General features: G+C 39.1%; 1 long non-coding RNA gene across 1 annotated transcript; it reads left to right on the top strand.

Annotated features, from left to right (window-relative positions):
- Window positions 1–27,233: 27,233 nt before the first annotated feature.
- Window positions 27,234–56,474, top strand: LOC129010637 (uncharacterized). The gene is made up of 3 exons (XR_008493043.1): window positions 27,234–27,516; window positions 54,572–55,046; window positions 55,870–56,474. It is a non-coding gene; the product is annotated as an uncharacterized LOC129010637 (long non-coding RNA).
- The last annotated feature ends 15,615 nt before the right edge of the window (window positions 56,475–72,089 follow it).

The following is a 72,089-nucleotide window of genomic DNA, read 5'->3' as shown; positions in this document are numbered from 1 at the left end:
ACAAGATTTCACAAAAAAGTGACATTTTCTTCCTCCTTGCTTCTGACCTTAATAAAAATAATTTCTTGTGCACATTTATTTCTGCAAATAAAGAACTAGTTATGGAGAAGTCCCTAGGCACAAGGCATCTGTAGGATCCTGTCTATAGGAAGCATCTTACAAGGAAGCCTGAGACACAAGCATTGCCCTGAATAGACAACCTGTCTGAGCCTCCTTTCTGTCATCTCTAAAGAGGATAATGGTGGAATCCCCTGACTCTGGCATGTGTGAAGATGCACACAAAGTGCAAGGCAGGTATAAAGACACAATACAGCAGGCTTAGTTTTGTGTTTTCATTGATTATGGCTCTTGTCCCAACCGCCTTCCCCACCCAGCATTGACTAATTGTAATGAATGAGAAACATCTCGCATTTGTTGAAAATATTGCAACCCTTACATGGTGCCTTTAAATTTTGCAGGTGTGAATTATTCTTTCACAGAAGAAAGTCTAAGGGCAATCTGGACAGCATCTGTGTTTTGATGCAGGTTTGTACCCGTATGGTGTAATACAGAGTTGCAGAGAAGACGCCTGTGGACCTACGGTGGCAGTTTCACCTGGGTCAGGAGTTGCTGTGTTCAATTCTCTCCTAGGGAGAGTCTAAAATGAAGCTATTGGGTTGTCCAGCATCTGGCACCGGGCCCAGCCCAGTCAATGGGGTATTAATTAAGCATTCATAGAAGAAACAAACACACTGCCCATGATTTTCCAGGATTTTGAAAATGTTTGTTATAAGTCTAATGAACAGTGAAAATAATATGGAAAATAATAATAAGATAGGTGGTAGACTTTCAGTAAATATGAGCAATAGACTTTTGACAATTAAGGATACCTAAAACTTCTCTAATCTTCTATAAAAATTATTTTTAAATTTTTTGAGTTGTGTGTGTGTTGGGTGGAGAGTTTGTGGCAGGGATTGATGATAACTCATCAGTATACTTAGTGAATCATGACTATGACTTTGATCATCCTACTTTAGAGTGTAGAAGAGATAAACCCAAGGTTGTGCTGCTTGTTTCAGAAGCTGAACTACCAGGAAAATAGAATTTATCTGTCTTGGTCTTTACTATGTGCCCATTATAGTGCCTGTCATGTAATATGTGCTTAATAAACATTCAGTGACTTAAATAACTAAGTTTTTTAAACCCATTATTATGAGTACATCTATTGATTGGGCTGTTTCCATGGCATTTCCATCTTTGTCTTCTGGGCACCCTCACATCAATTTCATATGGGCCTGAGTCTCATTTCTTTTTTGTGACAAAAGTTGCTTTAAAAAATAATTGAATATGCCAGTGAAAGATGAGTGTTTAGGAAGTGGAGGAGGTTGTGTGACTGGATGTCAGTGGCCATCCAGGGAAGGGGCATGTCTCACCAAGTTGGCAAGCCCTGCCGGAATTACCTGTGGACCAGAAGTGAGTGTGGATGGATCCATTACATTTTATCCCATGGAATGAGGAGGGCTGTAAAATAATTCATAGGTTGCCTTCTGCTGAGGAACGCAGACATCTGCCTTTGTCTAGATTGAGAAGGGTGTGAATAACCAGATCTTGGTGGAAAGCTACTATTTTCTTTAGAATCTAAACTTGAGATAAAATGGATCTGTTCTCAATAATAATTATTACTTAGATTGTGTCTGGAGTTTTCCAACCTGCCTTCTACTAGATGAAATCCATTTTCACGTGTTCTTCAAACTGTGACCCAGGATTCTCACTACCTCTTTCCTTCCTTTCCTTGTTTCCTCTACTTTCTTCTTTTCCATCTTTCTCTAATCCTTCTCCTCCTATTCTTTACCCAATTATGTTATGTGATGTCTAAGCATCCCAAACTGCATTGATTTAGATCATTGCAGGTTTAATGTGTCTTCTTCAGACAATATTTTTTTGTCATTGTCACTCAAAGTAAGTCTCTGTGAGCTCAGTAACACAAAAGACTTTGTAAGAACTCTCATGTAAGATACCTCCCTTTTATCACACAGAAATATGGTGTTGGTGAAAATCTCTCAGCATATATGTTGGCTTGTATTATAGCTACCACATGCCAACAAGGTTGGACCAGTAAAGTTATAGGGCTTATTGAGAGCTAATGTATCCATCCAGTGGCTCCCAAACCTTCGTGATTTGAGTTCCCTGGTAAGTGTGTGCAGCACACAGATTTATACCTACTGCATCAAAATCCCCCAGAAGTTGATAACCAAAAAGTTCTCCACAGATGATGCCAATGCTTAGCCAGAGTTAGGGATCACTGTCTGTGCTACAAGGGACTGAATTTTCCCAGAAGAGGATGTTATTTTCCCTCATTGATAGATATTGCTACTTCTGACCTTGCAACTCACCACAAGATTTTCCTGCTGGTGGTCAGGTCAGCTCTCTGCTTCGGATAAATTAAACTTCCCTGGAAATAGATGCTAGAACAATCACTTCAAGCACGCTACTCATCATGTGAAAAATGGTGGAGCTCCACTGTAAGAATGAACCAATGGAGGCAAGGTATTTATATCAAAAAGAAGCAATTAATTGCTCAGGGTAATCCCAGCAATCAAAACTAGGTTCCAATAAAGCTGCAGACAATTGAGGATGCCTGTGAAAATCATTTTATTCCATCTCTTCCATCTCAAGTGGTTTCCTCATATATCTTGATTGACATCCCAGGAGTGTTTAATACAGGCAGATGTGCTCTTTCACCTAAAATACCAGGATGTATTTCATTGTTTGCCTAGCTAATGCTGTTGTAAAAAAAAAAAATAGAAATGAAAAAAACCACTTCGAGTGGCATAATACAAACCTAACAGATAAATCCAGAGGAATTTTATAAAATGCCAAGCTTGAAAAGATTTAATTATATTGTTATGACTAATTGCATAGTGCAATACTGTGAGCATAGTACTTATTGTTTTGGGGAGTTTTTTTTTTCTTCCTTTCTAAATATACTATTTTAAGAGCAGTTATAGGTTTATAGAAAAGTTGAGTAGAATGTAAAGAAAGTTTCCACAGACTCCCTCACCCCTCCCAGGTCCCCCTATTATAAACGTCTTGCATTGATGTGGTACATTTGTTAACAATGGGTGAGCCAATAATCATACATTATTATTAATTAAAGTCCATCATTACAGTAGGGTTCCCTCTTTGTGTTGTACATTCTACAGGTTTTGACAACTACATAATGTCATGTATCCACCACTATAGCATGATACAGAATAGTTTCACTGCCCTAAAAATTCCCTGTGTTACATTTGTTTATCCCTCCCCACCCCCAACCCTGGGAACCACTAGTCATTTTGCCTTCAGTTTTGTCTTTTGAAGAATGCCATATAGTTGGAATCAGACAGTATACAGCCTTTCAGATTGACTCATTTTACTTAGCAACATGCATCTAAGTTTCCTCTATATCTTTTTTGTGGCCTGAAAACTCATTCTTATTGCTAAATAATATTCAATTGTGTGGATGCAACATAGTTTGTTTCTATGGAATAGCGTAGGTCTTTGAACTTAGTATGGAATAATGCAGAGCATATGAGTGGGCTTTCTTTCCCAAAATAGAATTGAAAAATGCTTTTTGGTGTCCTTTGTACTCTCGCTTTATCCTCTCATCTGTGAGCTGTCCCTTACGCCCAAATAAGTTCAGATTAATTTTAATTAAACCCATTGGATGTTTCTAGCTCCATAATTGAACACAAAGAAGACAAAATAATGCAGAGATGCATTCAAATAGGGGAATTTTTATTTGCGGAGATTTAGAAAATTACAGTTCTCAGAAAACTTAAGTTGTGCTATGATGGGTCAGTTTACAGTAGATCAACCCTCCCATTTAGAACAACTAAATTAATTAACTGATAAAATACCAAAGGAAATAACATTTGTTTAAAGCATTGCAAAGCTATGTTTCATCAGGTTTTGAGAAACATTGTCCCTAGGAGAGAAAGGAAGCACTTCAAGGTGAGCCCAGTGTTTGATTCTGCCTTATCATTGAGATATTTGCTGACTCATAAGCAGTGAAGAGTAGAAACCTGAGATGCTAAATAGAAATTGATACTAAAATGCAGCAAATGCCAGGCAGAGCTTTTACTGATCTTACAGTTCAGGGAAGGCTGAATGTACAGTTAAGGGTAGCCAACCTATCAGTTAGGAAGGAAAAGTGAACCTGGAAATCTCTAAACTCCTTTGGCTCTCAAGATACTTCCTTATATATAATAAATAAATAAAATATAAAATTTATATAAATAAATAAAGACCAAGAGGCAAAAGAATCAGGTAGGAAGCAGCAGTTAGGAGGCTGAGGAGTCAGCAGAGCCTCTGCAATCCCTAAATGTGGAAGGAAAAACAGTTGGGTTCAGAACTCAGCAAGAAACATAAACCCGGTAAATGACTCAAGCTTTATACTAAAAGATTGCATCCTATAAGCAAGAAAAAATAATCCCTCAAGACTTACAAAAACTGAACACAAGTCTCAAGTCTTCTTAATCAGATAATAGAAAAACAAATGCAGCCTGCATACATACACACTAACTGCTTCCCAGAAGCTAAGCTCATGCAAAGTCATTTCAAAAAAAAATGTCTTATTAAAGATTTGTTGTAAAAACTATCAGGTTTACCAAAGGAAATTATCAAACGCAAGAAAAATAAAATATTATTTAAAAACCATCATAAACGTATTCAGTAACATAGATGATAAGATGAAAAATTTTAACAGAAAAGAGCACTCTATACAATTATTCAAATGAAATTCTATTACTAAAATATACAAGATTTGAATTAACAAACAAATATGTGGGCTTAACAGCGTATTTGGCAAAACTGAGATGATGATTAATGATTAGGAATACAGGCCAGTAGAAAATGGTCAGATGGAAATATAAACAGAGAGGAATCAAACATAAAAACATAGTTTAAATGGACATTAAACATATAAAAACATTTTTGGAATGGAGAAATGCCTGACAAATGTGTATAATTAGTGTCAAAATTAGAAAAGAGAATAGAGAAGAATATTCGAGGAGATTCTGAGAGTCTCCCGAAACTAATTAAATAAATTTTGCTTCAATTTTAATAAATCCTACAATGGCAAGGAAAATAAATACAAATAACTTGGCAGCTAGGCTAATCAGAATAAAAATGTGGAAAGAAAAAAAACAGAAGAAAGAAAAATAAACATTATATTAAAAAATAAGAGTGTCTTACCACACTCTTCCACAAATATACCCAGGCTTAGAAAGCTTCCGGATAGTAGAAAAAAAAAAAAATACGTCAATGTCACATCAACTCTTCCACAGTAAAAGAGGAAAAACGTACACAGTTGCTCTATTGTCCAGCATAACCTTGGTCCCAAAACATGGCAAAGACACTATAAAAAGAGTTCAGGGCCAGGTGCAGTGGCTCACACCTGTAATCCCTGCACTTTGGGAGGCCGAGGCGGGCAAATCACTTGAGCTCAGGAGTTCGAGACCAGCCTGGCCAACATGGTAAAACCCCGTCTCTACTAAAGGCACAAATAAAAAATTGGCCAGGCATGGTGGCGCATACCTGTAATCCCAGCTCCTCGGGAGGGGAGGCTGAGGCATGAGAACCGCTTGAGCCTAGGAGAGGGAGGTTGCAGTAAACTGAGATTGTGCCATTGCACTTTAGCCTGGGCAACAGAATAGGTTGGCTTTATTATAGAAATGGTAGGTTAGTTTATGTTTTAAAAGCCTGTCAATATAATCACTACAGTAACATAATTAAGTAAACAAATAGAACATGATTTCTTTCACTGAAGGAGAAAAAAATTTAATAAAATTTAACCCAGTATGATCGGTTACTCAGAGCTATCTGGGAACAGAAGGAAATTTCCTTAAATGTATTAAAAACTTGTTCAAAACATATGAAACAGAATCTTACTCAATTGAGGAAATATTGACATTGTTCTGCCTGTTATGAGGAATGAGAGAAGGATGCCTGATATCACGACTTTACTCAGTATTTTCCCAGAGTTATAAGAACTAACAGATACAACAATTGGAAAGAAAGAGATAACTCTGCCACTGTTTGCAGATTGCAGGAGAGACTATATGCAAAATGTCAATAATGTTTGATAAAAATACAGTGAGGGGGTGGTGCCAATGTGCATCCCACCAGAATTGCTAAAACGAAGAGATTACAAATGCCAAGTGTTGGTGATGACATAGAGCCACTGGACCTCTCATAGACGGCTGGGGTGTTCTGGAAAGCTCTCTGTCAGGATCTACTATGGCCAGAAATGAGCATGCACCATGACTCAGAAAGTCATCTCTTTAGTGGAATTTGACTCCACTTTACAAAAATGCTTACACATGTGAATCAAAAGACAGGTATCATTCATATGTGAATGCTTTGACTACATGCACAAAACCATACACAAAAGACACGTACAAAAACATTCATAGTGAATATTGTGACTATATGTACAAAACCATTCATTTGCAACATTCACTAGAGCCCCAAACAAGAAACAACCCAATGTCCAATAATGATAAGGAGCATTCATAATATGAGATGTGGTTCTATCACGAGAATTACTGAACTACTGTCACCTGCAATAATTAGAAGAATTTTGAAAAATTAACATTGAACAAAAGAGGCCTGGTAACAATGAGTGCACACTGTGTGTTACTGTTTGCATAAAGGTAATGGCAAGCCAAGTCACTTGGTGCTAGAAGTCAGAATAGTCGTTACTCTTTTGGAGATACTCACTAGGGGACTTGGTTAGTTCTTATGATGTTTCCTGGTCTTGGTGGTGGATATATGGTTGGGTTTGCTTGTATAAATTCATCATAGTACATATATAATTTGATTTATGTACCTGTCTGAAAAACGTATCTTGTTTCAATAAAAAGATGATACTTAAATATTCCTGGGCTCTATCCTGCTCAATTAAATTAGAATCCTCCAGGATGGGAGATGACTATATTTACTATATTTTAAAATCTCCACAGTTGACTCTGATGTGAGTCCAGGTTTTGATCACTTGTGATGATGGCCCTCAAACTTGGTATGTATCAAATCATCCAGGAACTTGGTGAGACTGTGGGACCCTGAGCCTCAACCTGCTTCAAAGAGGGGAGGCATGCATATTTTTTGGTAGCTTTCAAGGTGATTCTGATACTATATACAAAAGTTTGAGAAGCACTTCTCTAGAGCTAACATCCAGGACTCCGATTCTCAAATTGGTTGCACACTGGCATTACCTGGAAGGCCTTCAAAAAACAGAAAACAAAAACCACTGTTGCCTGTTCCCACCCCTAGAGATTCTGACAATTGTTACGGAGTTTGGTCTGGGAACCAGAATTTGTAACCTCTCCACAAGGTGTTTCTAATATATAGCAAAGTTTGAGAATCACTGATCCAGGAGAAATGTCTCTTTTCTGCATGTGTCTGCGTTTCTGTTTTAACATCATAGAACATTAAAAAGAATAAAATTTGTGTGAAAAAATCAAATAAAAAACACTCTATACATTTGGCAGTTGATAAATATCTTTGATTGATTGAATTTTTTCCTGAGATCTGCTGAGTTGTTGATAGTTTCTCAAAAAAGTGCATACATAATAAAAAAATTTAAATAGGAATAAAAATTCCTATTTTTATTAGGAAACCTAATTGGAAAATGAATTTTATTCCAGCCTGTCTTCCTAGTAGTTTTCAAATAGCTTTTGTTTCAAGTGCCATCACCTGTATTTTTCCAGAACACAAACACGTGTTCTAGAGCTCAGTTTTCCAGCTGAGTGTGGTTTACAGTGATGAAGCAGTGACTCCCCGTGTGCTCCCTGTTAATCCTAAAGACACCCAGGAAACAACCATGGTCATACTGAGGTTGGAGGCAGGACTGGACTCAGGAGGCGGGGCTTGGACACTGGACCAAATTGAGGACTAGCTCAAACAGGTCGAGGCAGAGGCACCTTTCCATAAGACACACCCACCAGTGTGCCTGTGTCAGTTTACCGTTGCCATGGCAACACCCTGAAGTTACTGTCCCTTTCTATGGCAATGACCCACCCAAAAATTACCACCTGTTTTCTAGAAATTTCTGCATAATCTGTCCCTTAATTTGCATTTAATTAAAGTGGGTACAAATATGACTGAGGAGCTGCCTCTGAGCTGATATTCTGGGCGCACTGCCTATGGGGGAGCCCTGCTCTGCAAGGATCAAGACCTCTGCTGCTTCAATAAATGTTGCTGTCTCACATCACTGGCTTACCCTTGAATTATTTCTGGGTGAAGCCAATAACCTTCCTGGGCTAAGCCCCAATTTTGGGGCTTGCCTGCCTGCATCAATTCTCTCCATTATTTTCTTATTTCTCCAAATCAGCTAATTATGAAAGCAAAATATGATTTCCTTCCCCAGGAAATGCTCCAGTGCCAGAGTACACTCCAGCGCCAGAGGAGTAATAAGCTGAGAGCATTGTTAGCTGAGTAAATCATGCATCTCTGAGGCTAAAGGTAAATCTTTCAGCTTGGAATTCATCATTGCTGCCTAATAGTTCACGCCATGGATACCTTAGTATCTTCACCGGAAATGATTTGGAAGAACCCATTTGTGCCTCCCAGCCTGGTTCCCTAACAAGAATTCTGGGTGGTGAGCTTCACTGGGGTGGAACTCTGGTGTTGTTCTTGCATTAAAGACACAAGCTTCCATTTGTCACACAGATGTCACAAACCCACACCATGGCTAGCCATGGTTTTCATGGGATCAAGCAAAAATAATTCCACATCATCACGACAGAGTAAGCCTGTGTGCTCTGGCAATATTCCCTATGGGCGATCAATTTTTAACAGGCTGTAGGGTTGATGTTTACATTTGAGCTCTTGACCAATCTCTGAGTGTCAAAATGCTTTTCTGCACAATAATCATTGAGAAAATGGACATTGAAACCATATTCCTGGGACCTGAGTTCTGGCTGCTCATTCACTGTGTGAGCCGTCTGTTTCTCACTTTCCCTGTCTCTGTCTCAGTTTCCTCAACCTTAAAATGGGAATAAAAGCAGATATTTACCAAGGAGAGTAGTCGTGAACATTAAATGAGTCCATTCATGGTAAGCCCTTAACAAGAGGATCTGGCATGTAGTAAACACTCGATTGTCAGTTATTATTAAAATCATTATCTAGTTTAATTTCTTGGCATATAGTAGACTTAAAAAATACTGATATTGATTTATCATGTTAGTGTCTGTTCACTTATCAACTTCTAGAAAGCGTAGCTGTGGTTTGATCACCCAATGTCTATTCCCCTTCCTTTTGGTAACAAGGACTGTGTGCCCTTTTGGAGATGAAACTCTCTCTACACAGGTGGAAAAGGCCAGGGGAAAATCATGTGATCCAAATACATCACTGGGATTCTTTCTTCCCAAGCTTGAACATCAAAGACTTGAACAAAGTTATTCATGAAATGGAAAAAAATCCATTGAAACAAATTTATTCCTGAAGCATTGATTGCTGTGGACCATTCCTGGCTCTCCATGCATATCCGTGCACACCCTCATGGCTGTTAAATAGATCTCTTTATTCTTGATATCTGGGCTCAGATTCTGTTGCAAAAGAAAGACAGGAAGAAAGAGTGTGTGTGTGTGTGTGAGAGAGAGAGAGAGACTGAGAGAAAGAAATAAAGGAAGAAAAAAAAGGAAGGAAAAAGAAAGAAGAAATAAAAAAGAATAAAGAAAGGCAGAGAGAAAGAAAGAAAAAGGAAGGAAGGAAAGAAAGAAAAAGCAAGCAAGAAAGAAAGAAAGAAAGAGAGAGACTGAGAAAGTGAAGGAATGAAGAAAGAGGGGAGAGGGAGAGAGAGACCAAGAGGCAAGGAAGGAAGGAAGGAAGGAAGGAAGGAAGGAAGGAAGGAAGACCTCCCCACACACATTCGAAAAAAGACTCACTGATAGCCTTGGGTTATGGACTATAGATGGAAGTAAACGAGTTTTTCCCAAAATTGTGACTAAAATTGATCTTGAACGACTAAACCGAGCATTGCTCTGTAGACCTCATGATGTTAACATTTCACCATTTATAATTTTTTTAGTGGTTTTGGAACTACATTTTCCCCAAAAAAAGCATTGTCCTATATCTTCTTCAGGGTCCCCTGGTAGACACAGCTGCAAAAGAGAAGCCTGTTTGCCAAGTGACTGGCTGAGTAAAGGAGTCAGTTCCTGCTCCTCAGGTGGAGATAAGCCAGGGGGCTGGAGCTGTGGCGAGTTCTCAGTACAGCTCTAATAGAGCAGAGAGAGAGGTGACAGGGAACAGGCTACTTCAATCGTACTGGACATGTGAAGTGTTTTTCCCACGGTGATTCTTTACTGAGGTTTGATTTCTCTTATTGATTAAAAGCATAATGAAATACCAAGAAACAAACAGAAAATTCAGAACAGCTTTTTATTCTGAAAGGAAAAAAGCAAAATGCAATTTGGAAGAGTAAAAAGGGTCTTTAACAGCCTCTGTGCTTTTTATTATATTTTCCTCGAGCTAAGTGTTGAATACATATTTGCCTGTTATATTATTTTTATATCTTTTTGTTGATATAATGTTGATAATTTTTAATAACTTTTTCTTACCGTGGAATGGGAAAACAAAGAGAGACTTTTATTGGCTAAGTAGTGAATAAAATAATAATTTCCAGGTGGATGATCTTTTCCATTTCTATTAAATGAGTAACACATTTCTAAATGAACACCATTTTATTAGATGAAACACTAAATCTCACCAAACATATCCTTATTCACAATTTCTAAAATTTATTTATTAATGTTATGTGTGACTGGGACTTAACAACAGCTTCAATTTTTGCTCGGAGTTTTTTACTTGATCAGAAGGACAGAATTGTCAAAAAAAATTCAAGCACTGTTTTTCACACATCTCTTGAAAACATGAATAGGCAGGAAGGAAGGACGATCAATACATGTTATTTTTCTTTCCCATCCTCTATGAAAGTGGTGAAGAGAAACACCACTCATCCCTGCCAGTGAAAATTGGACTCTAAGTGTCCAATTTTTTGCCAAAGCCAAAAAATAACTTCGAAAGTAAATTATATTCCTTGCTTTACAGCTGAGTGACCTACTGAGGATTTGTAATTACATATGGCACCATTTTTAAAGACGGAGTAGACTTCTGAGTTGAGATACTATGTTCTGGTATTCTTGTCTAAAATAGCTTCCACAAGAACCTACATTTTATTGAAAAACGCTTAACAACATCTTTTTCACAAATGAGTTTATTCAGACTGAATGCAAACGCCTTGAAGGAATACTTTGCATTTAGTGTATGGAAAGGCATATACCTGAGATCACTGAGCAAAACGCAAAGAGCCCTAATAGAAATGTCTGTATCTGCCTAGACTGCAGGGCCTCCAACTTGTTGCCCAGAGAAGAATTAGTCCCATAAGCACCCTTATTAGGGAAGAGAAGCCAGTCAGAGGCTCAACAATAGACACTATGTGAGTAGTGAGTTCGTCACAGGAAATAAAACATGTATCTATGTCTATACTAGCTTTGAAATATAGTGATCAATAACAGCAGTCCAGGTGGCGGGGCAACCATGAATAACACAGATTCATCAAAACTCAGTGTGCTGTATTTACTTCCCATGCTGGGGAAACAAATATTTTAAAAGAGAGGGAGAGAGAGAGAAAGAGAGAGAGAGAAAGAAGCAGAGGAGGGGAGGGGAGGAGGAAAGAAACGAAGAACAAACATACTTTTGAGTATTTCATTGCCAAATAAATGCTCAAAAGTATGTTTATTTCAAATGTTATTAATCGCCGTAGATTTTCCAGTGAAACTCCTTAAATTGGTTTTCTGGTGCTGCTGTAAGAAATCACCACAATCTTCGAGACCGAAAACAATACAAATTGATTATCTTACAGTTCTGTAGGCGAGAAGCCATACATGAGTTTCTTTGCCCTAAAAGCAAAGTGTCAGAAGGCCTGGGAAACTTACGGAGGATTCAAGGGAGAATGCTTTTTTTGTGTGTTTTTCAGCTTCTACAGGTTGCCTGCATTTGGTGGCTTGTGGCCCTGTCCACCTTCAAAGCCAGCCACAGGCACTCACAGCCTTCTTATATTTCCCCACTCTGACCCAACTCTGCACCCTCTCCCGTCCACATTATTTTAATTTTCTTTCAAAGAGTTATTTGACCATGGTCATTATGCTACGTTCACCCAGATAATTCAGGATAATCTTCCTGTTTTAGTATCAGCTGATTAGCAGGTGTTAGAAATATGAAAATTGTTAGAAATAAATAATTGGTGCCACGAAGAAAAGTCAGCATGGAGACAAAAGATCTCTCAGAAAGGCCATCTTTACTTTCTACAGAAAGGGTGCACATTTGCGGATTGGAACCATGGCGAGAACACACCTGAACAAAGGAAAAGCAGACATATTTATCCCTTATGCATTGGGGTTGTCCTTACTGCTGTGTCCTGCATCCATTGGCTGGAGAGGGACCTCACAGTCTTAAACTGATACCCGATTTGCTAATAGCTTAAAACTTTCCTAAATAGGTAAGTGCAAGAAAGAACAAAGGAGAGGAAGTTGCTTACGAAAGGTTTAAGGAAGCAATCACATTTTGAAATAAGGAAGGGGCATAGGATGTGAGCTGGAACGTGCCTGTGAGCATGTCCGATAGTTACACAGGATAGGGCTTAACAAAGAGTTATTAGCACAAAGCAAGGAGGCTTGAAGAAAGTTAGTCTTTAAAAGAAACTATTATTTCTAACAATTATGATTTATTCTTTAACAAGAAGGGGAACATTGAAGAGGAAACTTTTTACTTTCTACAGCAGGCTTAATTCCATCTCCCTTAATTTCCCCCTTGACATATAACACAATATATTAGTATATTCTGGGTATTAAAACTTGGACAGATACAGAGTACATTATTCTGTTAACATACTTCCCTAATGCATTTCCATTGCAATACCCACAACTTGTCACCTTTTCCACTGAGCATTTGATCTTAGCCCAAATACTAGAGAGTCTTCCTGGATTTAAACCAATGCCTCTTCTCACTTGGAAGAGAACACTAGAGTCAACGTGGAGCAGAAGTCACTGTTGCAGTGAAACACAGTGAAGGCTTTTCTACGACTATTTTAAAATAAATTTTTGTTTGTGACCTTCAGCAGCAAAACAATCCCCTGACCTTTATGACTAGTCATGGAATTTTCACCATTGGAAATTAATGTTCTTAGAGTTCTGCCGCTCAAAAAATAATTGCTTTTAAATTGCTCCAGGGAAATGTCTTTCTTTCGTGAATGCCTCATTAAGATTTTATCAATTCTGCTTTTATTTTTTTCTTTTTACATTTAAATATAAGGATTCCTTAGGCATTTTCAATAAAAGTTAATGAGTTATACAAAATCTGGTTGTAAAGTGAAATTTCTTATGTTGAATGCTATTTCCTAATGGAGTTCTCCTTTATGAAGGTAGAATTACAATGTGGTTCTTCTCCTTAGTATCAAAAATATAGAAATATAAAGGACAGCCTCAGTGAAATGTTATTCTTGGAGTCCAAGTTATGGTGCATCAGTATAAGTTTCTTTCAATATTAAATGAATAGGTCTCTTTACTGATACAGCCTTTCCTCATATTCTAAATTGTACTTATAACTCATAGTAAAAGCTAATATATTTCTGAAACAACCTAGTTATGTTTTATTAAATAATAATAATGTAATAATTTATATAAAAACCAGGTGAAAGTGAGATCTATTTTTTATTATATAAAATGAATTGATATTAAAAGTCTAAAATTTTTGGATGGCAGATGCTTTGTTTAACAATTCATCTTGTAAACTGCTTAGCATGGCTCAAAACTTGAAGTCCTAGATAAACACTTTTGTGGAAATAAAATATTTCAGGCCCTTTAGTTTTAAAAAACTAATTAGATGATTCATGAAGGTTTTACATGAATGTCTTCTTTCTCCCAAGAACACTGTTTCTCTACAATATAGCCAATAAAATTATATTAATTGTTATAATAACTTTATTTAGTAGAAATCACATCTTTATTTTGCATATCATGATTCTGAGATAGTGAAAGCTTCAAAGACTTGTCCAAAATCATTCAATTGTATATGCAGAACTGGATTTAAACAGGAATCATTTTAATTGTCAATTAGTTTCCATATATTAATATATATTGCATATTTGTATGTCTTTTAATGCATTTCTCAAATAAAAAACAATAACCACAACTATTATTTTTGCCTAACTAACCTTAGGAATGTTTGAAATAAATTGTATTTGTCATGTCTAATACGCTTCCCTGGTGGAAAGTTCTAATGACCATTTGTTCTATCCATTTTTTTTCAGAAAACATTATCTAAGTCCGAGAATTGAGGGTTTTTTTTTTCTGTGAGTGATTTTAAGACACTTTGAATATTAGAATTTATCAATAAGAACATATTCCGAAACCAGAAAACAAATTAAATATATATATATGCATTTTATGCACGAAATTTTCTCGGATAAACCTAAGAATCTGTTAGAATTTTAAAATTAACCAGTAAGTTTATAGAAATATAACATAATAATCTGAAATCAGAGGGGAAAAATAAAAATTGAATATAGGAAATTTGATGAAGGCTTTAGAAAGCAGGGAAGGAGGACCAGGTAAACATCTAATCAGTGTTGCCTCTCTAAAAGTCCAGGTCTGCTTTTAAGGTAGTGTCTTTCAAACTACAGGTCACAGCACAGCAGTGGTGTGAAATAAAGTTAATGGGTTGAAACCAACATTTATTTTGTAAATCAGATGGAATATGCTATGTCAGAATAAAAGATAACAGAGCCAAACAGAATAGAACGGAATGGAAAATATTTGACAACATTGCAGCAGGTAAAGAGGGTAAATGTATATTTGAGAAATTTTGCTTTAGTATATGTGTGTGTACACATGGCTATGTGCACATATGTATTGGTCAAGGTATAAAATGTATTTCTCTATGTGAGTTGTGGTCAAAACATTTGAAATCTACTTCTTTAGAACTTACAACTGTAACACTTGATGTTCATATTAACAACAGAGAAAAGCTATGTATTGGGTGATATGGATGAAGAAATAATACGGATCCTTGTTACTGAACATTAAAACACAATAAAAATAGCAACACCGACAACATCAATAATAATAATAATAAGCCGGGTGCAGTGGCTCACACCTGTAATCCTAGGACTTTGGGAGGCCAAGGCGGCAGATCGCCAGAGTTCGGGAGTTTGAGACCAGCCTGGCCAACATGGCGAAACCCCATCTCTACTAAAAATACAAAAATTAGTCTGGTGTGGTGACAGGTGCCTATAATCCCAGCTACTTGGGAGGCTGAGGCAGGAAAATCACTTGAACCTGGCGGGCAGAGGTTGCACTGAGCAGAGATCATGCCACTGCACTCCAGCCTGGGCAAAAGAGCAAAACCCTGTCTCAAAATAATAATAATAAACAACATATAAAATTACCATGTGACAGACTTCCAAGTGCTTTACACTTATTAACATTAAATTCTCACAACTCAACTATATGAAGTTCTATCATCCCAATTTTAGAGTAAACTTAAGCAAAAAGATGCTAGCAAGTTGGGGAACCAGATTCTAAAACTGGCAACGGGTCCATTATCACCCCATGCATCTTTGCACTGTTCCTTCTTGATCTCATGGAGACTGAAGGTGAGTCTGCTTTGGAAAGCAATGAAAGAAAATAGAAATTGCTTTGACAATATTATTAGCATGTGATCTACTGATATCAAGGATCTGTAGTTTGCAAAGTTAGGCCACAGATCAGGAGAACAGGTGTTTTCTTATAGAGCAGCAGTTCCAATACCTGCCAGTAGCTTCTTGGAGTAATAGGTAGAGAAGAGTTCCCAAATGCTGGGCTGACCAAGTGGAAAAAGCAAAATGCTGCAAGTGATTGGAAATGTCTGCTGTAATATAAGCACAGGATATGAGAGAAGAGACTCGCTTAGCAGGTGATTACCATTTATCCATCTACTCACTCATTTAATAAATGCATTTTGAGGTCCTAGTCTGTGACTGATACAGTGACATTGTGATATATCTCTGACCCCAAGGGGCAAAGTCTCTGTTCTTCTGAAGCTTACATTCAATTAGGGAAAGCTGGTTAATGAAACAAATACATAAACAATGAAGTAATAACTTTTTCGGAAATGATCGTGCTCTGAAGGAACGAGAAACAGAAATGAAACATACAAATTACCATAACTAGAGGGGGAAGAGTTGCTGTTTTAGTTAGGATGGTCAGGAAAGTTCTTTCTGTGAAAACAATATTTTAGCAGAGATTTCAGTGAAGCAAAGGCATGAGAGAATATGTTCCAGGCAGAGGGAAAACCGACTGCAGATGTCTTCAATGTCTTTAGTGTGACGCTTTGCAAGTGCTCCTTTCTTGGACCTGTTCACTATATGCTTTGAGTTTTAACTGTTAATTTGGGTCTGGAAGGCTGGGCACTGACATTGACACGCTAGCAGTAGTCATCCTGAGGGAGTGGGATAGTGGGAAAAGAGGAACCCCTTTCATTTTGTGGTTGTGTTATTGGTGAATAATACTACATATACATTTTTATTATATTTAATTATTTTCCAACAATCACATCATGCTTGTATATTAGATGCAATAAATTACTTACTTTTTCTGTTCATCACATACACACTACCTTAGACTCAATGCAATGAGTCATGGGACTGGCTGAGCAGACACTTACCAGTCTTGTTTTCCTGTGACCAACAGGAAACATTTTTGGGCAATATTTTTTAAAAGGAAAAAAAGCTATTGATTTTTTTGCAAACAAGCACTTGTGCTTCCACATTTCAGTGAGTTAGGTAAAATCATCATAAACAAATGGACCCTGAATCCCTTGCTCCTGCCCTGATTTTCTGTTGTGGTTGCCATGGAAACACAGGCACATTCAGGAGCTATGCAGAGGTTCCAAGTTAAGGGATAAGATAAATATGACTAATAGTGGATGGGCTGGTGCAGGTGACACCTGCAAACTGGGTCTTGCAGGATGGTAAGTGCCATCCGTCACTTTGGAGGAGGCACTGGAGTATCAGCAGTCCTGCATCAGTTGCAAGGCAGAGGCTGAGAATCCTTCCAGGAGGAGAACTCATGCTTTTCCCTTTGCACCCAAGTTCAAAGAGGACACAGTGAATGAGAGCGCTGCCCCAGAGACACCACCTAGTGACCAGTTTCATAAACCGGGATATTACAAAGCACAGATAGCTCTGGGATGGAACAGTGCTTTTGGAAGTTCATAAAAATGGAATAGTTTGAAAACCTGATAATACGAATGTTCCATCATGTATCACTTTGGTAAATTTTTCTTCAAAACAATCTGTGCTTTTTTTCCTATCTGCTTCTAGTATTATTTTCCAATTTGAACCCATGATGTCTTTTATTTATTTGCCTCTATAATTTTGATAAGGCATTTTAAAAAATTAACATTGATCTTTCTACCAGCAAAAAAGAAGGACTGTGGTCATTTTCGGGGAGAGTTAATAATGCTTCAAAGTGCTGGAATGAGAGAATGAAGCAATCATCTCTCTCATCAGGCAGCTCCAAAGCATTAAATCTACTCCAAAACAGAACTAATGCCCAGGTATAATTTTAGTGATGAATGAAACCTGAACTAATTGACAATTTCAGTTTAATTTATATAATAAAAGGTTTTTAAGTATCCAGAACTCAAATAGATATTCATTAGACATTTTATATTTCAATTCCAGTTTTTATTATTTTAAAACATTTTGTTTTCTCCACTTGAAAAAAATGATACAGGGGCAGAAGTACAATCAGATATCATCAGTTAAAAAGGCAATTATAAGAGCGGAAACCAGGTCAGGTGCGGTGGCTCACGCCTTTAATCCTGGAACTTTGGGAGGCCAAGACGGGTGAATCGCTTGAGCTCAGGAGTTTGAGACCAGCCTGGGCAACATGACAAACCCTGTCTCTACAAAAAAATACAAAAATTAGCCGGGCATTGTGGTGCACGCCTATAGTCCCAGATACTCAGGAGGTTGAGATGGGAGAAAAACCAGAGCCTGGGAGGTCCACGCTACAGTGAGCCATGATTGCACCACTGCACTGAAGCCTGGGCAACAGAGCAAGACCCAGCTTGGTGACAGAGCAAGACAAGACCCTGCCTCAAAAATAATAAATAAATAGGGGAAACTGGATGCAGGGAATATGGAAATTATCTGCACCAAAATCCAACTCAGTGTACCAAATCTAGCTCTTCAACATCAAGTGTTCCAACTGGATATAAATGCATTCACAACTGTAGTTTGCAAACAGTGTCTCTGATGGAAAACAAAATTGATGCCTCTACTTGACTTTATTTGACTCTAGATTCTCGGTTTTGAAAAGATAAACCTAACGTAATGGGGAATCAGCATTTTTGGCTCCTTTTATGAAGTCATGGGCACAGCTACTTGAAGAGGGTGACTGCTGTGACATGAATTAGAAAACATGCAGCATTGCAGGTTTTGAGTTGCTGTTCCTGTACCACTTTATCAGAAACAAACCCTTAAAATTTAAATGGCATTTTCTCCAATTCCAGGAGTGTTTCAGTTGAGAAAAAAATGCTAATGTTAATCACTGAAGAATTGTCCTGCCTTTCACTAGGCCCTGGTTTAAGGACCACTTTAGATGCCAATGAAATGTTTCTTGCAGATGTTAATGAAAAACCTTCTGTTGAAGATGGAAAAGTTACGTGATGTGTTTTATTGCCCTAAAATCAAAGTGAAAATTAGCTTCTTATAGACTCATTGAAGGAGCTGAAATAAACATGTAGTTCCAAATGCTATGACTGTATTTGGAATGAGATGATTGAGAAAGCATTTTTTTTCTTTTTCAGATGTGCGTCCAATACTGATTCTGAGACTCTCTGCTCAGAATTAACCTTTGAGAGGCTGGGAGACATATGCATCAGTCTAACTAAACCAGAGAAATGTGAAAAACAAATAAAAATAAAAATAAAAGAATCAATGAGCTAGGTATTAGATGAGAGAAAACGTTTACTGCAATTGTAGGGAGAGAACTTTTTTTTTTCAGTTTGATGGATTTATTTGCAGAGAACCAAATCTGCCACTGGGAACAACTACAAAAGCTGAATTTAAAAATAATGATGTTTTGGCTGGGCGCGGTAGCTCATGCCTGTAATCCCAGCACTTTGGGAGGTCAAGGCGGGTGGATCACGAGGTCAAGAGATTGGGATCAGCCTAGCCAATATGGTGAAACCCCATCTCTACTAAAAATACAAAAATTAGCCAGGCATGGTGGCATGCGCCTGTAGTCCCAGCCACTCGGGAGGCTGAGGCAGGAGAATTACTAGAATCCAGGAGATGGAGGTTGCAGTGAGCCGAGATCGCCCTACTACACTCCAGCCTGGCAACAGAGCAAGACTCCGTCTCAAATAATAATAATAATAATAATAATAGTGTTTCGAGGTGTCAGGAAGATACCAAGGTAGCTAAGATTTAGACAAGATCTTTTGAAAAAGAAAAACTCATTGATATGAAGCCCAAACTCTTCTCCTTGAAGCATTTTCTCACTGTGACTGCAAGAAGGAAGGACCCTGAGGCTGAGCAGAAGCTCAGTCTAAAGTGACAGCTCAGCAGAGCTTCTGGAAGCCTCAGAGGATTGAGAGACAGGAATTGGTGTTCTGACCTTCCAAGGCAACCAACTCTTGACAGACAGTGATCCCAGAGACAAGGAGAATATAGGGCTTAAGTCAAAACTGAGCCTCTGTTTGCCTGTAAGACATCTGCCATCTCTTAAACTCACCAGGGTAAGGTGGTAAGAACACAACCAGAAAGCAGGCTCTATAAGGCTGAGAAGCTGAGCTTAGGTTGTGCTTATAACATGGTCAAACATTAGTGTTGAGGCCTACGCAGAAGTTGGGGCTTTATACAAAATAACCTGGGCTCTCTACTGGGAGCAATGAATGGCTATGGCCTAGGGTTAACAGTGAACCAGAAATAATACAGACAAAAATGAATATTGGGTTCAAGCTCAGATTCCATTACCTACTGGATGTAAGACCCCAAATCAACTCAATCCATGGTTGGATGAAGGTTAACTGCACCCAATCTAACTGCAGGTCAAAGCTAAAATAAAATCTCTCTGGAAAAATATGACACCCAGAGTCTCAATTTTTTTATATAAATGTTCAAAATTTTATTAAAGGATATAAGAACACCAAAGTAATTCTGATATACTAGACTAAGAGAAAAAACAATCAACAGAAGCAGACTCATTAAATTTTATTTTGTAAATATTAAGAAACATGATTAATATATTTGACAAAATATGAATTATAGAGTAAAAATAAAATGGAAATTGTAGAACTGAGAACGTAACTGCCAAGTACTCCATAATCTTTCTAATTATCTTTTACCTTGATTTAGAGTTTTTCCAAAGGATTAAAGTGAGATTAGTAAACCAGGAAACCTCTAAGATCATTAAACCCCAGGATCTTTGACATTCACCAGTCACTGGGTCTTTGATATAGACACATGTTAGTCTATGTAAAGTGTTATCCAGAATCAGTTTCTCTTCCAGTCTAGTTCTGGCCTCTGGTTGCAGACCAATTAGTAAATTCACATACATGTCAATAACTCAGTCATGCCTTAGTGAACTCAATGAGGTTAGTAAGAATTCTGCACATACTACACTGTGGTGAGCACTGCTTAATGCCATCCAAATTACGGCAAGCGATCGGGATGGGGGTTCAGAAAGACAATGACCATACAGGTTAGTGTGGTGAGACTTGAGCTTTCTTGGCTAGCATCATGGACAATCACTCTGTGAAGGAATCATTAATTTGAGTGTTCCTATTTCCCATCACATGCAGATTCAGGGGGCAATTCTTCCAACTCTCCTCTCCTGCCTCTTCTTTTACACTGTGGAAATACCTGCCCAAATCAAACAAAACTAACAAAACAAAAGTAGCCAATCTCATGAAGCTCACGTTCTATACATATAGGAAGGCCCTTTAGCACCTTACTAACTTAGAAGTTATTTTGCACATTAATATTGTGCGATTGGCCATTTGGTGTCTAAACCCACAGAAGATAAGTTAACAGCAAATCAAGAAACAGGAATGAGCAACAGGTAGGTGATGCGACAGCAAATAAAAATAAACACTATAATAAAATGAAATATATATACACACATACACACAGCAAAAACAAGAGCTTACAAAAGCATCCATTTTAGCCTCTAATTATTGAAACAAATAGCTTGAATGACTTCAATAACCCCAACATTTGCCTCCATATGTATACACAATATCAAAATGTCTATCTATAATTATTATATTGAGTCATGATTAGAAATTTAAAAAATAATCAGTAGAGCTAGGGAACAAAATAATATTGTAAAAATAACCCCTTCCCATCTAAAGTACCAAACACCTACATGTGACTTGCCACATGATAAGCAGTATTCTAAATGCTGTCTAAATTCCATAATTCTCATAATGACCTTATGGGCTGGGTACTATTTACTGCACTCCTTTTCTAGATGGATAAACAAAGGTAAAAAGAGACTAAGTAAGCTGCTCACAGTCTCACATCCAATAGGTGACAGAATCTGAGTTTGAGCCCAAGCAGTCTTATCACGACTCTTGCTCTTAATCTGTTTGCACAAAGAATTCAAGTAGCTTAAGATTTTTACTTTTTCAGAAGAGTATTTAAATGCTATAAAGATTAAAACCACTGAAAGCACATACATGTCTTCAAATATAATAAATACAGTTGGTGAAGCCCCATGGAGGCTAATGTTGCGTCAGCCATTGTGAGCTGGTTTAAAATGTCTAAAATGAACAAACGTGGTAAAAAACTTATTGTAAAAGAAATTCTACAAATATTTTTAAATGATAGAAATGTTGGTCAAAATAATAGTGTGTTTGCATTACCAAACACTTGACTATATTTCTACTGGATGCCCATTCACCTCCCGTGTTTGATGACTGATGATTTCTCAGGAATGGAAACCATGTTTGAAACGGAATATAAATGTGCATTTGATGGAGAACTGAGGCACTGAATAAACTGTGTGGGCTGCAGGTTACTGATGTATATGTGAGGAGGTAAGGGAGATCTGTGTTGTTCTGGTGCTACCATTTATAAGCTCTTTTTTCATGGGCAAGCAATTGTTTTATAGCTAGCCTCAGTTCTAACCTTGTTAGAACTGGAAGACTAAAGGTGCATTGACAGAATACCGGGGGCCAAAGATGTCCCCAGGATCTGTGACACCACTAAGAAGACTTTGTGGATGTGATTAAGGTTATGGAACTTGAAACAGAAGGATTATCTTGGATTATCTGGGTGGTCCCAACATAATCAATGAGCTCTTACAAGCAGGGAACTTTCTCTGGTTGTAAGTCAAAGATATGTAGCAGAAAAGGAAAGCAGAGTTCAAATGAGACAGATGAGAAAGTGGAGATTTTACAAGTGTGAGAAGGTCTGGACTTGCCGTGGAGATGGAGGAAGGAGGCCATGCTATGAACCAAGGAATATGGGTGGCCTCTAAATGCTCAGAAAGACCACCAGAAGACAGCCAGCAAGAAAATGGAACCTGGGCCCTACCGTCTCAAGGAACTCAATGATGCCAAAAGCCTAAATTAAGTTCAAAGCTGATACATCCCAGAGCTTCAGAAGCTCAAGACTGCCAAGGTCTTGGTTTCAGTTTGGGGAGGCCTGTGTTGGACTTCTAGCCTATAAAACTGTGACAGGATATATTTGTGTTCTCTTAATCATCTATGTTTATAGTAATTTTTAAAGCAACAATAGGAAACCAAAATGTGTCATCTACTTCACAAGATTAAAAAATGAATCATGTATATTTATTTTCCTTTTTCCTCCCCCCACCCCCTTTTTTTTTTTCTTGAGATAGTGTCTCTCTGTCGCCCAGGCTGGTGTGAAGTGGTATGACCTCAGCTCACTGCAACCTTCGCCTGCCAGGTTCAAGCAATTCTCCTGCCTCAGCCTCCCAAGTAGCTGGAATTACAAGCACACATCACCACGCCAGGCTAATTTTTGTATTTTTAGTAAAGAAAGGGTTTTTCTGTATTGACCAGACTGGTTTCAAACTCCTAACCTCAAGTGATCTACCAACCTTGGCCTCCCAAAGTACTGGAATTACAGGCATAAACCACCGCACCAGCCAAGTCATGTGTCTTAGAAGAGTGCCTGGCAGATAATAAATTCTCCATCAACGTTAGCCATATAATTCATTACAAAGTTGAGAAGTAAATGAGACAAAATCCCTAAAGCACTTGGTATACAGCCTAGAGCCTAGCACATAGAAGGTGTGTAATCAACGGTGTTTATTGTTATTTAAAAAGAGATCGTACTTGTGAGCTATAAGAGAGCATGTGGCTTTGTGCAGAGAAACCGTAGGACCGTCTCTGCCTTGTTTCTGTGCTTTCATAAAAATATTGAGATCTCTAACTTAGCTGAGAAGCAACTATAGACTTAAAGAAGCATACTACAAATGAAGTAATTTTTTGGAATTAAAAAAATAAAAAAGGATGAAAGAGAGGTCAGATTGCTCTTAATGCAAACTTCCTTGACCTTGGGGTATGTTTCCTGAAAGCTTCAGGAGCTTTTTCTTCGTGAAACATTTAAATGTGTCCCTTTTATATCAGTAACAAGGGCATTAATGGAGGAGGTCAGGGCAGGCAGGAGCAGGCTGGGTGACATGAGTCCTGGCCTTGTCAAATGGTGTCACTCTATGGAAAGGCAGCATTAAATTTCTGAATGTCAAGTCAAGCAGTATGTCCGACCTGGAAACGTTTTGCCTTACCACAGCTAAATAATTAAATACTGTCACGGCTCAGCGTGTTGCTTAAAGTTAACATATCAGGATTTACATTATTCTTAGCCACGGGCACATTTTTCACCAGTTTTAAAACCCTCACAATAACTAGAATGTCCTGTCCAGCCCTTGTACACACAATTTTCGAAGCATATCAGCTCCTCGAAACAAATGTATTTAGTCAGAATAATATGTCCATCGCCAAGCAAAGATGAATCATGATTTAATGGAGCTTGAAATGACTTTAGTCTGTAAAGCTCGGTGGGAAGATGGGTGTCACCTGCCTGCCCTATCCATTGTTTAGGCCTCCAACGTCACTCGGAGACATGTTCAGGGCTGAAACTAGGAAAACAGGTAACACTTATCTGTCACATAACAGGCCTTCCCTTTTTCCCCCCTTTGTAGCACTGATCATGGGTTCAATTAAAACAGAATTTGTGCAGTTTTCCAGGGGCCGCATCAACAGAGAAGTGAAAAAAACAAATGAGTAAATCAGGTCGAGTGCAGCACGGGAGGGTTTGTGCAAACCAGAACACGGTGATTTATAAATACCACTTGAAAATGTGACGTGTACCCATTTTATAGATAAATAGAGATACCTGAAAAGAACAACTGCTACTCACAGCATATAAGGACCATAATTCACACCTATGGTAATTTCCTAAAGTAGAAAATGTCTTTCACGGTCTAAAATATTCATGGCATACCATACCTATAACTCCTGGGACAGTGTAAGACTTTGCCAAGCTGACTCCAATTTAGCAATACTTCATGCTTTTTAAAAATGATATAAAAAGGAAAGGGAAATGGGGAGCCTACTTAATAGAGCCGGCTTTCTGATGACACCTAGGAGCACTAGTTCCCGTAGGAATGGGACATTTTATTTCTGTGTTTGTTTTGTTATCGTAGAGCATCATTTTTGTCCTACTTCCATATGTTATGGGAAGATTTCCATTCATCTTAGACTTTCTGAACTCTTATTTAGGGAACCACTTGAATATACTTTGTTGAAAAACATATAAAGCTTTGGGTATGGTGAAAAGTGGTTTAGCAGAACAGTTAATTTATATCTTGAAAGAAATAAAGGAGAAATGGTGGATCTGAAGTTGCAGCTTCTAGGAACAGAGATGAGAGATGGAGGAGCAGCAGGAAAGAGAGAGGAAGGGGAGGGGATGGATGGAAGGAGGGAGTGGGGAGAAAGAGCCCTTCTTACAGTCTGCACCCTTAACTTTCTGTCTCTGAGTTACTTCCTGCTCCCCCCCTCACCCTGCCTATTAACAAAGGAGACACAGTTACACCCTATTATCAAGATTTTTATTGTATTTACTCGTTTTAGACCCTTTCTTTACTCTTGCATCCTTAAAGTGAATCTGTGACACCCGCATTGCTTAAGTATCTCCTTTAGGTGATTAAATGAGATCAGGGTGGTGTCTATTATGACACAAACAAAACAAAACAGTACTATGATGGGAGGTACAGGCACCCAGAGATGGAGGGAGAGGCAGGACTAGGAGCAAGAGCAGGCAGCTTCCTTCCTCCCAGGCACAGAAGCAAAGGGAGGCTGTGGTGCTGACATCCCCACTGTGTAAGGAGGGGAAGGGCTGGAGCCCTGTGTCTGGACACAGAAGAGAAAGAGAATCTGAGGGATACCAGAGGCAGGGCATCTGGTTTACCCACAACATTGGTTAAATAAACATCATACTGATTTTACCATTAAAACTGGGTCCCAAAAGAGCCATTTACTGGAAACTGTTTATGTGTTTATAAGGCCTGTGTGTACGTCCTCGAAAATAATGTGATTTTTTCCTTAAAAACCTGGTTGAAGAATGTCCCCAAATGTACCATCCTGTATCTCCATGGCTTGATTAGAGGCCTTAAGTTCCAGGTGTCCTTTAATTCCACTGCTCTGCGTTTTGCTCTCATGACCAAAGGGAACTGTCACCGTAATCCTATCACTATGTATTTTCTGAGATGATATGAAGGAGGAATACTTTCAATAGTAAAAACTAAGTAGAGAGGGACGTAATACCATTAGTTCAGTGTTATCTTACACATCTGTAATATCTAGAGGAGAACAAACAAGTATAAATAAAAAGACTCCTTTTCCCCACTTACCCATTGGCTAGTAAAAGCCTATGATTTGTAGCACCATACATTTTCCCCTTCCTAGTGGCCCAGGAAAGATGCTCAACAATTTTCATTATATTTGAATGTTGATGTCAACTTGTCCCTAGGAATGAAGGGCCTTCAAGCAATTAGGCAAAATACTGTCGCACAAAAGATTCTGTCCTGCTTCTGGGTTGTAGGAACCACCTGAATTGCCATCTAACCCCTGGGGCAAGTCCAACAAGGAACTGGCTACCTGAAGGAGCTGCCCCAGGCAAAAAACACAGATGAGGATAATAAAGTTCCACGGGGAGGAACCTACCGGGAGAAGAACGAGAAGAGTCCTGCTTCAGCTGTGCCAAAGAATGGGGTCTTTTTCTTATAGCAGCTACATGCAGCCACAGCGGTGGTGTTGCAATGGGAAAGGTTCCCCTGTCCCCCTTGCAGGGCGTGCGATGGGGTGTGCTCGCTTCTTCAGTGCCCCGTTGGTCGTACCTCTAATGGGGCCTACAGATGGGCAGGTTGTGGGGCTCCAACCCCATGGCAGTGTCTAGGGGTGGATGTTTACAGCTGAAGCCCCAGAGGGCGTGTGTTCCAGAGTGCGCTCTTAGTTCTCGTTCTATAGCTCAATTAGACCCTCTACCCTGTCGTAAGGACCGAGGGCTTTCTGTACCCCGGGTTCCTGCCTTGGTGTACCGGAAGAATCGGATCACACGTGGGCTTGGAGGATGACTGCAAAGTTGTATTGAGTGGAAGTAACTCTCCGCCGACAGGAGAGTCAGAAAGGAGATGGTTTTCCCCTGGAGTTAGGCGACTCCAGAAGGGAGATGGCTTTCCCCTGGAGTTGGGCCGGTGGGTGCCCGGGCTGTCCTCCTGCTGCCCAGGCCAAACTCCACTTTGTCCCCCTGGTCGATGGCCTGCCGGGGAGCCGGCGGGCGAGCCGGTGTCTGTAGGTGTGTTCTTCGGCTGACGTGCTCTCCATGACCAGCCGCTTCTGTCTTCTTCCACTGAAGCGTTCCTCTCGCCCTCCAGCAGCTTCTGTCTCTGCCTTGCTAGGGTCCTGGGTTTTTACAGGCCCAGGGTCGGGGCGTGGCGGGCCAGGGTGGTCTTGGAAAAGCAGGAGTGCCTGTCCTCACCTAGGTCCCTGGGGCTAGAGGCCTAGCCAGGGACCCGGCCCTTTCTAGCCAGCGCTTTCCTTCCCCGCTTCCGTATCATTTAAAGGGACCGTGCTCTTCCTTTCCCAGCACTCCCGCAGGAGTGTTAAACGGCCGGCAGGAATCATCCGCTAGAGAAGCGGAAGGGAGAGAATGGAAATGGCCGCATGCAGCTCCTCTCCCCCAGACAGCTCGGGGCTCAGCGGAATGAGCACAGTCTGCAGGGCAAGTGTGGAGGACTTCAGTCCCCTCTACTGTATATTGGCGTTAGGACTCAAGTTGTCCCTGAAATAGAGGAAGGTGTTTTCTAGAGTAGTAGTAATTATCACAGTCAAAAAAGTAGGCAAGAGCACTTAGGAAAACTGTGCGGAGATCAGCTGCTGATATGTAAATACTGCTGAAGCTGCTTATTCAAGGTAATCTGAATTTCCTGTTTTAAAAGTGGACTCAAACTCTGCTTTCTCATCAGAAGACTTTTTTTTTTTTTTTTTTTTAAGATTCTACTCCTTTTGTCTGCTCTGTGACTTTTCTGAGCTTTAAAATCTGTCAACTTTTAAGGAGGAAACAAAACCCAAAACATGAAATATCGGTGATTGTTAGTAACTCTTTCAGTGGTTGATGGCAAAAAAAAAAAAAAAAAAGACAGTGGCTTTTTAATCTATGGATTTTATTAACCTTCCCTGCATCAGTGCCACAACGACTGCAAAGACTGAAAAATATCTGTTCTGTTCTGAACTGGCCAGTCTGCTTTGGAAATAGGTGGCATCCTCAGGACCCGGGGAAAATGTTTGAGACAGAGGACGGGCTGGCCTTATTATTATTTGTATCATTGTGAAAATGAGCTTCAATTTATATTTCACACTCACCTATTACCGTCATTGCCCAGATATGTATTTGTGCTAACTCAGAGATGATTAAGAGGTAGTTGGAATATCCTACTGGATTTATTAATTTCAACTTGAAGGCATATTCAAAAAATTAATTATCAGGAAATAGATGAAATAGCTAATAAGCATATGAATAACTATGAATTTTTTTTTAAATTGTAATTCTTAGAAAACCAAAACTCCTACTGAACACAACTGGAAGTAAGATGGACAAAAATTAGTGAAATCAAAAAAACTAACATATAAAACAAACCCCCATGACACAAATTTACTTAAAGAACAAACCTGCACATGTACCTGTGAACTTAAAATAAAAGCTAAATTTAAAAAAAGGAGGGGCAGGACTGGGCATGGTGGCTCATACCTGTAATCCTAGCACTTTGGGAAGCTGAGGGGCGGGCAGATCACTTGAGGTCAGGAGTTCCAGACCAGCCTGGCCGACATGGTGAAACCCCATCTCTACCAAAAATACGAAAATTAGCCAGGCGGGGTGGCAGCGCGTGCCTGTAGTCTCAGCTACTCAGGAGGCTGAGGCAGGAGAATCCTCTGAATGCTGGAGGCAGAGGTTGCAGTGAGCCGAGATCTTGCCACTGCATTCCAGCCTGGGAGACAGAGTGAGATATTGTTTCAAAAAAAAAAAAGATAAAACTAAAATATTTTATAAGTCCAAACAAGATCTAAGACATTAAGAAGAACTCCACATCAGGCTCCAGAGAATTAAGGAGACCCTACTAGAGCATCACAGGTTGTTTTGCTTTATTTATTTATTTATTTGAGATGGAGTCTTGCTCTGTTGCCCAGGCTGGAGTGCAGTGGCACAATCTTGGCTCACTGCAACCTCCACCTCCCAGGTTCAAGCAATTCTCCTGCCTCAGCCTCCTAAGTAGCTGGAACTATAGGCACCTGCCACCACACCCAGCTAATTTTTGTATTTTTAGTAGAGAAGGGGTTTCACCATGTTGGCCAGGCTGGTCTCGAGCTCCTAAGTTCAACTGATCCGCCCTCCTCGGCCTCCCAAAGTGTTGGGATTACAGGCGTGAGCCACCACGCCTGGCCAATCATCACAGATTTTTAGGCTTCTGTGCCTTGAAAGACAATTCCAGAAAATGTACGTGGGAAGACTGAAGATGCCTTTCCCAACTGTGCGAGACGACAGAACAAACGTTGCAGGCTAGGAACGGACTTGATTGGGGTCTAGGGTGTGTACTCCACACTTTTTTATCCAGACCATGAAAGCCTGCCTTTTTGGGACTAAGAGTAAGCAAGAATTAGATCATTCTGTTAGACTGTCCTGACTTTAAACTTCTCCTGGGTGCTGCTTCTACTTTCTGAAATAAGGACGACCTCTGTATGGTGACTTTTCCTATCAAAATGTCGACAGTGGTATTTATTATACTATTTAGTTTCGTTAGTCACCATTAATTGTTTCAAGTGCTTTTTCAAAGTCATTAGCTGAAATCCTCCAGCTCATTCAGCGATGCTTTCAATTAATCCACTTAAAGAGCTCTTTGTATCACAACACATATGTGCTTGTTAATGGGCGATTAGTGGGTAGTATATCCAATATTTTCTTCTTGAGACAATTCACAACTAAGCAGGGCTGGAGATCATGTATACACAACCCGAGTGGATTATGCAAGCTCCTCTTCCAAGTAGTAGAAATAATAAAGATTTCACAGCTATTTTTACAACTAAGGCTTCTCATGTTTTAAGGGAAAAAGAAGTTTGTATAGCTATGGCATAGTTAGTTTTTCTAAAAGCTAACTACAGTCTTCATGCACAGAGTTAGGGGAAACCCCATGAACACTGAACAGAAAAAATAGAAATAGCCCCCATGTACCACTTTGGAATATTCTTTCACAAACGTGAGATCCATCTTTTATTGAAGTCTGTGCTCAGCATGGCTTCGTTCTCCAATAGCAGTCCCTTTGCTATCCAAGGTTATTTGAACAGAAATCAAAACTGGTGAGTTTCATAGGGGTGGCCAGACGTGGAGCAATTGGAACTGAGGTGGACAGGGAAAAGGCTGAGCTGACCATGGGTCAGTCAGGTGGAACGCCAGGCTCACGAATACGAAGCTGGCCTGCAGAGCTGAGTAACCGAGCATCTCACTTCTGGAAGGAAGAACACACTACCTAAGTTGAATTTCTCTTTCCCTCACTTACAGGGGAACTGTTAACCTCCCCATACCTCCATTTCTTCATCCTCAAAATGGGGATAATAGTTTATCCATCTCACTGGGTTGTTGGCATAATTGCATGAGATAATGTGTGCTTGTCATCTTCCACGCAGGCCCATCTGATCAGTGAACATGGGACATGGTGCCAACCCCAGGGCCTCTGCACTGGGTCACCTGCTTAGAGTCTCATCTTCTGGGTCTTTCCATGGCTGACTAACTCTTCATTCAGATTTCCCTTCATAGGGAGACCTTCCCCAAGGATCTTTAAAAACTATTGTCTGGAGTTTATTTTTGTAATAATATTCACCAGTATCTGAAACATCATTAGTTTATTTGCTTATTGCAGTCTCCTTGCCCCTAGAATGACCTCCCCTGAGCATAGGGACCATGTTTGTGTCATTTCAGCTCAACCATCCCAGCATCGAGCATTGTGCTGTCACGAAGCAGTTCCCAAATCAAACAGAAATTCCACATGAGTGAATAAGTGGATCTGGTGACTGTTGGGGAATGGATCAGCAGGGTGCAGAGCCAGGTATCAGCAGCTCCAACAAGGAGAACAGTATGCTGAAGGAACCTACTAGAACAGTATGTCGAAGGAACCTACTAGAACAGTACACCGAAAGAACCTATTAGAACAGTACGCCAAAGGAACCTGCTAGAACAGTACAAGGAACCTACTACAACAGTACCTTGAAGGAACCTGCTAGCTTGATACAAGAGTAACTGCGGTTTTTGCCATTAAAAGTAATGGCAAGGCTGGGTGCCATGGCTTACATCTGTAATCCCAGCACTTTGGGATGCCGAGGCGGGTGGATCACTTGAGGTCAGGAGTTTGAGAACGGCCTGGCCAACATGATGAAACCCCGTCTCTGCTAAAAAGACAAAAAGTAGCTGGGTGTGGTGGTGCATGCCTATAATCCCAGCTACTCAGGAGGCGGAGGCAGGAGAATGGCTTGAACCCGGGAGGCAGAGGTTGCAATGAGCCAAGATAGTGCCACTCAACTCCAGCCTGGGGGACAGAGGGAGACTCTGTCTCTAAATAAATAAATAAATAGGCTGGGCATGGTGGCTCACGCCTGTAATCTCAGGACTTTGGGAGGCCAAAGTGGGTAGATTACCTGAGGTCAGGAGTTTGAGACCAGCCTGGACAACATGGTGAAACCCCGTCTCTACTAAAAATTCAAAAAATTAGCTGGGCGTGGTAGCGGGCACCTGTAGTCCCAGCTACTCGGGAGGCTGAGGCACGAGAATCGCTTGAACCCGGGAGGCAGAGGTTGCAGTGAGCCGAGATCGCGCCACTGCACTCCAGCCTGGGCAACAAGAGCAAAACTCCCTCTCAAAAAATAATAATAACAATAAATAAATAAATAATGGCAAAAACCACAATTACCTTTGCACTAACCTAATACTTACAGAATCTCTCCTTTTCTCCATCATAATTTTTGAGAAACCTTCTTATTTTTAGGCTGCTGTGTCAAAACCCTTTTGCCTGGCAGGCCTGCCCCATCTTCCCCACAAGAAAGCACTGCCGGTTTCCTCTGGCTTAGAGCCCAAGGCTATGGGGAAGACAGTGTCAGGATAGTAAATATCAGGTGTGGCTGTCGGTCTCCCTCTGTTTCTGTGCTTGATGAAGGCAGAGGGAAGGACAATGGTGCATTTGAGCCTTCCTTTTGAAACCGACTTTATGAGAGAATGAATGGCAACAGGGACAGTAGCCACATCAGCAGCAGCAGCAAGCACTGCAGGGTTTCCCCGGGCCTGGTGCTGTTTCCTACACAGTATCTCATTGCTTCTCACAGTGGCCCAAAGAGGTAGCTACTATTATTATCCCCATGTTACAGTTCAAGAAATAGGCTCCCCAAACTTCTGGACCTTCCCCAAGGTCATGCCGTGGATACAAATCAAGGTCAGGACTCAAACTCAGGGCACTGAAATGTAGAGCTTCCATGTTTAACCATGAAGAGTGTTCCAAGGAGACAGCTCAAGTTGAATAAATAAAATAAATGGGATAAGTAGAAGGACTTATGTAATCATATAAGAAGGAAGTACATGAAAAATATGCATGTTTGTGCTTGATTGATTGATGGATTGATCAATTGATTTAAAGGAATCATGGAGACTGGAGACAGTGGGAATAGGAACAGTCTAAGCCCTGTGCAAAGGTAATAAATAAATACTCTTTTTTTTTTTTTAGTAGTTTCCAGGCAGCAATGTAGTATCATAAGCAAATATTATGTTTTTGTTTTTATTTCACAAGAGAAGACAGAAACCTAGAATTTGATATGATGTTTTCACCCCACTCCTCATTTTAAATAGGTAATTAAGTTTTTTTAAACTTTGAACAGGCCAACACAAAAGGATTGAGACACCAATCATGGGAGGCTAATATGGCCTCGAGCTATCAGTTTAAACCTCTAGTTTTGGGGATTGGTTTAGGATTTGGGCTATACTGAATTATCCCAGGAGAGCTGTCTGTTTTCTGTGTGTACAGTGAGGATTGTGGGGGTGGGGGCTTGCTTCTAAGTGTGTTTAGAAACCCATCTCATGAAGGTCATAGGGGTCTGCTTTTACATTCACGACGTGGACTTCACATCTGAACCTAGAGACGGGCGTGGAAAAATGAACTTGTATAATTGGCCATGAGGCACAGCACACAAAGCCTCCTGGCACATTAAGGACATTATCAGTCTAAGAGGATGGATGTTTTTCCACACTCCACTAATGTCTCAGCATTGTGAGGAATGTAAACTTCGGCTTTGACTTATGAATTCAAGAATGAAGACTAATGATAGGGAAAACGTAATTGTAACCCTTCCTCCTACCTTCCTCTTTCCTGCAGGCAGCTCCCTCACTGTTGCAGGGGCATCTTTCCCATTAAGCAAATGAGAGTTCCATGTGCAAATGGTGTCCTGGGATCAGGGCGAGATGATCCCTGTCTAGATGCATTTTAATATTGCGTGTGTTGTTTCACATCCTTAAACATACTCCCGGAAATATGTTTAGCAATCTAACAGAATTGAAATCAAGTTTAATGTAAAATTACATTGATTTTCTATAGGTCAAAAGGGGGCAATTAAATGTGTTTTTACTATATCGTTAAAAATCAAGTTACTACTATCCTCTGCCTGTTCGATTAAATGATAACATACTGAACATATGTAAATGATGCAGTTTCATCATGAAGAGATTGAGTCAAATTGAGGGACCGTGTGTTTTCAGTGAATGAGATCTATGAATTGATGAAGGCAAGAACTGTTCTCCGTAACAAATGGAGTCTTACTGTATTTGAAGAAAATTGCATGCTTTTGCTTTGCCTTCAAATTGGGCTTTGTTGTTGTTGCTATTGTTTTCTGTTAATCCAACACGAAGTTTAAAACTCCAAAACTGCAGGTATCATACTTGTTCTATAAACCAATATCTCCCTGAATCTTGTGCCCATAGCTAGCACTCAAATGAGTATGTCATTGCATACTCCAAGTAGTTAGTATTCTGGATACTGATACTTAAAATTCCTAAATGTCTTGGTGTTTTTAAAGATGATCAATATGGCAGAACCACCATCAACTTGGAGATTAGTGTCGTGTGTTCTTATCTTCCATACATCTTGGATAAATCACTTCTCTTAGACGGTAAAATGAAGCCATTGGAGCTTACTGGTGCCCCTAGGTAGACAGTGTGTGCCTCAGCTGCAGTGAAAGGTGATTTTAGGTGGCACCAGCCTCCATATTAAATGATATTAAACCATATGGTGAAAAACCATTTCCCATTATAATTCTCCTTTAGTCTGCCTGGTTGCATGAAGCAGAAAATCTGTTTGGTGAAGGTGTGTTCTTTTAACTTTTTAATCCCCCTCTCTAACAAAGGGAGAGCCCATTCCGGCTCAGGGATGAGGATCTAGCTGGAATTTTTATTATATTTATTCATTTCTATTGAATTTGCTTTTATGGCCAGACATAGTAACTTTTCTATTTGCACTGCAAAAAGGACATGAGTCTTTAAAATCTAGTGACCTTCCTGTCTGTCCTTCCTCTCTTGCTGTAGTTCTAGGCTGTCTCAGCATGTGAACGACTATAGCCTCTAGGCTAGGCAAGAAATTATAGCTGAAGATGGAAACTGAAAAACTGAGATAGTAGTTGAATAAGGAAACTTACATGGCCAAATGGCCTTTCACCTATGGTGGAAATCACGTTCGTGATGGGAGGTTGTTTATACCCTCAACTTTGTGATAACTAACTTGCTTCTTGTGGCCTCAATGACTTTATTCTGTATCTTCAATGCCATATAAGTGACCTGACTTCACTTGTTAGCAACCAAGCAGCCCACACCTTGTCTTGGCTTTATACCTGCAGGCTTCTGTGTAATTTCCTGTTGACTCAGGCAGATCTATACCGAAAAGGCAATAAAAACGTGTGTTTTTCCTATTATTCTCTTTACATGAGAGAAAAACTCAGTCCTTTGTCTATAATTCTTATTAGTCATTGATTACTCACAAGGGGCGGGAAAGAACAGAGACCCAATAACAGTAGGGAGAAAACTCCTAAGCATGTTTTCTGGAGAAATACAGTAAGAGAAAATTCCCTGGTGAGCCTTTTGCACAAAGCATTGCACTGAGAATTATAAAGCTAGAGAGAATATTTCGATGGAATTAATTGCGCATGATTTTTTAACTAGATGGAAATTGACTAGCATATTATAGCTCCCTTATTACATTTAAGTGCACTCAGCGTATACTGTACAAATGCCATAGATAAACCATCTGCCTGTGCTAGGGCTTTGATTCATTATAAATAATCTTTGCATAACCTGCACTGTCCTCTACCTAGGGGCTTCCCACATGCTTCCTTATACTGAGTTCCCTGAGGGGAGTCGGCGCTGGTGGGTATTTAAGAACATTGCATCTGGCCAAGCAAATGCAGTGTTTAAAAAAAAAAAAAAAGCAACAAGAAAAGAGAGGAAAAAACAAAACACAATCCCTAAACCTCTACAAAGACTTTTCAATGCATTGTGGCTGCTTTCATTATGTTTCCAGTACAAATCAAAAAGTTGACAAAGCTGTTAAGAAAATAGTGTGTATTTCTTCTTTCCTGATGTTATTTCTATATTCACACCATCCAGACCCAGCTTCCCAGTCATAGAGGAAGTAATGATATTTTGCAGAAACAATGGTTGGTATTGTGGAAATAGACTTTTAACAAGTATGTGATGAGCAGATGGTGCTATTTTTGACTCTGGTAAAAAATTTTATTTTAATAATTAATTTATTTTAATAAGCTGTGCAAACCAAAACTGAAGACATGTGATCAGCATTCTCATTCAACAATGGGTTATGAGCTTTCAGGCTTCTGAGAGAGTTGTTTTTTTAATAGCTTCATCTGTCTTTTCTTTCCTGTTTTGGAGAGAGGATGTCTTCTACCATTCCAGAAGTCCCAACAAATCATGATTACAATTTTAAAACTCAAATAAAAACTTTCATTTGAATAAAAGGAATACATATTATTAGAATTTGAAAGAACCAGTATAGCTGAAGAAGGCTCATCTTTTATTCATTGCATATATCTTGCATGAGACTACTTTACTAGTTTGAGTTAACATACTTATTTTATGTAATTGTGGGAACGTTTGGGCTATGGTAATTTAGTGACATTTTGCAAAAACATAATTTTGCAGGGACTTGGACAAACTAACTGTTCTGGTTCCTTTCTTAATTTCCCAATCTCAGATGAGCTCTAAATCCCATTGCCACAGGCCTGTGGTCCTCATATGAGTCCAGCATATTTCCAGCTGCTGCTCAACACAATCCCACTCAGCACAGTGTGCACTAAGGCACCTCAGTGGGCAAAGAGAACACAGGTTACTGTTGTGCTTTTGACCCTGTGCATCTGTTCACCTCTCCTCTGAGTGCATATCTCCTGACCAGGATCACAAGATGAAAATGTTTTTCTTACTCAGATGCCTGAAAACTAGAAGGCAACAAATGAATTCTTAGTACTCTAGGTTAGCAGTCCCCACCTTTTTGGTACCAGGGTCCAGTTTCATGAAAGACAATTTTTCCATGGACAGGGAATGGTTTGGAGATGATTCAAGTGCATTTACATTTATTGTGCTCTTTATTTCTACTATGATTACTTACTCAGCATAATGTAGGATCAGTGTGAGCCCTGAGCTCATTTTCCTGCAGCTAAATAGTCCCATCTGGGGATGATGGGAGACAGTGACAGATCATCAGGCATTTGATTCTCATAAGAAGCACACAATCTGGATCTCTCATATGCAAGCACAGTTCACAGTAGGGTTCACACTCCTATGAGAATCTATTGCCACTGCTGATCTGACAGGAGGCAGAGCTCAGGTGGTAATGAGAGCAATGGGGAGTGGCTGTAAATACAGATAAAGCTTTGTGTCATGCTTGCCTGTCACTAACCTCCTGCTGTGAGGCCCAGCTCCTAACAGGCCACGAACTGGTACTGGTCCATGGCCTAGGGGTTGGGGACCCCTGCTCTAGGCTTTTCAATAATTCTCGGTTTACACACTGAGCGTGGCTTCACAGACATAGAAAAACATAGAAATCACGCAACCATTGAAGTTTCTCTGATCCACAGAAAAGGAAATAAGCATCAACTATAGGCTGATAGAATTCAACTTCTGTTTATCTTGATTGAGGAATTCAGGTCTCCAGGTTGGAGAGAGGATACATTTCTGTTGTTTTAAACTGCCAAATTTAGCTATGTGCATGGCAGCGCTCAGAAAGGCATTCAACAGCTGGTGCTGGTACAAATGTTTGCAAATCAATGGAAACCTAAGATGTGTTGCAATATTTAACTTAAACCTGTTTTCTGAGAGAGTCATTATATATATATAATGTATATATACACATTTTATATATATTACAGTATATAAATATAATATAGTATATAATAATTATATATTATATTACATAATATATAAATATTATTATATATAACATATATATAATGTCTACCTTTGAATTGTATTGTTAAGAACAATAACATTCTATGATATCTTTTTTGTCAAGTTCAGGGGCCAATGATTTATACAACCAAAGACAATGAATATACAAACATAAGGTAAAAGTTCTCCCTGACTCCATGGCTGCTTTAACTTGCTCCGAAATCATGCTTTTGGGGTTTTTATTGTTTAAATTGCTTTCTAAATAGCATTTTAGCCTTTATCTGGACACAACTAATCATTAAAAATTCAAAGACACATTCATGGTATCTTTATTGTGATAAAAGTAAATTAGATGAAATAACTTATTAACTCCTTTTTTTAGGAAAAGATGTCCACTTTATATTTTGTTCCTTTTTCATACTCCCTATTTCTCTAAAGTTTACCCAGATGCTCACTGCATTTCCAGATAGGCAGGATAGTTAAGGAAGTTCAGAAGGAATAGTTTGTTCATAACAGCTTTCTTGAGATATAATTCACACACCATAATATTCATCATTTAAAAGTGTATAGTTATCATCCTTCGCCCAATTTTTGATGGGGTTGTTTGATTTTTTATTGTAAATTTGTTTAAGTTCTTTGTAGATTCTGGATATTAGCCCTTTGTCAGATGGGTAGATTGCAAAAATTTTCTCCCATTCTGTAGGTTGCCTCTTCACTCTGATGTTAGTTCCTTTTGCTGTGCAGAAGCTCTTTAGTTTAATTAGATCCCATTTGTCAATTTAGGCTTTTGTTGCTATTGCTTTTGGTGTTTTAGACATGAAGTCCTTGCCCATGCCTGTGTCCTGAATGGTATTGCCTAGGTTTCCTTCTAGGGTTTTTATGGTTTTAGGTCTAACATTTAAATCTTTAATCCATCTTGAATTAATTTTTGTATAAGGTGTAAGGAAGGGATCTAGTTTCAGCTTTCTACATATGGCTAGCCAGTTTTCCCAGCACCACTTATTAAATAGGGAATCCTTTTCCCATTTCTTGTTTTTGTCAGGTTTGTCAAATATCAGATGGTTGTAGATGTGTGGTATTATTTCTGAGGGCTCTGTTCTGTTCCATTGGTCTATATCTCTGTTTTGGTGCCAGTACCATGTTGTTTTGGTTACTGTAGCCTTGTAGTATAGTTTGAAGTCAGGTAGCGTGATGCCTCCAGCTTTGTTCTTTTGGCTTAGGATTGTCTTGGCAATGCGGGCTCTTTTTTGGTTCCATATGAACTTTAAAGTAGTTTTTTCCAATTCTGTGAAGAAAGTCATTGGTAGTTTGATGGGGATGGCATTGAATCTATAAATTACCTTGGGCAGTATGGCCATTTTCACGATATTGATTCTTCCTATCCATGAGCAAGAAGACATTTATGTAGCCAACAGACACATGAAAAAATGCTCATCATCACTGGCCATCAGAGAAATGCAAATCAAAACCACAATGAGATACCATCTCACACCAGTTAGAATGGCGATCATTAAAAAGTCAGGAAACAACAGGTGCTGGAGAGGATGTGGGGAAATAGGAACACTTTTACACTGTTGGTGGGACTGTAAACTAGTTCAACCATTGTGGAAGACAGTGTGGTGATTCCTGAAGGATCTAGAACTAGAAATACCATTTGACCCAGCCATCCCATTACTGGGTATATACCCAAAGGATTATAAATCATGCTACTATAAAGACACATGCACACGTATGTTTATTGCAGTACTATTCACAATAGCAAAGAGTTGGAACCAACCCAAATGTCCAACAATGATAGACTGGATTAAGAAAATGTGGCACATATACACCATGGAATACTACGCAGCCATAAAAAACGATGTGTTCCTGCCCTTTGCAGGGACATGGATAAAACTGGAAACCATCATTCTGAGCAAACTATTGCAAGGGCAGAAAACCAAACACTGCATGATCTCACTCATAGGTGGGAATTGAATAATGAGAACACTTGGACACAGGATGGGGAACATCACACACCGTGGCCTGTTGTGGGGTGGGGGGAGGGGAGAGGGATAGCATTAGGAGATATACCTAATGTAAATGATGAGTTAATGGGTGCAGCACACCAACATGGCACATGTATACATATGTAACAAACCTGCACGTTGTGCACAGGTACCCTAGAACTTAAAGTATAATAAAAAAAAAAGTGTATAGTTCTGTGGTCTTTATTATGTTCAAAGAGTTGTGCAACCCATCACATCTATCTAATTCCAGATGATTTCATCACCCCAAAGGGAACTCTGTACCTGTGAGCAACTCATTCCCCATTCTTCCTTTTCTCGCTTCTGATATTGCTAATCCGCTTTTTGCCTCTATGGATTTGCCTATTCTGGACATTGTGTATATGTAGCATTATACAGTGTGTGACCTTTTTATCTGGCTTCTTTTACTTAGCACAGTGTTTTCAAGGTACATCCAAGTTCTCTCCTATAGGAGTCTTTCTTAGACTCATACAAATTATATTTGTTAAATTGAAACTTCTTATAGTATCGATACTATGCGAATGCTACAACTATGGCTGACTTTAAACTACTAACTTGACGTCATGGAATATGGGGCTGGGAAGATAATGCACTTCACATTAGCACGTGGTCTTATAGATTCCCAGTGTACAGGTACATTAGTCACAAACAATAGCTAGACCCTGAGCAGTAATTTGATGTACTAAAAATAATTAGAATGTGAGGAGTTTTGAGTGTTTCTTACTTTTTAAATGTGATTTATATAATTATAAGTTGATAACCATTAATTTCTAATAACTGTTGGCTTTAATGACTGGCTCACAAATTCCCTCAAAATTTAACAATTGACAGTCATATGCTGGAAGGAGCTGCCTCCTCATACCATTAGTAGAGCCAGGATTGGAGTGCTGAACATCTTCCTTCAGAGACTGAGCATGCAACCTCTGGCCACCTACCTTCCAGAACTGTCAACAATGGTTTCATACTTGGATCCATGACTATAACATATGGTTGGTTCCCTCCTCCTGGAAATGCCCCCTCCTGCCCACTACAGTAGGTGGATCCTTCTCCAACGTATCTTCCCTGACCATCCCGGCCTCGCCAAGTGCTGCCAAACACACATGGCAACTGCCATTTCTGGAGAAGATCACTTGTCTATAATCCAAGACATTCCATTTCCATGAGGTTTTTCTTCATGTGACTTAAGGACAAGGAAAATTTTGATAATTGCATTTGATATTTTAGTACTATTTGCATTTAATATTTCAATACTATGTAATAATAGTTTAACACTATTTAATTACTGTATAAAATCCTACTTATAAATTATATATTACATGTATTGCCCAGTAATAAAAGCCATTACTTTCAATGGCAAAAACCACAATTACTTTTGTACCAACCTAATACTTATAAAACATATAGTGTAAAATATTTCATGTAAATGCATATCATATTTTATATTGTAATACAGTATATACTTAATCTTATAGTAAATCCCACACATTAAATTATAAGGTCTTTACTATAGTCCAAACATTATAATTTAGACCATATAATTTAACATATAAGAATTAATGTATAGGATTTAATATACCATACTGGCTCATGTAATCAACATTAGAATTCTGTTGGAAAGATATTTTTCCTTCATTTTGCATATGAGGAAACTGAGGCTGAGAGAGTTACAGAGCATGTACAGGGTCCCCCCAATATAAAGTTTGGAATCTACATTAAAGGTAAGAACTCTCTGAGTCTCCTATGTGCAATGATCAGGCTGGTGTGAGGGCAAGGTGCATCCTAGAAATGTCACTATTTTGTCTGGTTTAATGCATCCCTGAAGTATTACCATATTATCTGGTTTAATGCACCCTAGAAGTGTTACCGTATTACCTGGTTTAATGCATCCTCAAAGTGTTACCATACTATCTGATTTAATGCACCCTAGAAGTGTTGCCATATTATCTGATTTAATGCATGCCAGAAGTGTCACTACATTATCTGGTTTAATGGTAAGTTATGTAGTTACAATGTATGTCAGTGGGTGAATTTTCTTAGGGGTTGTGCTAATTTATTTTTATAACCTTGAGTTTATGGCCATGAATAGAATTGCTTTTTGTCTCTGAAGTATACCATATAAAAAATATATTGGAACATATTTTGATTTTCTTTTAGTTAGATCTCGGATTTTATTAATTCTTATCTAGGATTTTTACATAAATTGTTATTATAGATTTTAGCAAAGATGAGTTTTATTTTCTGTGTCTTTTTCTCAAACTACTTTATCTTTTCTTTTTTTTTCTTATTGCCTTATTCATCTTTTTTTAGCCTTTTAGTTTCCTTTTCTTTTCTTTTTTTTTTTATTTTTTTTGTTGAGACAAAGTCTCACTCTTGTCCCCCAGGCTGGAGTGTGATGGCACAATCTGGGCTCACTGCAACCTCTGCCTCCCAGGATCAAGCAATTCTTCTGCTTCATCCCTGCTCCCCCCCGCCCCGCCCCCCCCCCCACTCCCCCCACCCCTGCCCCGAGTATCTGGGATTACAGACATCTGCCACCACGGCCAGCTAATTTTTGTATTTTTAGTATGGACGGGGTTTCACCATGTTGTCCAGGCTGGTCTAGAACTCCTGACCTCAGGTGATCCACCCGCCTCGGCCTCCCAAAGTGCTAGGATTACAGGCGTGAGTCACTGAGTCCCACCTTAGTTTCATTTTCTTTCCACTATTGTAAAGGATATGTTGGCTGATGGCCTGGGTATTTTAAAAATCATACATATCTATAATCCCCAAAGCATTAACTCTGCCTAATATTTATGTGCAAATCTCTACCAGTTTAAGTATTCATTTCAGAATAGAATTCCATTTACTATAGAGCCCTCTGCCAGCCTATGCCTGTACATTTATAATTATGACAAATTATGTAGCTGTCTGAGGGCCAGCACAATATCCTCATTCCAGATAACATCTATCACTCTCACTGTTAAAGAAAATTACTCTCCAAGAAATTTACAAATCTTTTGTTATAGTGGAATTCTTAAAATACCATTTGTAAGTACTTTAAAAAGTTGGTTTAAAAGATTCAGAGACATGTGAATATCTCTGTAACACAGCAATTAAAACCCAGGCCATAAAGGTAAATCCTGGCATATCACATTGTGTCCATCTGACTGTGGGTCTCCTTGCAATGAGGATAATAATAGCACCTACTTCTTAGGGAAGTTGTGAAGAATAAATAGATTCAAACATGTAAATTAGTCAGAACAGCATTTGCCACACTTTCTGTCAGGTAATTGTGCCTAGTTATAAATTTGCTAAGAGGTTTGCAAGAGACAAATGAATGGTATAAATCACCAAAAGGTAGGATAGCTTATTATAACTAATAATCAGCATAGATATTCCTTGTCTAATGTACAAATAAAGGGAAATAAAATGGTCTTCCTGACTTGGTGTAATCACTTCCAAGAAGTGATAATTCTGGAAGTAATTAAGAGTTCATGAGGCTAACTACCGGTCAGTGAAGTGTACTTCCCATCAGGAAACATGATAAACATGCAGTCATTTTTATTCCATAGTTCTAGATCCTCCAAAGGCAAAGGAGATGGCATTTCTCCAGCTTAAGTTTCACTATATAGTTTTAGGAAGTTAACATTAGCTGATATTACTACTATCCTTATCAGAAAATTACTCTTTTGGAATTTAAGAAAATCTCTATGAAGAGGTACAAAGATTAGCAGCAAATGATGAGAACTGACTTCAGTCTGGGTCAGAGTCCAAGGAGGATATCAGTGTTCCTTTACTTTAGTGCTATAATCTGATCCCAAGCAGTAAAGCAAACTCAAGCGATTTTCTGAGAACCATGATAGGACAATTTTAACTCCATGAAGTTAATCTGCCAGATTATAGTACATATTTTAGAACATATTTGATATCATTCCAGATGTTTCCTTGGCTAAACATTCTTAAATTACCGTGACAACAATCTGTAAGTTAATTATTTGCTAATATTGTCCTATTAGTTTGGAACTTCAAGGCTCCTGACCAGCTGAAGAAAAGGTGATCATCAAAAACATGAACCATCAGAGAGTGACAAGAAGTTAGAAATGTACTATTGGTAATGAGATTATCAAGCAGGCTTTGTTGTACCAAAGGTTTATCTCACCTGAGGTTATGTCTTTCCAACTAAGTTCATGATAGGAGAACATATTGCTAATAATAATCGTTCATATAAATTGACCCATACACATATCAGGTTCTAATCATTGCATTTTAAATACATTATCGCTGCATCACTAGAACACTCCAAAAGGTAAATTCATCTATTATTCTTTATTCTCATTTTACAGACAAAGAAGTCGAGGCTTAGTAAAGCCAAGAAACTCTCCCAGGCTTATACCATTAAGAATTGGTTATAGACTAGATTCCAGTAAGTTTAATGTTAGAGACTGAGTTCTTAGCCATCGTGTATTATTGACTCTCCTACTTTTACTGGCAAAAACTGAAGTGTTGTTACTGTGTCATTTTGTTTTAACCAAACATTTGGCATAATTATTTTCATATTCAGACAAGCTACAGACTCCTTCAGGGGATAGCAAACTATGACCTTCAGGACCAATTCAGTCCAATGCATGTTTTGTAAGAAAGAATTTAAAGCTACATCTGATTGTTTATACATGTTTATGCTACACTTGACACATACGGCCTGTGGCTGCTTTTATTCTTGTGCTCATGACAGAGACCATATGGTCTGCAAAGCTACTATCTGGCTGCCCCTGGTGATACAGCCAGGCTTGAGCTTGAGGTTTGATGATTACAGGTATCAATGGAACCACGCCAAGAAGCATGGATCTCCTGTGGTGCATGATCATATAAGTGACGGGTTCCTAGCTGCCAAGGGTGACAAGCCCAACTCCGCTAAGAACCTAATCCCAGAGCTGACCCCAGATCGGCTCTTCCTGCCTCTTTTCCCAATGCTTACCTGCTGGAGTTCCTTCACTGGCTCAGCCCAGAGTCATTCTCATGTCTGGTATGATCTCACTAATACCGTGCCTCCAAATCCTCTTTTTGGATGACTTCATTTCACAATACTCTCCTCTCCCTACCTCTCAGGATGGCCTTCATAGGATCTTTCTCCAACTGAGGCATTTTCTTGTTTGTCTTCACCAAGGCAAAGCCCCACAGTGGACAGGTCTGATTGGTTTCTTGTCTATTTCCCTGCAGAAGGCAGTCATGAGGTCCTCAAGGGTCCACACCTGGCATGTCCCAGGTGCATCCCATGGGTTGACCTCTCTGCCCGGATCTGCACGTGCCCCAACCTAGGCCTTCATTTAAGACAAACTTGGCCATCGTCTGTCAAACAACAGAGCCTAGCTGGAGTCTCCTAGAATGGGTCATGTTGTGAGCCTGGAATACCTGATGTTTCAACCTTTTACCTGAAGATCCAGGCTGAGTTGTGACCCCTCTCTAAGCAGAAACTTCACCAGGTGCATCAGGCCTGTTAGAGGGGGTCCCCAGAGGGTTCTCCCAGGATGGTAGTGTGTTGAAAGGCTCAAGAGCTGTGGGGGCCATAGTCTAAAACACAGGGCCCAAAGGATCATGGTTGTAATTATGGGACCCTATTGCCCTATGGAGTCATAAATGCATCTTGAAATTATAAAGTATCTCAAAAAGAAAAGTATCAGTTTTCATTTGTGTAAGTATAACTGTCTTTCAGATGGGGCACTTGCTTTCAACTCTCTGTTTATACAATATTATCCATCTTCCATTCATCCATGTGTACTTCTCACACATACTGCTGCAATATTCAGCCTGTGTTGTGAGTGCTGGAGAGAGAGGGGGAGAAGCAAATATAACAGACTGGAATGTTTGCCCGTTAGGGGCTACAACACCCAGCACAGGCCAGGTCAGAGCAGACAGTCATTAAATATTTTTTAAATTAATAAATGAGCATGGTCACTGTGGCCAATTGAAGATCTAGTAGCATAAGGAAAGAGTGTGGTAGGGATGTTGGAAGAGAGTGGGGTTGACTAAGCAAATAAACAGGGATATCAAGTATGAACAGAGTGTCAAACTGCAAGGAAATAGAGATCTTGTTATTCAGAAAGTTGGAAGCTCATAGCCTGATGTGTAGAAAGGGCTGTGTGTGTGAGCCAGGGCAAGAAGAGTGTGTTGTGGTCCATGCTGCACGGAAGTGTCAAGTGAATGATACTGACAGGTCTCAACCTAATAACTAAGAAAATAAATAGAAACAGGAAAAGAAAACAGCCCAATTTCCCTGAGTTTCAGCTCAACATGTAAAATACACAATCACACACATACGTAAATACACCCATCTGCATACTTTCTCTTTTTGTGTGAGCAGCTGGAATTTACTGTAGGTGAAACAAATGTGAAGGAGGTTGGGAAACATACAGGATTCTCAGTTCTATTTGAGACTTATCGATCTGAGTCAGTCTTATAAAATAGTATCTGATTATTTTTAGTTTAAAGGGAAGCCTCAGTTGGGCACTTCAGCCGGATTATCATTGACGCTGGCATACGTTAGACCAGACTGCATGTTGAAGCATGTCTTAAAATCCACCTTGTGTCTGCTTAATTGCTGATATGGTTTGGATCTGTGTCCCCAGCAAATCTCATGTTGAATTGTCATCCCCAGTGTTGAGGTGGGGCCTGGTGGGAGGTGAATGGATCATGGGGACAGAGTTCTCATGAATGGTTTAGCACCATCCACCTTGGTACTGTATAATGATAGAGTTCTCATGAATGGTTTAGCACCATCCACCTTGGTACTGTATAATGATAGAGTTCTCATGAATGGTTTAGCACCATCCACCTTGGTACTGTATAATGATAGAGTTCTCATGAATGGTTTAGCACCATCCACCTTGGTACTGTATAATGATAGAGTTCTCATGAATGGTTTAGCACCATCCACCTTGGTACTGTATAATGATAGAGTTCTCATGAATGGTTTAGCACCATCCACCTTGGTACTGTATAATGATAGAGTTCTCATGAATGGTTTAGCACCATCCACCTTGGTACTGTATAATGATAGAGTTCTCACAGTATCTGGTTGTTTAAAATTGTGTGGCGCCTCCCCACTTTCTCTCTTCCTCCTGCCCTGGCCATGTAAGACGTGCCTGCTTCCCCTTCACCTTCCACCATGATTGGAAGCTTCTTGAGGCTTCCCCAGAACCCAGAAGCAGAAGCTAGTATGCTTCCTGTAGGGCCTGTGGAAACATGAGCCAATTAAACCTCTTTTCTTTTCTTTTTTTTTTTTTTTTTGAGAATGAGTCTTTAAAAAAAAGCACTCAGGCTGGAGTGCAGTGGTACAATCTTGGCTCACTGCAACCTCCGCCTCCCAGATTCAAGCAATTCTCCTGCCTCAGCCTCTCCAGTAGCTGGGATTACAGGCATGTGCCACCACACCCACCTAATTTTTGTATTTTTAGTAGAGATGGGTTTTCACCATGTTGGCCAGGCTGGCTTCGAACTCCTGACCTCAAGTGATCTGCCCACCTTGGCCTCCCAAAGTGCTGAGATGACAGGCGTGAGCCACCATGCGTGGCCCCTCTTTTCTGTGTAAATTACCAAGTCTCAGGTATTTCTTTATAGCAATGTGAGAACTGCCTGATACAGTCACTCACATTTGCTGAGTGCTTATTTTATGCCAGATATGATCCAGAGCACCATGTGGTCATGAACGCATGAAGCTGTCACAGTGATCCTGTGGCATTGTACCCATTTCACATAGAAGAAATGGAGGTTCAGTGAGAATAAGGGTATAAACATATAAGTAGATAGATATTAATAGATAGGTGGGTAGATACAATTTTTCTGAACAAACACGTAGAAAAATAGCGTTAAAAATATTATCAAGCATGTTTTTTATTCCAAAGCTTCTAAGGGCCTTCAATGTGCATCGCTACCTCTCAAGATCAATATATGCCACATAACACACAATAAACTTAACCAGAGATGCCTTTCCTCCACTAGCATCTAGCAGCACTAGATTTTCTAGAAAAACTTTGAGAATCACTGATGATATAACAGATCTCAAAATGCCTTGAAATTTGAATTCAAAATAATGTTTAAATATAAAATGGACTTTTGTGCTTTGTTTCCAACAAATAGAAAGGAGAACTTACTCATGAAATTTAGGCAGCCCATCACACAGAACTAGGTGTTTTGTAATTTTTTTGACTCAAAATTGGTAAGCCAGCATTAGAAAGAGTGAGAGTATTGTCTATCTTAAGCTATGTATAGGGATGATTGCAGCATATAGCCCCAAGGCCATACTGACAGCAAGGTCTTATCTCAGATAGGGAGCTCTATTCTCTCCCTGTATTAGTCTGTTTTCATGCTGCTGATAAAGACGTACCTGAAACTTGGTAATTTATAAAGGAAAGAGGTTTAATGGACTCACAGTTCCATATGGCTGGGGAGACCTCACAATCATGCTGGAAGGCGAAAGGCACACCTTACATAGTGGCAGGCAAGAGGGAAAGAGAACCAAATGAAAGGGGAAACCCCTTGTAAAACCATCAGCTCTTGTGAGACTTATTCACTAACACAAGACAGTGTGGGGGAAACGACCCCCATGATTCAATTATCTCCCACCAGTTCCTCCCACACGTGGGAGATTATGGGAGCTACAATTCAAGATGAGATTTGGGTGGGGACACAGCCAAACCATATAACTCTCCCATTGTGTATCTTTATTTACTGGCCCAACATCATCCTTCAAAAATTGCCCACTTCTCCTTCATTTCTGTACTTTTTCCACACACCCACAGACAAATACTTAGATACACACACACATACACCACCCTTTTAAAATTAATGTCTTTCTGAACATATGGCCATAGCTTTTTATCACACTAACATTATCGAAATCTTCCTCTCTCTCTCTCTCTCTCACTCTCGCTCTCTCTCTGTCTCACTCTGTGTGTGTTTAAATTCCAAGAAATGTAATGGGGAAATATATTTAAAACCATTAACATTTTTAATATCTGCAGGGTTGAGATTCAGGACAGTTAGGCGGATACGTTATGGAAAGGGGATTTCCATTTGTTATTTAACCTGTACATTCTGTGCTTTGTTGCAAACATATATTGTTTTGGTAGTTTAAATAAATACTTTTAATAACTAAAATAACACATGTGTCCTAAGTCAAAGAATTTCTTGGTCCTAATTTACCTCCATGAATTTGAAACAAAGAAGCTAAATTTGAAATCTATTAGGCAGTTGGCAACATAGAACACTGAATAATGCTGCGTCCTGAGGCATCTTTGCAGAGTTTGAAGTGCTTTCTCCTTTATAAGTGATTTTGTGCTGCACAAATGGGTGCTCATGGATACTTGACAGAAATGTCTAGGCCTCTGCAGCACATCGTGTATAAAAGGTTGATAAGGGAGGCTGGGGTGGGCGGATCACCTGAGGTCAGGAGTTTGATACCAGCGTGGCTAACATGGTGAAAACCTGTTTCTACTAAAAAAAAACCAACAAAACAAACAAAAAAAAATTAGCCAGGCGTGGTGATGCACACCTGTAATCCCAGCTTCTCGGGAGGCTGAGGCAGGAGAATTGCTTGAACCCGGAAGGCGGAGGTTGCAGTGAGCTGAGATTGCGCCATTGCACTCCAGCTTGGGCAACAAGAGCGAAACTCCATCTCAAAAAAAGAAAAAGTGATAAAAGGCTGTGCTCCAGTTTCCTCTAGGAGTTAAACACAGGAAATGGTCCGCTTGCCTGCTGGTTTCAGGCAGAGCCCGCCTGCTTGGGGACTATGAGTCACATTGTGTGAGGCTCCTGGTGAGCACATGGGATGCCCAGGGACCTTCAGGAGCAATTCATGTTTCTAACTAACTCTTTTAGCAGCTCATTCCGTGAGACATTTATTGGCAACAAGAACTTGTTTAGAGACATTCACAGAAGCAGAGATAGAGAAGTGCATAAGCGTGAATAATTATCTGCAAGAGATAATTGACGACGTAGATCCCATGGGTGGAAAAGGACAAAGCCTTTTTCCTGTGTTTGATTCCCCTCTCTTCGTGATGAAAGTGTCTTGTTTCATGCAGTTGATGACATACCTCAGATTCATCTTCATTAGTGTTCCGTTTAGCAGGATCTACCAGCTCCACGTGTGACAGTTTTTATTCTGGTAGGCTTTCAATTAAACTCCATAGATAAAAGGTATTTTTACTTCAAAGGCATGTAAAACCATCTTTCACTAATGATAGATTTGAATGACATAGTTTCACAAGACTGTATCCGACTACAATGAAAACCGTTAGAAGTTTCTTCTTTTCAGTCACTGATTGCCGTGTTCCATAAACAGAATGATTTTTATTTTTAATATATAGTGGTAAACACAGTCTACAAATTCAGGGCCTGAAAAAAAAATAAGCCAAACTTTGAAAAGTGTTCACAGAAGTGTAAAAGAATGAATAAAAGCAGGAAGTCAAGTTCTTTCCATGTTTGTAGCTCATGGAAATTTGTCCTGGTCACATGTACTGCCACAGTGTGTTTTGTAGTGACTGTTTCCAAGGCTCCCCCAGGACTGCAGCAGACACAGCTTGGGGAGGAGGGAGTGGGGCAGAAGGGACGGTGGGGTGGGCTTTGCCCTTGACACACTGGCCCCTTGGTCATTCTGATGGTGTGGGAACCCAGTAGGCCTCAGTTTTCTTGGCTGAACTAAAATAGAATAAGAATCCTGTACAACATGCTTTTGGGCCACACTTTCATTTAAAATAAGTCAGGATGGATGCATACATACATACATACACGCATATATACAATTTTGTAAATACTTATATTGTAAATACTTATATTTCACATATATACCTATGTTTATATAACTATATATTATATATACCTATATTTCACATATATAAAGAGAGATAGATATAGATATACACACATTTGTGTGGCAGGATAAATATAAAGAGAAAGAACAGCAGGATGGAAATATTTTGTAGATATAGACATAGATATAAATAGCTCCTGGCCCTGGCCCTCTCCTCTTCTCTGCACTCTCCTGCCCAACATATATATATACACACACACACACATATATGTGTTTATACACACACATATATACATATATACATGCACACACACATATATGTGTATACAGTATGTCCTCACTTAAAATCATTAATATGTTAATAGGTTCTTAGAAACTACAACTTTAAGTGAAAAGATGTATGGTAGGTCCTCAAACAACGTCGTTTCCTTCAACATTATCTGGTTATAATGTTGATGAGAAAAAAAACTGGCTCTGTCGTATGTCTTTCTCTTAAAGTCGCAGTTTCCAAGAGCCTATTAATGACATGGAGAAATTATACATCCTGCCACTCGTTCTTTTTTACTTCTCATATTTACACCATTTACATTTAAAGTAATTACTGATATGTCAGAGTTTAATTCTGCTATGTTTTTATTTGTTTTTTCTCTCTGCTTCTTATTCCTCTGTGTCTTTTCTTGTCCTCATGTGGGATGCATGAAAAGGTTTTAGAATTCCATCTTTTATCATCTTATTGAGCACATTGCATTGTATGGTTTTCTTAGTAGATGCTCTAGTTATTGTGTGTGTGTGTGTGTATGTATAAAAACAGAAAGTCTAGTTTCCTCAATGTTTGTAACTCGTGAAAGTTCAGTCCTGGTCACATGCATTGTCACTGTGCTTTGTGGGGTCTGTTTTCAAGGTACCATGTTACCATATGGTCACACACACACACACACACACACACACACATACACACACTAGGCATCACAGGATGCAGGTATAGACATGGTATCCCTTTGAATGAAGCATAGAAACCTTACTTCCATTTCTGTCCCTTTGCTCTCCTCGCTTTTCAAATATAATTTTCCTACATAATCTCCTCGGCATACATTGATCACTACAATAGATAATAAGTTTGCTTCGATCCTAAAATATGATTAAAGACACTCAGGAGGTGAAAGATAGTCTATTTTATTTGCTTCTATTTTTATATATAATTCTGTTTTCTTTCTTTCTGAGGGTCAACATTTTCTTCTGCTACCATTTTACTTTGTTTGGAGAGGTCCCTATTACTATTCTTTCAGGGTATATCTTGTAGTAACATATTTTCTTCATTACATTTTAACAGAAAATGCTTTTTTTGTCTCATTTCTGAAGGACTATTTCACCAGATATAGGATTTTGATTTTATGTGTTTTTTTTCTTTAAGTATTTGAACAATGTTGCCCCACTTTCTTCTCATTTCTGTCATTTCAGATGAGAAATTCTTTGTCCTTCGAATTGGTATTTAATAAATAATGTATTTTTTTCTCTGTTTTTAATCTTTTCTTGTTGCTTTCAGCTTTTGGAAGTTTAATTATGGCACGTCTTGGTGTGGCTTTCTTTGGGTTTATCTCATTTGAAATATTCTCAGCTTCTTGAATCTGTAGGTTGATTTCTTTTTGCCAAATTTGGGAAGTTTCTAGACGTTATTTCTTTGAAAAGCAGTTCAGTCCTACACTTTTTTTTATCTCTTTCTGTGACTCTAATGATATAAAACTTAAGCCTTTTTTTATTGACCCGCAGATCCCGAATGCTCTGTTCATTTTTTTCCATCAACTTATCTTTCATTCAAATCAAGTAAATTTTATCCATCTTCCTTCTGTTCCACTGAATCTCTTCTATCTCCACTCTACTATTGAGCCTATCCAGCTAGTTTTTTTTCTTTCTTTTGTATTTTTCAGTTCTATAATTCCCATTTGGTCTTTTAAAATAACTTCTACTTCGTTACTGAGATTTTGTAATTTTTTCATTTGTCTCAAGAGAATTGTAGTTTCTTGTCAAAGTATTTTTTATGATGGCTGCTTTCAAATCCTTGTCAAATAATTCTAACATCTGATTCATCTCAGTATTTGTATCTGCGCTTATTCTTTCCTCAAACTACAGATTCCCTGGTTCTTCGTATATTGACTGATTTTCAACTGTATCCTGAAAATGGTTATTTTTCTTTAAAAGACACTGAGTCCTATATAAGTCTTTTCTTTTAGCAGGCATTAGGCTTGTTTAGGTTTGGCATATGTCTAGCGTATATTTTTGGTATGTGGTTTGAGTGACAGTTTAGTTTTCAGAGCCCTTTTAGTGCTTCTCTGTTCTACTTTATTCTTCTGGTGCTGCCGGGCTCACACCCAATCCTGGCTGGTGCCACCTGCAGCTACAGAAAGTGCTTTCCTGGGCCACCTCCCATGGGGTGGCAGATGATGCTGGTCCTTGGTCTCCTGATGCCATTGAATACAGCACCAGGTGTGGATCAGCCTATGTGGGCTTCATTGTTGCCACTGTGGGTGGGTCAACTCACTGGTGCTATAGGTAGGTAGCAATGGTTGAGTTGGTTCCCTGGTGCTCTGAAATGCTGCAGGCAGATTAGCCAGCAAATGCCCCAGGTGTGCAGCAGCTGTCTGCTGGCTGCCCCTTACCCCAGTTCTACAACAAGAGAAAGCCGCTTTTCTTGAAGTATTTTGCCGATGCCTATTGGGGGTGTCCAGACTGTAATCCTCTCTGGTGCCAGCCTGGAAGATGTGTGGGAAGTAAACGTAAAACCAAGAGACTTCACCACTTTGTTGTTCAAGTCTTGAGGTCCCCAGCTAGTCTGCCTTCTTTCTTCCACATTCAGAGTCCTTCCATTGCTCTCTGTTGAGTTATATCTAGGATTGTTAGTTGTATTTATGAGTGAAGAGTAGGAGAAAGTGCATATACACCACCTTGTCTTGGTACCAGAAGTTTATATGAGTGCATCTCTTTTTATTTATTTATTTATTTTTTTGAGACAGAGTCTCGCTCTGTCATCCAGGCTGGAGTGCAACAGTGTGGTCTCAGCTCACTGCAACCTCCACCTCCTGGGTTCAACCGATTCTCCTGCCTCAGCCTCCCGAGTAGCTAGGATTACAGGCACCCGGCACCATGCCCGGCTAATTTTTGTGTGTGTGTGTGTGTTTTTAGTAGAGACGGTGTTTCACTATGTTGGCCAGGCTGGTCTCAAACTCCTGACCTCGTGATCCACCTGCCTCAGCCTCCCAAAGTGCTGGGATTATAGGCGTGAGCCCCATGCCTGACAGTAGCACATCTCTTAAAAGGCTACAGTGTTTCATCTCTTTTTTTCTATTAACACACTTCATTTTTAATATTAACACAAGGTGACACAACTAGCAAAAGAGATGGGGTCTCCACACCTGTGCCTCCTGCCTGCTGTCATTCATTGTGAATTGACATGTGTTCCATTACCCTGGAACAAAACTAGCAGAGCTTCTCAATTCTTGTTAAAGAATGATAGCTTTCTTTTCAGAGAGAAAAGGATGACGTTTATACAAAAACTGACAGGCTTTAGAATAAATATTTATCTGGCAGGAGAAGAAACTTAGACTTATCAGATTATCTTAAGAAAATCATACATAGCTGTTAGAATCAACTTTGGCTAAAGGGGGAATAATATGATGAATAGCAAACATTATATATGCAAATAATTTCACATTATAGATACCTATTGTTTTCACTTTCCATAAACTGTCACAATCAAAATAAAAATGATAAACTGGTGGTGGGAAACGTGGTGATTGGGAAGCTGAGGGAGAGCATTTGTGTTTGGATCCATCAAATTATGTACCTTTTTATTATTCAAGTTAATGGTATTGTGTTTATAAGCATTTGTGCCCTAATTTATTTCCCCAGGCTGCAAACAATTTCCTTGTGCTCAACCAAATTCAAAAGTCCTCCTGGTAGATAACTCTGCTTCACAGTTTGTTCCCCAAATGAGTTTAGTTTGAATGGAGCTTCCAGTTTGAAACCATACACATCTTCCTCATTCTTCCGTCTCTGCCAAAGCCCTGTCCTGCAGACTCCGACCCTCAGTCCATCTCACAGTGGATACTCCCTGCAACACGGGACGTTCCAAGCAGTTCACATAGCTTTGTTTATGGGATATAGCATAGTTGGACTTGCCAGATGAAGTACAGGAAACCGCAGTTAAATTTGAGTATAAGATAAATAGTGAATAATTTTATAGTACAGTATGTCTCAAGTATTGTATGGAACATACTTCTGCTAAAAAAAAAATGCATTATTTATCTGCAATTCAAATTTAACACCATGCACTTTTATTTGCGTAGTCTGACAATCCTCTATTGAGGTCATGATGTTTCCACCTTCCAAAACATATCTGTCAGAAAATATGCATTTTTACTCTAGTTCAAGATGACTAGTTTAAAGAAAGCTGCGGTAAAACTTAAATGCTATCTTCCTTAATTCCTTTACTTTGTAGTGACCAAATCAAAAACACACTTTAATGTGGCCACTAAATCAATGCGATAAGAAAACCTGAAGCATTATTATCACATTTACTGTCCAATGCTATTTATGTGAATTTAGAAAATGCACAAAATATTACAACGTATTTTGCAATAAGATGTGTCAGGGTCAAGCACATGTCACAAATATATCTGACTTCTGTTTGTACAGGAGAAAGAGATGAAGAAGACATTCGTATCAGGGGGAAAATGAAATACAACCATAACAGGGACACATACGAACCCTTGATGTTCCTGTGCCGTGAGATGAGGAGTACAATTAAATCAAATCTCTGCATTTATATACAGACAAGAAAAGAAGACAAAAATAAAGAAACAAGTTCTTGAAAGGAACACAGCATTTCTATCCAATGAAGAATGAAGATATCCTGGAATACATTTATGGCCCCTCAGCAATGCTGGTCTGAGAAGCACTGCCATCCTGTTCACAAACTTTGGAATACGTTCATTTGAGCTTCCCTAGTTCTGCCACATACTCTCCAGACAACCTGTGACAAGTTTCTGAGCCTCAGTTTCCATATCCGTAAAAGGGAAATAAGAATACTCACCCCCCAGGATTTCTGTGAGAGTTAAATGAGATAATGTATTGAAAGTATCTTGATACAAGACCTGACAAATTCATGCATGTATGATAAATGGCTTACTATTATTGTTATAGAATGGGATATGATATTATTATCTATATTTGTAATGTGTCTTCCAAACTACCATCTAAATTTTACAAGTAAATCAAGTATGTTTTAGGTTTTTGTCTGCCTCTCTTTACTCCCCAGCTCTCAATAAACACTTATGCGTGATTAATTGTAATTGAGTAAGGAGAATAAATTTAGATGAGAAACATAAAGAATAGTTTTTAAAAGACAGAGAGGCTCTAGGAAGTGGTGTCATAGGGTTTTAAGTTTAGAGTCAAGAAGCCCTGACTGTGATATGGGTGACAAATTCAGAAACCTACAGGAGCCAGATTCTTCAAAATTATCCACTTTTTGATCCATCTTTTATCTTCTCATTTTTATTATGACATAGATGTAGAAACTATTTGTTTTCTTTTTTGTCTATAAAAACATCAGAGGTCCAACCACAGCAATATATAGAAACTAACACTGAAGCTAGCTTCAGGGAGGCAAAAGGGAGTGGTGGGGATTGCGGTAACATGGTGTGGATATCAGCACACACCCTGTTGAAAGGGAGCAGCTGGCTTCCTCAGGCGGGAAGGCAGGGCTGGTGCTGCCTGAACTTCCTGTTTTTGGTAAACTGATAAGAATACATATATTTGTGTCAAATCTCCCAATTTTAAAATAGTGACTCAAAAATATCTAAAGCACTATGTGAGTAAAGTAAAAAAGAGTCCCATGCCTGCAGGACGAAATTGGGCACGTCAGGCTGTTGGGGCATATACTTTTTCTTTAAGTCACAAAGGAATGATTATCTTGTCTGCTACTTTTGTTTCAGATTAGAAAACCTGAGACCCAGATGGGGGAAACTGCTTTCCACGGTTAATCATGAACAACTGGCCAGGATGGGACAGAACCCCATACACAGCCTTCATTCCAGGGCTCAGAACAAAAAGAAGGCAGTGGCCTGGGCTGCACCTGAGCTTGGCTTCACATAGGAGTGATTCTGGAATGCAGGCTCCTGATGACGACCTCAAGGTTAGAATGAATGCTGAAGATGCCTTTTTTGTGTGTGCTTTTCTTTTCTAAATAAAATACAAATTGCTTTTATTTCATGAAGAGCAACTACATTCCCAGGTTGCTTTAGTCTTCTAGGGATCCTTGGCCAGACCTACCCTGTGTTAGGTTCCTTATCTGTAAAATGCAGAGTATCTCACAAACTCACAAGTGTGGTATGAGGACTGAAACGATCACCTGGAGTGGCGATCCTAACCTCCAACTTTCCGTAAGAAAGAATTCCATTCTGTGCATAAAAATTCATGCTTGTAACGTGTGTTTATCCGAAATGAGACCAACAGAAGATTATTTTCCTCCAATAGTGCAAGCTAATAAATAAGGCACATTTTAAAGCTGTTTCTAATTAATAAAAGCATTATATCCATTAAAGAGTCGTAACTTAAATCTATCTTCTTAAAAGAAGTAGCTTACATAGTTCATAATTGTGTAAAATGTTAACACTTGCATCATGAGTTACTTCAGAGAAAGGGTAATAAGCCCCACTTGGCTCTCTGCCTCTCTGTTAAAAAGCAATCACAGAAACATGCACACAAGCGTTTAAAAAGAGGCCTCAGAAAAATATCTTTCTTGTAGAATTAACATTGATCTTCAATAGCTTGTCCCACTTTTGCATTCTTTTTCACAGATGAAATAGTTGTTCTCCATTGTAAGGCAAAACCGCTTTAAGAACTCAGGGTTCAATCCTGTTGCTATTCTCAGGATTTACTTCTGGTGTTATGATGTTTTTTCTTTGTAATTTCATAAAAAAAAATGTTTATAGGCTACTTCTGAGCCATAAGCTTTGATTACTTTAATGATCACACAACACATATTCTGTAAGCATGCTTTCGATGTGCATCCTGGTGTGTGAGTATTTAATTATATTACATGAAACAATTCATAGCTGAGAAGAAGATAAGGTTAACTTTGATAAGGGAAAATGTGAAATTGCCCTCCAATTCTTTTCTAATGAAACTGTGTGCTTGTGTCTGTGTGTAGATATATATATAAGATATATATATACTATATATATTATGTATATATATACTTACATACATATATATGTATCATAGATAGATAGATAGATAGATAGATAGATAGATAGATAGATAGATATAAAATATATATAACACAACAAAATATTCCCTAAACATTTTGTGTCAATTCTGTTAGGCAGTGAACTCCAAATTTGACCAAGACGCAAATTTGGTCCTGATATTTTTATAATCTCCAAGGGAGGACATGGCGCCTGTGGAAGTCATCATTTTGATCATTTTGAAAGGTAGACGCTGGTCAGGATGATGACGGAGATGTAGATCTGATGCCCAGAATCTCAGGTGTGTGAACGTCTTGTTTCTCCATCATAGAACAGGAAACGTCATTCCTGGGGAAGAACACCCAATGAACAGGCACCTCCTTAGAGAGATGGTGCATTTATAACTAGGAAGAAAAACATATGTTCAATGTAAGAACAACCTTTACAAATGGGAAGAAGAGAGATCTTGGCTGATTTTACCTCTGTAATTATGGCAAAGGGACAATTGAATGGGTGGAAAGTGAACATGCAGTCCTTCCTTTGGAGTAAGGTTACTAATTTTGGTTTTACCTCTGTATCTCATTTACGCAAGGTTCAGGAAATATTTTGTGATGATAGCTGTATTAGATTCCTAGGGGCTACATAATAAAGTACCATCAACTACTTGGCTTAACACAAAAGAAATTCTTGTTTCGCAGTTCTGGAGCCTGGAAATCTAGAATCAAGGTGCCACAGGGTTGCTCTCTACTGGAGACTCTGAGGGAAAGTCTATTCCATGCCTTTCTCTGAGATTCTGATAGTTAGTTTCCCACACTCTTTGGTGACCCTTGGCTTGTGGACACATCACTCTAGTCACTGCTTCAGTCTTCACACGATGGTATCCCTGTGAGTTTATCTCTGTTTTCTCTCATTATACAAACACCAGTCATATTGGACAAGGGGACCATCCTACTCCAGTATGACTTCATCTCAACCCAATTACATCTGCAGAGACCCTATTTCCAAATAAGGTTGCACTTCACATGTATCAAGATTTAGGACTTCAACATATCTCATAGGGAGACACAATTCAGCACATAAAATGGTACTTACAATAAATATTTTACGTGGGCTCAAGTATATGTAAGTAGTCTGAAGAGTTCCATAGACAACCGTATAAACATGAGTGGATTTCCAAAATACAGTGTTAAGGAGAAAATGTTAAAACAAAAAAGACCAAGAATAAGAGCACAATACTATTTATTTATATGGAAACTGTGTCACCAGCTAATTACTATATATCTTTCAGGAATAAATATTTTTAAGCACAAATATCAAATATATTAGAGTAGTACCTATGGGGAAAAAAGAATGATGGGTGGGGATAGGGATGAGATGAGTGGTTTAAAACAATGGCCCTAGATTACTTGAAATTTGTCCCATTAAGATGTCGGTTCTATATCTCTTCCCCTTGAGTTTGAGTGGGTTTTTGACAGTTTCAACCATTAAAGTATGGCAGAAGTGATGCCTTCAGCATATTTGGTTCTTTTGGGACACTTGCTCTGGAGGAAGCCAGCTGACACATAAGAAGAAGCCATGTGCAAGTACACAGTCAACAGCTCCAGCTGAGCTACAAGTTGACAGGTGGCATCAGCTGCAGCCATGTGAGTGCACCATCTTAGACTTGCAGCTCTGAGCCTTCAGATGACCGCAGCCCCAGCTGATAGCTTATTTTAATTGCAGGAGATCCCACACAAAACTACTGAGCTGATCCCTTGCTCTACAAAATTAAGAGTAAAATCATAGTTACAGGCCAGGCATGGTGGCTCATGCCTGTAATCCCAGCACTTTGCGAGGCCGAGGTGGGCAGTTCATGAGGTCAGATGTTCAAGACCAGCCTGACCAACATGGTGAAATCCTGTCTCTACTAAAAATAGAGTTATCTGACTGACTGGGTGCTCAGAATCCATCATATTCACTTCTGTCTATGTGTTTTAAGAGAAAAATACATATATATATTATTTTCAATACAAGCACAGTGTGTATATATATACACACATACATATACACATATATACATATACACACATATGTATATATGTGTGTGTATATTTATGTATACATATATATATATATATAGTGCTTGTTTTGAAAATAAACCAAACTACTTGTATCCATTTGCATTGCATTAAGGTCTTTTTGGTTGTTGTTGTGTAATGTTATATTGGCAGCTACTTACTACATTGTGTTTTCATAGGATCTTAAACTGCAGGTAGGAAACTAAACTTCAAGGTCTACCAGCCTGTAAGAATAATTACAAAATCGTTACTACATGCCTTCATCCCTTTTCTCACTAGTTGCGTGAGTAGACTTCCTTTAGAATGTAAAATTAGCACCAATAGAGGTTGTTTCTGGTTGATTGGTCTCCCCCAGATGTACTTTGTGTTAAAAAATAATGTGATTGGGAGGTCAGTACATAACATGCACTATTTTTCTCAGCGTTAATGTGAGGGAAAGCTTATTTTGTATTTAGGCATATACGGGAATTGTCACCTTCCTTTACAATAAACATTAGCATGTCCTGTGTGTCTTTACATTGCACAGAGAACCCTGGACTCAGCAAACTCTCTTCTGTTATGATGCCAACCCACCATGTTTATGTCCTGTGAGCCCACAGATCTCTAAAGGCATCAGTCATCCAAGGCAGAGGGTGAAAAGGTGATGCTGAGGAGGCCCCTGATTGTCAGTGGTCTACCTCTGCTTTCACTAAAGAGCCACTCACATCTTAGTATCAGACGGCCTAGGTGGAAGTCACTATGAAATACCCACAAGCACATGCCTAACTTATTCTGATAAGTGTTGTGTTGCTAGAAGACAAGTTGGTGCCTAAATACATACAACAGACTTAGAGGTAATCTGTAATTCATGGTGAAGTTCAATTCATATTTTAATTTCTCTGTGAAATGTACAAATGCCCATATCGTATGTCAACTCCCGTTTGAACCATAATGAGAAGATCGTTTCATTTCAATTCCATCCATTCATTTCTTTCTATTTTCCCACACTCATCCACTCTCTAAATGAATAATTATCACACATAAGAGAATAACAGTGCATGCACTGTTTGGCCTATAGGGTCAAAAATGGCAGACACAAAGAATTAGTTTGGTAAACACCGATGAAAGTTTTTATGCTTTAATTATTGGCCGAAATGAAGTAGAGGTCACTGCTTGCTCATTCTCCGTTCCCCACACCCTCTAAATCACCTGTCAGTTTAAAGTAAATTTTAGTAGATTCAAAGCAAGACAAATGACTTTTGTAACACACCTCTGTGTATATCTCTCAGTGATGTGGGCATTTTGTGTCCTTCTTTCTTAGGAAAGCTCTTCTCTAAACTGAAATAGCCAGATGCAGAGCTTTGCATGAAAACGTCCAATAGATAGACAAATGGGAAAGGATGACAGGGATCAAGGATGAAAATGGAGATTTCTCTCCTTCTAAGAAACATTGGCATCTTCTTACTACTATCAATTTGGCATGAAGGGAGAAATGGGTGTCTGCTCTGCCATCTTGTTGAAGTGCCATAGGGGGTAAAACGAACTCCACCCTCATTCATTCCATAGTTCAGAGCCAAAAGCTGCATTGGCCACTATAGTGGCTTTGTGAATGGCAGAGCTGTCATGGACCAAAATGGAATCTGGAGAGAACAGTGTGTAAAGTTTTGTGGGAAATTCTAATTAGAATCAGATGGAGGTTTTCTTGGTTTGTTTATTTGTTGTTGCTGTTGTTTTGGTTTGTTCTGTTTTAATGGACTTCTAATGTACGTCGGCACAGACAGATGCACAGTTAAAAAAATAAGCAAAACAGGAAGGTAAAACTGAAATGAATTCCCAAGCTCTTATTGACAGAAGTATGGGCCTGATGGTAGGTGCTTATTACGCCATTGGTCTTGAAGGCTACTCATGCCGTCATGTCTTGCCTTAAAAGACACCTCTATTTTCCCTCCTCTAGTAATAGAGCCATTGTATCCCCTTGTGGCCATAGATAGTATTATATATACTCCAATTTCAAAATCTATAATTCAGTTGATCAAAATGTCAGGTTTTACCAAAAATACTTTACCAGGCAATGCAGAAGAGCCATGCCTGGGAATATTTTTCAATGATTACTTATTGGTACAATTCTAGGATATGACTGAATTACTCTTTTCATAAAACTGTTCTTTTAAAATAATTATTTCTTCTGTAATTAATAAAAAAATCAAGTGAAAGGCACAAATGAACATTTTTCCCTAAGTGCTAGAAATTGAGCATTTGTTTTAATTGAAATGAGTTTTAAAGTAATCGTCAGTCATTCAACTAAAAGTGAAAGCAGCCAGACAACTAGAAATCTGGATTAGCTTCAGATTGAGTTGGAGTCAACTTGGTGTGAGTCACTGTGGTGACAGCAGCATCCAGGACTTCGATGCCCACCCATTAGCCACCTGAAGCTGCCCTCCCTAAGAACAGAAACATCCTCCTTGTTGAAAATGAAATGGATACTGTTTAGTCTCGCATTGACTCTGTTGCTGATCGTCTCTACTTGAAAGTAGGATCTATTTCATTGCACTCTCCTGGTTTTCCTTCATTCTTTTCTGAACATGCACCTTGCACATGTGTGGTGTTTATTGTACCTGTGTGGGGTTTTATTACTTTATTATCATTTTTTCTTTAAAGTTCAGTCTCCATAGAGACTGTCAAAGATTGCCAGTGTTGACTCTATTTCAAGTCATCATGACTGAGTATTGGGAAAATTTTTCATGTAATAATTACACCTCAGATAGGGAGCGACAGCATTAGGAGATATACCTAATGTTAAATGACGAGTTAATGGGTGCAGCACACCAACATGGCACATGTATACATATGTAACTAACCTGCACATGGTGCGCATGTACCCTAAAACTTAAAGTATAAAAAAAGATTACACCTCAGATAAACCTCATTGGCTATGGTACTGCCACTGTGCAAAGCTTGTATGGGTTTTAAAAAAATGTTCAAATTGGGCATTTTAGAGCATAAAGAGGAAGGCTACAATAATTCCTACCTGACTTAATTTAGTATATTTAGATATTTAAAGGACAAAATTTTAAAACCATTTTAAAATTTTAAACATTCAATATAATTCCACAAATTTCATTTAACAAAGTGAATGACCTTAAAAAACTAGACTAGCCAAGGATGTCTATGATTAATAGATATTAAACAATAGATTGAGTACCCAAAATTTCTTATAACTTCTTGTTGTTAAATTTGTACCATAGGAGTCTGGCTCTTATTGGAGGAAGAGGCACAAGGGCACAGATAAAGATGCTTCACTTCCTCCCTGTTCTGAATCCATCTACTTTCCTTTGGTGATCCCAAACAATCCTTATCTTTGTAATGATGAGTGTCAAATAATTACTCTCAGGCTTAACTTATCCCTCTTTATAAATGTATGTCACCAGATACATCCTAGACATCTCCATTTGAATATATATAGGTGACTCAAACTTTACGAAAACACCAAAGGTCTCATCACTTTCCTCCTGAATTTGCTTCTATTTATGTGTCTTTGTCTTGGACAGAAGTATAACCCACCATTCACCTTCCACCCCAGTGAGAGTTCTGAAGTCATCCTTCTTTCCAACTCTGAAGCCAGTCAATTAAGGCATGCCTACCAGTCTGCAGAACATTTCTCCAATTGATCCTATTTATTCCCCTGTCAGCAAAACTATCCCATTTTTCTCCTTAATCAACTCTTCCTCAACTAGAGGAATAAACACACAACACTTTGATTTGCCTCAAATATTGTCTCATTACCATTCATTCTCCATAGTGCAGCCACAATGCTCTTACAAAACATCAATCAGTGCATTTCACTCTCTTTGTTGAGTATCCCGCTTTTCTGACAAAACATCCCAGAGTCTAAATATGTTAGCCAAGGGTCTCCATACAGAGAGTTAGGGCAATGTAAGGCTTAGGAATGCAACCTTCAGTTGCTGAGGTCCTACTTCCAGGATTTCTGACTTAGTTGGTCTGGCAGGGGCTGAAGCACATATATACTCTTTTATATAGTAGTAATGAACAGTCAGGTTAAGAAAATTAATCAAGTGTCAGTCTGCTTGGATATGATGATAATATTTAGCTGGATGTATTCTAATATTTAGCACATTTCACAGCTGTGTGAAATTACCTATATCCCCATTTCTTCAATTGAATGGCCACATATTAACTGTACCTTCATTGTGTAATTTCTTTGCAAATAGAATGAATCCAAAGCCCTGAAACCTAGTAAGTGCTAATTAAGTGAAAACCACTGATATTATTTATACAACTTTATTTGCAGTTACTGCGTTATATTTTACGTGCCAGAAACTTGTAGTTTCACACAGAATGTTATTTCTTGCTCATTCTATTAATTGTGTCTGGGATTAGAAACTCTGGATTTATGTATTAGTCAGTATTCTCCAGAGGGACAGAACTAATAGGATATATGTTTATAAAAAAGGGAGCTTATTAGGGAGAATTGGCTAACACGATCACAAGGCCAAGTCCCATGACAGGTTGCCTGTAGGCTCAGAAAGAAGGAAGTCAGTAGTGGCTCAGTCCCATTGCAAAACCCTCAAAAGCAAGGAAGCCAACAGTGCAGCTTTCAGTCTGTGGTGGAAGGCCCGAGAGCCCCCGGCAAACCATTGGTGTAAGTCCAAGAACACAAAGGCTGAAGAACCTGGAGTCTGATGTCCAAGAGCAGGAGGAGCGGAAGGAAGCATCCAGCATGGGAGAAAGACGAAAGCCAGAAAACCCAGCAAGCAATGTCCTCCCACCTTCTTCCGCTTGCTTTGTTCCAGCCGTGCAGCATGGATGGTGCCTGCTCATGTTGAGGGAGGGTCTTCCTCTCCCAGTCCACTGATTCAAATGTCAGTCTCCTCTGGCAACACCCTCCCAGACACACCCAGGCACTTTACCAGCCATCCAGGCATCCTTCAATCCAACCAAGTTGACACCTAATATTCAATCATCACAGCTTCCTTCCTTTCACTTACCAATCATCTCCCTCCCGATGTGCACCTGGGATCCTTCCTTATCTCTATCCTGACTGAATTTTGTGGCCGATATTGATCTTTCCACACAGCTTAATAATGATGTGTCTAGATGTGTATTTGTCTCTCTAAAATGTTAGCATATTTACAATTAAAAAGTAAATACTGGATTGTGTCTTATGCATGTCTGTGTCTCCATCCCTTACCTATGGTAATGTAAGATGCAAAATGCACACTCATTAACTCTTATGATTTTCCTGGGCTCTTAGATGAAAACATGTAAGTCAATATGTCACCTTACCAGATGAGAAAACAGGCTTAAAATGGCATACATATTATATCATTAATGTTCTTTAGAAATAGGACCAGAGAAGAAAGCTATGTTTCAGAATAAAATCTCTCATAAAATATTAACTATAAATAATTGGTAAACTAAGTCAATAAATAAATCAAGAGAACAAAAGCAACAAACAATTGCACAATTTACAAAAATGGTTCTGTGTGTATAATGACAGCAGGCTTTCAGAATTCAGAACTAATTTGACAAAGCAGATGAGGCTCTTTTAAAAAGTGATCAGTCGTTATGCCAAGTAGTATTTAAATCCCAGCTACACAGAATTTTGTGATGAAATTTTTAAGAAAAAAGAATCATGTTTTGCCTCAAAGTAGGCAAAATAATAACTTGAAAGAAAACTTTTTATTCTAGGTCTCACCAAAAGAGAAATAAAAGAAGAAAAGAATCTTCTAAAGTTATGATTTTAGCCTGACTTTGAGGAGTTCCCGATTTTGTAGATACTTAAGGAAAAAAATAAATAAATACTAAAAGAAAGTAGGAAAGTAGGAAATGCTATTGGAAATTTATCAAGACCCTGCTTTAACACAGTTGGCAGATGAGCACAGATAAACCAACATTTTAGGCATTTGTTAGCATAGCATAGCACCTTATGTGACAAAACCCATATCCAAACCTTATTAGCCATGTGGCCTTGGGCAACTTTCCTAGAGGTTATAAATTTTAAAATTCTTTTTTAAAATGGTGATGCTAATAACTGTTTTCTAAGGTTGATAGGAAAAAAATGAGATACTGTATAGGAAAAAAAGAAAACTTTGCCACATCCATGGCATATGGAGAGAACCGAATCAACCTTTTTCAAATGAAAGTTCACATATACCTGAAAACTGTATTCATGGGTCAAACTTTCTTCTTTATAACTGGTGTCATAATAGCTATTTCTATGCCTTCAGCTTCTTTAAAGTAAGATTGGGATTGATATCTGAATAAATGTGAATGACAATTTTTTGATCAAAAAAGGATGATTATATAATCTATGATTAAATCATACTAAATATTTAAAAGCACTTATTTCCCCAATGGGTAGCTTCCTACATTATGAATGAAAAGAATTTCTCTTTTTCTGACTCACAGTGTTTTAAAGTTGAAGCTTCACAAAACCAAGGTATTTTTACATGTGACTTTGTACCCACACAAATACTCCTCCAAGGGTTAAATGGAGTATTGATTAAGATTAAAAATACACGATTCCAAATATTGAAATTTTCCTTTCTCTTTCCCTATATCCAAGCTTAAAGGTTATAGTTTTAAAATAAACAATGAGAGGAACGGCCTTCCCTTAGTAGACACAGGGAATGTATCACCTTTAAAGTCTGTGCTGCTAAGATTAGAAATAGGCGTGGACGAATCTAAGCAAAGTGCTGCTGTCTGCATATTGCTTCAGATCAGTGGTCGAAGATTTTTGTTTGTTGCATTTTGTTTGTGCTTGAAGGTCCACAGTCCCTTTGAGTAACCGGCTCCTAAGGCTCTGGCTGACATGCTCAGGTTGTGAAAGTTGGTGGAAAACTGAAGCAGTGTTAGAATGACTGATGAGGAGGCTGTAGTGTGTAAGGGTGAAATGATGGCCCACAAGCATCCATGGACACCTCCTAAAGGAAGAAAGTGGCTTTGCTCTGTGGAGGAGGATAGCAGCAGGGCCTGGAAAGGGGAGTTTGCCTCTGCTTCCTCCTGGGAGGTTCCTCAATCACTCCGTAAATACAGGGCTGTGGCGTGCAAACACTAATGCAGGTGTGGTTCCATTCCTACCAGCTTAGAGAGGGCCACATGAAACAAATCAAAACATAAAAACAGAGCAAAATGAGAAAACCAAGGACAACCAATCAGAGGTCTGGGACCCAAAAGATGTGGCGTGGTTGGATATTTAAATGATGTCGCACAGTGTGGACAGAAAAAGATCACCCCTGGGGTGGAGAAAGGGGGTGGTCAATGTCAGAATTAGGAGTTAAAAGATTGAAAAATATTTTCTTCTCTTTTTGAAGCTATAACAGAGAACGAACAAAAGAATTAGTGATAGAGATACCAAACTCTCCATGGTGTTTTCTTTCTTTCTCTTTTTTCTTTTCTTTTCTTTTGCTTTCTTTCTTTCTTTCTTTCCTTTCTTTCTTTCTTTCTTTTTCTTTCTTTCCCTCCCTCCCTCCCTCCCCACCTTCCTTCCTGCTTCCCTCCCTCCTTCCCTCTCTCTCTCTCTCTTTCTCTCTCTCTCTCTCTTTCTTTCTTATTTTTGACAATCCCATTCTCCATACAATTTTATCAGTTATTTCAAAGCCATAAGTCCTGGAGCTCAGACCTGAAATTGTTCAACTGCTGCGTGGTTGCTCACTAGCTGCCTCAACCCACCCTCACTCTGCCTACAGAAGTGGACCTAGAAATCATAGCCAGCCAGTGAGAACCTCACTTTATTTTCAGGCCCTGTGATTGCTTCTGGGCTGGATATATTCTCCCTCAGCACAAATGAATCTAGATTCGAGAGGTTTTGTGGAACTGCAGGAAAAAGAAAGAGAAAACACCCTACTGCTGGTACCACTGATGGTGTCAGCGTGAGGATTTCATGGGTAATCTCAAAGGTCAGTCCCGGGCTTGGAAGGGAACCCACAATAAAAGAGCAGTTAAGAAATTTAGGCTGGGCACAGTGGCGCGCACCTGTAATCCCAGCTACTCAGGAGGCTGAGGCAGGAGAATACCTTGAGCCCGGGAGGTGGAGGTTGCAATGAGCCAAGATCGCACCACTGCGCTCTGGCCTGGGTTACAGACTCCGTCTCAAAAAAAAAAAAAAAAGGAAATGGAGAAATGAGTATATAAACCAATACCTTTCTTGATGTGTTTGAGCTACATTTTTATCATTGCTTGAAACCAAAAGAGCCCCCAAGTGATATTGTTTATTTTCTTTCATCTCCCAAACTGCATGTCTTAATGATTTGAACATAAATGTCTCTTCCAATGGTTTATTTAGTTAAATAAAACTTTCCTTGCGTATGAATTCCTCATACAGCTCAGAAATAATGCAGCATATTACAGATATTTTAAGAGTGAATCAAAAGTATTTCATGTATGTTAACAGAGCCACGGGACAGCTAAGAGTCTGAATTCCATGTGAGAGCCAAGCGCAAAGTCAAGGCCAAGGCAGGGAGCTCCCTGGAAGCCGCTGGGCCTGCATCAAGGTCTCAAGCACATTTCTGGGAATTCAAATTAATTACCTAATGTTTCTTTTCTGGGAGCAGCATGCTAAGTGAGGGGCAAACACTCGAAGCTGCAGGCCTAAGAAGCAAAGGAACATAAATCTGGACTTTTTCTCTCCTCACATGTTGAGCAATGGGACCCGGAGATCACTGATTATTTTTATTAGGACAAAAGTGTTGTGAAACCTTCACAGTATAACCCGAACTGTCACTCCTGTGATGAAGAAATGAAAACCTTGTGTGTTTTCCCTCTTTACCTCATGGCGCAACTCCTCCACCTTTGTTGCCAGCACTTGCCGTGTATGTGTCTGCATAAATGTGTGCACGTGCGTGTGTGCGTGTGTTTCAATGCATATATGTAGGTGTATGTGTTTCTGTGTCTGTGTGAATATGTTTGTAGGTGTGTGTATGTGTGTGTAGATGTTTGTAGGTGTGTATATGTGTGTGCATTTCTGTGTCTGTGTGTGTTTGTGTGTGTGTTTCTGTGTCTGTGTATATGTTTGTAGGTGTGTGCATAGGTGTGCGTGCCTGTGTATATGTGTATGTGTGTATATATATATGTGTTAATATGTGTATGTCTGTGTATTTGCATAGGTGCATATATGTCTGTGTGTGTGTTTGCATGTGTGTGAGTGTGTTTGTGTGAGTGTTTGTGTGAATGCATGTTTATCTTTCTGGTTTGAAGAATCAAAAGAAGCTGTTCCTCCTCTGCCATACTGGGCATTTTGGTGTTACAGAACCAAAAGCATTTGAGCCATTTAACCACCATAGCACTTTACCCCATCAATCAGTGGAGTATGGCAGTTCTTTGATGAAGAGATGAAAGAAAGCAAAGAAGAAAGAGAGGGAGACAGAGAGAGAGAGAGAGAGAGAGAGCAAGGCAAGCCAGCAACCTTTCCTCAAGCCAGAGCATTTCCTCAGTGAGAAGATAGAAGAAAGGCAAATGCTTATCCATTAGCACATCACTCACCCAGAATTGAGGCAGGACAAGGAAACAAGAAAAAAAGAGAAACATGCAGGATATTGAAAAGTTTTTCTAAGTTGGATATGCTTTCTTGTTCACAAGTTAGCTTTTGAGAAGGAAGGATTCATGCTGAAAAGAATGGTTACAGAGCGCAGCAGGGTGCTTCTACTTTGGATCCTATTGGGATGGATTCTGAAGGCACTGGGGAGGTGCCGGGCTGCCTGTGCTGCGGTGCTCCTTCAGGTCCCACTGTCTCTGTTTGAACCAGGAACTAATTTAGCTGATTTATTTATTTAGGCATGTTCTGTCTTCATTGCCCACAAGATCCTCGAGTCAAGCCATACCCAGAATCCCCTTATGGACACAAGAGAGTCTCAGCTCAGGCCGATTTCTCAGGTTTTTTTCTGTGTACATTTAGCAGATCTATCTTCTGGGACTCTCTCTGTAGGACTTTACCACTCTCATTAACAATAACGAATCCTGACTAAGTTCCTACAACTTGTGAGGTCTACAGGGGACACACAGAGGAACGAAGCACAGAGGCCCTAATGGAGACTTCGGGCCACCATATTCTGGCTGCCACCACTGTTGGGGTTTCTGAGATGGTCCCTCCTAAATCTCACCCATCTTCTCCATCGGGTCCTAAACAGATGGAGACATGAGAGATGGCAATTAAAGGTCAAATTATCAGCTTTATTACTGTTAGAGAATAAATTGCATATCATGGTTGTGGGTGTGTTAGCCAAGCAGACTTTCTCATTCTGAACTGCAGAGTCTGGCTAACCATCTCACCTGGGCTCAGGGATCGCTAAACCAGAGGAAGCCTGCCAGGTGTGGCGCAGCGTATTAGATCCCTATTACTCCTATAGTAGATTAACAAGAATCTAGTGACTAGAAACACACAAATTTATCTGAAAGGACATTAGTGACAGAAGTAGGCAAATGGCAAGAGAAACGGTAGAGAAATGGCAAGCTCAACAATTAAAAGTCGAAGTCCTGTTCTCGGAGTTACAGTCTGTTTATGGCACCAGGACACTATATACTGCAACGATCAGTTCTGTGTCACAGTGATAGCTGTCTGCCTTGTGTTCAGAGTCTACTTGCCCAGTAAGACCACCAGAAAATATTACTAGGTTGGTGCAAAAGCAATTGCGGTTTTTGCCACAAACCTAATATATTCCTAATATATTGATCAACCAAAGATGAATGGATTAAACTTAAACTTACTGTATCAAGGAGACCTTGAGAGAATCTTAGCAATGTTTCAAAAGGGGACAGGCAAAATAGAATATTTATATCATGTAGGTGCCTGGGTTCAATTTATCTAAGATGGGGCTTTTGAAGTCAGAACTGGTTGAATTTTGAATCATTTTTGACATAATAATTTAGGACTGGTGGACACAGTCAGCTAAGAGTATTCATTAGTAAACTGTTGGCTGATAAAATAACTGTTTACTCAGGTAAGCAAACTAATGTCCTGGGTAAATTGATTTACAAAATATTCTGACATATTCGATAGTTATTTATTGGTTATACGGTCTTATTTTCTGGGACAAGAAATTTCTTAAAAAAAGTGGTTACATCATATTGATACAGGTGGTTTCATTTCCTACCTAGAATAAATCCTAATTCATATTCTTACTGGCTAAGAGGCCTTAAGCAAGTCCTATCATCTTTCTAAGATTCAGTTTCTTCAGGTATAAAATGGGGATTAGAAAAGTATCTATCTTATGAGGCAATTCTGAGGATCAAATGAGATAATCTATATAAAACCCTCAGAAGAGTTTCTGCAAAAATATAATTCAATACATAATAATAATACTGATAACACTCAAGAGTCAGGGAATGATTTGAGAATATCTTGAATGCAAAAGCAACAGGCACCAATCAACAGATGCTCACTCTGTGAATAGGTGTCAGTCTGCTTAAGAAAAAATTACTGCAGCATATGTTTAGAATTTTTAGAGAGAAAATAATCTTTCAGCCATCTTAAACTAGACTAACGCTTTTCAGTCATATTACTGTGGGATACCAATGAGCCACAAGCCCTTTACAAAGTATGATATCCAATTTTGATTATACAATTTACATTACATTGTATCTTTATGTTGTCAGCAAGAATTGCAAACTCATGTGCCCAAAATGATCTGTCTATAAGTCAGACTTAGCCAGTTGCTGATATGTTGCAATGCAAAGCTAGTATTGTCAGAATTCTAATTATCAACAATAAGCAAAATCCACATTGCATTATTAAATCACTCAATGGAAAAGGAGTTTAATGCTATGCAGGGCAAACACAATATTATGGAAGGATTATCTAGTCATCAGTATGACAATGTGTGAGACTCTCTACATACTAATGTCCATCAGCAAGACTAAACATTGAGCTCAATGGATTTTGGGGTATAGTTTAAAGAATGTTATAATTGACCCAGAAGGAGTGATAAAAGGCATTGATGAAAATTAAGCTAGCGCCATAGTGAAGTATGTCTCTACTGGGGAACTGGAATCTTTTGTTCCTAGATACTATGACAACAAATTCAGGGCAATAATATGATATAGTCAAACAGAAACTCAGGGATGAAGAGAGGCCAAGCCAACCAGGTATAAATATTTCTATAGATTCTGTAAGACATGGTTTTCCTGTGGTAAGGTTCCCGGTGTAATTGTTGCTTTGTTTTACATTCTTTCTAATTTTCCATGGCTACTCAAGGGCAAGAATGAGATTAGTTAAATTTCAACACACACATTGAAATATAATACGATATGGTTTACTTTCTGCAATGTAATTGTAATTGTAGGTATACAAATACTGTCAACTCCTTGAGTCTAGTCATAAGATATTAGTTTGACGTTTTCTAGTGAAAAAAAATTGTGTGTGTAATTTCTTTTGGAAAAAAATACCCTTATAAACAGAATTGTAAGTGTGAGGCCCTCTTTGATGAGAGGCATGGACAAAATGGGCTTGGTCCTCACTTTGATAAAGTCAAGTTCATTCATAAGCTTAAATTCACAAGAAATCCAAACCCAACATTGATAGAAAAACAAGACCTCTAAAGTCCACTTAGACCTTTCTTCCACTTATTAAGGGTGCCTTCTCCAAACAAGCTGCTTGGCCAAATTCACCCTCCCTGTACCCCTGAACACACAAAACACCCTTTATTCTGTGTCCTCTTCTAGCTGAGAAGAATACTTTTTCCTGGGAAGAACAAAAAAACAAAATCACATCCCAATAGCCGTATCCTTTTCAGAAGACATGTGATTAGCCAAAAAATAAAAATACAAAGTTTTGGCCATGGCCAGGCGCAATGGCTCACGCCTGTAATCCCAGCACTTTGGGAGGCCAAGGTGGGTGAATTACTTGAGGTCAGGAATTTGAGACCAGCCTGACCAACATGGTGAAACCCCATCTCTACTAAAATAAAATAAAATAAA

This window comes from Pongo pygmaeus, chromosome 10 (genome assembly GCF_028885625.2).
Source record: "Pongo pygmaeus isolate AG05252 chromosome 10, NHGRI_mPonPyg2-v2.0_pri, whole genome shotgun sequence".
NCBI classification, from domain to species: Eukaryota; Metazoa; Chordata; class Mammalia; order Primates; family Hominidae; genus Pongo; species Pongo pygmaeus.
Note: the sequence above shows the minus strand (reverse complement) of the source record. Positions and strands in the feature narration are given on the sequence as shown.